The sequence below is a fragment of the Magnolia sinica genome, chromosome 8 (genome assembly GCF_029962835.1).
Source record: "Magnolia sinica isolate HGM2019 chromosome 8, MsV1, whole genome shotgun sequence".
In the NCBI taxonomy this organism is placed as follows: Eukaryota; Viridiplantae; Streptophyta; class Magnoliopsida; order Magnoliales; family Magnoliaceae; genus Magnolia; species Magnolia sinica.
Genome location: NC_080580.1, coordinates 66,735,280 through 66,807,368, shown reverse-complemented (window position 1 = coordinate 66,807,368; position 72,089 = coordinate 66,735,280). Strand labels below are relative to the sequence as shown.

The 72,089-nt window shown below is 39.8% G+C and overlaps 2 protein-coding genes across 2 annotated transcripts; one reads left to right on the top strand and one right to left on the bottom strand.

Annotated features, from left to right (window-relative positions):
* The first annotated feature begins 7,431 nt into the window (after positions 1 to 7,431).
* Positions 7,432 to 10,007, top strand: LOC131253386 (ammonium transporter 3 member 1-like). Its single transcript, XM_058254345.1, has 3 exons — positions 7,432 to 8,091; positions 8,883 to 9,168; positions 9,355 to 10,007. Exons 1-3 carry the CDS (start codon positions 7,432 to 7,434, stop codon positions 9,870 to 9,872), a joined length of 1,464 nt encoding a protein of 487 aa, XP_058110328.1. The 3' UTR covers positions 9,873 to 10,007.
* A 2,808-nt stretch (positions 10,008 to 12,815) lies between these two features.
* LOC131253385 (BAG family molecular chaperone regulator 4) lies at positions 12,816 to 36,756 on the bottom strand. Its single transcript, XM_058254343.1, has 4 exons — positions 36,489 to 36,756; positions 35,127 to 35,383; positions 34,864 to 35,010; positions 12,816 to 13,201 (listed from the first exon to the last, which is right to left on the bottom strand). Exons 1-4 carry the CDS (start codon positions 36,685 to 36,687, stop codon positions 13,007 to 13,009), a joined length of 798 nt encoding a protein of 265 aa, XP_058110326.1. The 5' UTR covers positions 36,688 to 36,756; the 3' UTR covers positions 12,816 to 13,006.
* Between the last annotated feature and the right edge of the window lie 35,333 nt (positions 36,757 to 72,089).

Sequence of the window (72,089 nt, the reverse complement as noted above, 5' to 3'; positions counted from 1 at the left end):
TGGGGCCTATAGTGGGGCCCACCTCCTTCCAACGTTAGACGCTTAGCAACAGCGTCACCGATTGTTGTGTTTTTTTTTCTTTTTTTCTTTTTTTTTCATATATGGGGCCCACAACAGATGATCCAATCCATCGTTGTTTTGGCCATTGAGGAGTCACACCAAGTTTCAGATGCATCCAAATTTCAGGTGGGGCCCAGCAATTGTTTTTACATGTTTTAGCCATGTCTGCACATTATTTTAGGCGGTGTGGGCCACCTAAGTTCTTTGTACGATTGATTTTTGGCGTGACCCATTTTTAAGAGGGGACCCATCAAATTCACGGTGCTGATGTTAGAAATACATCAAGTTAGGGCCTGTGGTGGGGCCACCTCTTTCCAGCGTCAACATACACGCTGCATGCTGCAGCGTCAGAGTCATGTTTTGTTTGTTTTTTTTTTTTCGTTTCTCATATATGGGGCCCACAACAGGACGATCCAGTCCATCTGTTGTGTGTGTCCCACTAAGTTAAGGGGTCATTCCAAGTTTCAAATACATCAAAATTTCAGGTGGGCCCCCCAGAAAGTACTTTTATATGTTTTAGCATGTTTTCACATAAGTTTTGATGGTGTGGCCTACCAGAGAAATGTATTAGCTTCATTTTTTTGGCTCAACGCCTAAAATGATCTGAAAAATTGAATGGACGGCATGGATTTACTACATACATCATGGGTGGGGCCCATTGTAGACCCACACCTCTTCCCTTCTTTTTCTTTCAACCGGCGGGACGCTGCCTTCTTCTTTTTTTTTTTTTTCTTTTTCTTTTTTTTCCCTTTGGTGTGTATGCACGTGTGCATGTGTGAGCGTGTGGCTAACCAAATTGCAATACTTGAACAATTTGGATGGCTACAACATTCTGGTGGGGCCCACTATCAATGGGTCCCACATAAAGCCTATAATAAATTATTATTATTATTTTTTTATTATTTTTTTTTCCATGCATCCATACCATTAATCACATCCTTATCATCATATCATCACAAGTATAAATTATTATTATTTATATGTACTCTCTTATGTATCCACACCATTGATCACATCATTATTCTCAAATCATTTCCACTAATAATCATACCAATAATTAAAAAAAATAAACAAATCAAGAGTGGAGTGGGTGTACTCACCTTGATGAATTAGATGGATGGTTGAGATGGATGGAAGGGATGGAATTGATGGTTGAGATGGATGGAAGGTATGGGAATGATGGAGTTGATGGCCCACCAAGATCATTCCTCTCTCTCTCTCTCTCTCTCTCTCTCTCTCTTATGGAAAAAAATAGTGAAATGCTAAGGGATGGAGGGGTATTTATAAAGAAATGGATAAAATTTTGGTTAAGTTAAGCTAATGTGATTAATATTAGTTTAGGCTAGGATTATGGTACTTAATTCATGCTTTGCAATTAATGGTGGATTAAAGGAGCATGGGATGGCATGGTGTGGTGATGTCATGCATAATGTATGGCATGGAAAAATGTTGACTTTTATGCACATGAGAGAGAAGAGGTATGGGTATGTGACATCACACACATGGGTAGAGATTCTCTCACCCATGTGTGGCATGTACATGTGTGCATGACATGTGTTGTGCACATGTGTGGAATAAAATACATGGTGCCATGCGCACATGATACACTTATTATTCTTCACGGCGTATCTCACTAACGGAGTATCATACCGACGCACGGGTGGTACCTCCACGATCGCGGCGACGGGGCGGTCGATATGAGATAGGTTTCAAGGTCTTGGGGTTCCGGTCAGTTGAGTGTGTACTATGAATGATCAATCCATGTCTAGCTAAAGGCTTCAATCATCATAAGCATGAAAAACAGTACCGAATGGACCAGGTGTTACAGGTGGAGTTGAAGAAGCAGCTGGAGGCATTTCTTATAGAGAAGATGCAGTTTTGAAAGGAGAAGGAGTTAGAGAAGGAGAATGAAGAGTTTGAGAAGGAGGATGAGGAATTGGAAGGTAAGGACCAAGGGAATGGAGAGGTGAATGTTCAACACTCGGATGCGTTAGATGTTGATATATGTGGAAAATCACTGCATTCCAGTCTAGTATATAAGAAGAGAACTAAGACGGTGGTGAAGCCGTCTATCTACAAGCGTTCTCCATTCACTTCCATCTCCGTCATTCAAACAACTCCACACAACGCCGCCGACACTGAGAAACTAAGATAATTGTGTACTTCTCCGAAACCCTTCTAGGCCAAGATTGATGCATTTAGGGTAATATCGGAGGACGAACTGCATGAATTGGATAGTTAGGCCAATGCAAATAAAGATTCGACAGAATTTGCTTGGTTCAGGACCATATGGGAGAAAAAAGCATGGGTTGATAGCGTTGTAAGTAATTCACAAAGTGGGACAAAGTAATTCACAAGTAATTCTCGATCCTGAAATGATTGAAAATGACCGCAAAGTGAGTGAACTTAAGGGCCTGTTTGATTTTTGAGGGAATAGGTAATTACCTGGTAAATAAGTAATAATTACTTACCAGGTAATTATCGTATCGTTTCTTGCGCCGACGTTGACGGCTTAACTTTTCAGTGTTAAAACCGAAGATGGCTGCCAAATGAATACAGGGCCCACTGTGATGTATGTGATGTATCAACACCGTTCATCCTATATGTCAGCCTCATTTAGGCCATGAACCCAAAAATGAGGCAGATCCAAAGCTCCAGTGGACCGCACCACAGGAAACAATGGAAATTGGATGCTTGTCGTATAAAAATTTATGTGGCCCTCAGATGTTTTGGATGAAGCTGATATTTGTGTTTACCCCTTATCAATGTTTTTAAATCTTCATGAACAGATTAGATGACAAATAAACATTAATGTGGGCCCAATAAACAAAATAACTTTCAATGGCGGGCGTTTAAGGCCATTATTTCCTTTGGTATGGGTCACTTGAGCATTGCATTTGTCTCAATTTTAGACTTAGGCCCTAAAATCTTCTGATAAAACAAATGGACGATGTGGATATCTCATGTACATCAGAGCGGGGTCCACAAATGAAAGTCAAATTTTTTGGACCAATTTTCGAGACGAAAATGCATTTAAAATTTCAAACACGATGAAAAGGTAATAATGACCTTTTTCAAGGGTATTTCCCTGATACACAAAAATCAAACATGCCTTAAGGGAATTGAATTGACCATGAAGTAAAGGGGAAACGATAGAATTGACCGTGAGAAGTGAAGGGAATTGACCGTGAAGTGAAGCGAATTGACCGTCAAATGCATGGAAATGCCCGTGAAGTGAAGGGAATTGACCGCGAAATGAATTGAATTGATCGTGAAGTGAGGGGGAATCGCATGGAATTAACCGTGAAATGCATGGAGTTGCCGTGAAGTGAAGGGAATTGACCATGAAATGCATGGAATTGACTGTGAAATGAATGTCTTATTAGAAATTTCAATCGTCGTGGTAAGAAATTTGCAATTTCAAAGAAAACAACAAATGTATTCAATATATAACATTCACAGTCGTATTACAAAAAAGGCATGAAAAATTCACAGTCGTATTACAAAAATGCTCTATAATTTGACGGTAAAATGCGTGAAATTGACCAAGTGGTGCATAAAATTGACTAATCAATTCAATAAATTGACCAGGAACTAAGGGCCTGTTTGGCCACCTGCATTAGGTGGGATTAAGCTGGATGGAATTGAAAAAGTAGCATTAAATGCATGTGTAAGGTATTGTCTTTGGATTGGGTGTATCCTATTCTTTTTAATGGCATGTTTGGAAGATATGGAACTCACTTCTATCCCATGGGATTATATCCTGTTTGGGAAAGAGAGGATTGTAAAAATCCGGCCGGTTAATCTGTCGCGGTAACAAAGCCAAAGTGGGAGAGAGGGAATAAAGATACTCTGAGAGATTATGAATATCTGTACGCATACCCACCGTGACGAATATAGGAAATCCACCACACCCAACAGGTTTACAATATCAATTTAGGTGACAGGCCCGAAAATGATCAAAATCCAAAACTCATGTGGGCCATACATAAGAGAAACGTGTGTAGGTAAATTCCTACAGTTAAAACCTTCCTGGGTCTACCAATCTTTTTTATACCATCTATACCATTCACAAAGTAAATTCTATACACATGTTTTAGAAAAGTTATAAGTTATCATGTTTCAAATGTTGTGTGGCCCCACATATGTGTCAATGGTGGACATTCAATTATCAATCGTTCACCCCATATGTGAAAAAGATTTTCGTTATTTCTAGTTTAATGTCATAACATATTATTTAAAATCTAATGAACGTGGTGGATTTCCCATAAACATCACTGTGGGACCCAGCTAGCTATCCTTTGCACGTGGATCCATCTGTCACGCGTTCACAAGAACAAAAATGTTAAATCGAATTGGTACCCACTTTATATTGTCCTGACTTACTCAGTACATCCTTTTCGTACTGAGTACACTTAGTTGGGCCCACCATCAGTGTATTGTCTTATCCACTCCGTCTATCATTATTTTCAGATCATTTTAATGGTTGAGGCAAAAAATGAGGTATATATAAATCTCAAGTGGACCATACCATAGGGAATAATGATTTCCACCGTTGAAACCTTTCTATGGCCTACATGTATGTTTTTTTATCATAAAACATGTTGATAATATTATAAAGACATTGATTAAGTGAAAACACAAAAATCAGATTGATACAAAACTTATGTGGTCCCCAAGAAATTATCAATGGTAGATGTTCAATTTACATTGTTTATGATGATGCGGTCGATTTGAGCTTCGGAAAATTTTCAGTTTTATGGGTAATAATCTAAACTTATCTTCTGAAATGTATGGACGGAGTAGATGTAATCATATACAGCACTAGGGGCCCACGTTCATGCGTCGTACCCAAATGGACGTCACTCTTTATGCACGACAGCGTAAGCGGTCTAGCCTGTGGTGAATACGAAGCGTCGCCCACGGGATTGCAAAACCTTTCCTGTTGACATGAGGTATTGGCGGGAGACCCGATGTTCAATATCCCGGGATGAAATATGGTTTCCAAACAGGAACGTAAGGTGGATATGGCAGGTGGCGGAGTGCAATCCCACTGAATCCCACCTAATGCAGGTGACCAAACGGGCCCTAAGTGAAATTGACCGCAAAATTTCTTGAAGTTTATTGGATAACCACGTAAAATTGACTTAGTAATGCATGAAATTGACCATAAACTTCTAGGTAATTTCTTAAGAATTTAAACATCCTTACCTCCCATAGCCGCCATATTAGTGAAATTTGTATTTGAGAAAAAAATAAAAGTGCGTTGATGTAAAACATGTTCTTCGGAGAAAAGCCTATAAGATTTCACGTTTATCAATGCATTTACGTCATCTCAGAAAATGAATGCAGGTAGCCTTAAGTAGAATGGAACATGAAGATATAATGTGATAGTAGGACGGAAATTCTATACAAATTTAATAAAGAAAATGGGTGAAAAGAAAGAATAGCGATGACAGAGAAGAGCTCGGCCGTATATTTGAGTGTAAGGGAGTGAGCTCGGCCGTGTATCTGAGTGTAAGGGAGTGAAATTGATAAAGCAGGGTCATTTTCGACTTGTGAAACCTTGCAACTGGCAGCTAAAAATAAGTGGACTTAAAAAGGTCCCGGGCCATAAATGGGTCGTACAGTAGGAAATTTCCTCCTTTTTAAGGGGTTCGCTCCAGTGGAACTGGGGAGAACCCCAGCTACTGTAGTTCGGGGCATAAGAGCAGCACACGTGACATATTCACAAAATCTAAACCGTCCATCATGTGCATCGCCTCGCTTTACAATCTGGACCCAAAAATCAGCCCTAGAGGAAACTCATATTGGCAAGCACACGAAGAAGTTGAAGGAGGACGCCCACACCCTTGATTTGTCTTGAGGCTACTATGTTGTGTGCAGATAATCTAGGCCGTCCAGACCCTTCATCTGCCATGGATTAAGGGTCAACAGAAAAATAAGGTTGTGCTGACAATCTGCAACTGTGGTGGGCCCCTGCGAAAATCAAGGGTGGCGGTTCCCTCCCACCTTGTCTCTATGTTGGGGCCCACTATAATTTTGGATCAAGCTGACTTTCAGGCCTGATGGTCACGTTGGATGTGATACATTTACGACGTGGGCCCCACTTCTGCCCGTTACCAGTGGAGTGCACCCCATTTTTTTTAATGACCCACCCCTTTTTTCAACCGAGAAATGCAGAGCGGAACTTCACACCCCCTATTTTTGATAGCACAGGACAGATTCGCTAGTACTTGCCTACGTGTCATGTGTCTGATATCCAACGCATTCGACAGGTTGGCCCCACCGTTACAATCACCTTTTGCAAAAGGACGCGGATTGCGTCCTACCCATTCGGCAGGAGCTTTGAGTGGCCACCGTGATGTATGGGTTTTATCCACACAGTCCATCCATTTTATCGTATCATTTTGGGGCATAAGCCCAAAAATGAGGCAGATCTAAGGCTCAAGTGAACCACACCACAGGAAGCAGTGGTGATAATGATTCTTACCGTTGAAACTTTTCTAGGGCCCACCGTGATGTTTATTTGCCATCCAACCTATTTATAAAGTTACATAGTCTCGGATGAAGAGAGAACACAAATATCAGCTCCATCGAAAACTTCTGTGACCGCTGAGATGTTTTCAACGGTAAGAGTTTAATCCCCTTTTTGTAATCCAATGGAGCATTGGATCTGTCTCATTTTTGAGCTTGTACCCTAAAATGGTAGGAAAAAATAGATGGACGGTGTGGATAAGACCCATACATCACGGTGGCAACTCAAAGCTCCTGCCCGTTCCCAGCTGGAGACGGGCGGGGCAGGATGGTCATGCCAGACTGGCCCCACCCGACGAGCGCATGCGCATGAACCTTTTGGCCGGCAATCTGTAGCAGACCTGCCAATCTGGCAAGCAGGTACTAGATCCAGACCATTCACCATGCAGGCCCAGAGATGAACATGTCAAGGACCAAAAACTCAAGGCAATCCATTCATCAAGCACGCATCACACGTATGTGGAATATATACATTTGTTCCTGTCCATTTTTCTCAACCGTGTGGTCCACTTGTTCATCAGGCCCATCCTAGTTTTGGGCAACGGGAACTTCACAGAGGGCCCCACCAGTTAAATGCCCCAGATATCACATCGAGCTTCGTGTTTAGTGCAAATCACCCTTCTATCCATCATCACGCGAATTGCCCCACCTCTCAGGGAGAGTGTGGACTCAGAAGTTCAAGTCAACGACTACAAAAAGAGGTGCAGTCATCAAAAAACAAGGGTGCAAATATCATTTCGTATCAGTATTTTAAAGATTCCATCCTCCTTGTTTATACATGAATGCATTTGTGTAGAGTTTGAGCAGAGCCCAAGCCCCAGCCCAGCTGCTGCAATGGCATCCCCCCCGGTGGTCCCGACGGCCTATCAGGCCGTCGCCAACTCCACCAACGTCCCAGATTGGCTAAACAAGGGCGACAACGCATGGCAGATGATCTCAGCTGCATTCGTCGGCATGCAAGCTATGCCCGGCCTCGTCATCCTCTACGCAGGCCTAGTCAAGAAGAAGTGGGCCCTCAATTCTGCCTTCATGGCCCTTTTCGGCTTCGCGGCCGTCATGCCATGCTGGATCCTGTGGGCCTACAAGATGTCCTTTGGCCATCGCCTCATTCCCTTGTGGGGCAAAGCAGGCCTCGCCACGTCCCAGGACTTTTTGACAACACAGGCATTGCTGCCCGCAACGGAGCACCACTACGCTAATGGGACCATCGAGACACCAGCCGCTCAACTACTCTACCCCACAGCTTCCATGGTCTTCTTCCAGTACGCTTTCGCTGCGGTCACCGTTGTGCTCCTGGCTGGGGCATTGCTGGGCCGCATGAACATTAAGGCTTGGATGGTGTTCGTACCGCTGTGGGTGACGTTCTCTTACAGTGTGGTTGCCTTCAGCATATGGGGTGGTGGCTTTCTCTACCACTGGGGAATCATGGACTACTCCGGCGGTTATGTTGTTCATGTCGCCTCTGGGGCCGCAGGCTTCACAGCAGCTTATTGGGTATGGGATTCGCCATCGTAGAATTGTTACTTTATATGGATACAAGATACAGTGGGGATGTATCGACTGTGCCTCTGGACCCAAATCCATGTTCTTGAGAAATAATCAGGTGAATTGTGAGATCTGGGTCATTCATCTGGTGGACCCACCATGACCATGCCGGACGTGACTTGCCTGTGCCTCCCGCCACAAGAAGTTGATGTGGTTGGAAGCCATGAGGGGAAAAGAGGTGCCTGTGCCAAATCCACTGTCCATCAGTTTCGAAAGACTACAAATAGCTCAGGAGTCCAAAAATCAAGCAGATCCAAAACTTATGTGAGGGTCATAGAAGTTCTGTATGATGATGATATTTGTACTCTTAGGCCCCGTTTGGCCGGTCGGATTGGAAGGGACTGGATGGTATTGGAAGGGATTGGAAGTTAAATCCCGGGATTGGCCGGCCGTGCCAAACAAAGTCGGTGATCTGATCCCAATCCCATAGATCTTAAGACAATCCAGTGAACCCGAGTGTGTGAGACCATTAGATGGTTGGAGAAAAATCAGACCGATCTTTACTCAACTCATGTATGTGCCCCACATGATGAGTGCACCTGCCCAATTTTGTAGCATGGGCGACCCCACCAGATGAATGGCCCAGATTTTGTGGAGGTGTGCAGTAAATCACCTCTTCAAATCCACCATCAGGCAAAGGAGTCATTTCATATTACCATTTCTGAAAAATCCAAGTCATAGCCATACCTGTGATTCATAGCTTTCCCGTAACTAGATCCCCTCCGTTCATCTTGTTGCAGGTTGGGCCAAGACTTCAAAGGGACAGGGAAGAATTCCCGCCAAACAATCTCTTGCTGGCTCTGGCTGGGGCCGGGATCTTATGGATGGGCTGGACCGGTTTCAATGGTGGAGATCCATTTTCTGCAAACGTCGATTCCTCGATTGCTGTCTTGAACACCCACATCTGCGCCGCTACCAGTATTTTGGTCTGGACTTGCTGGGATGTTGTTGTCTTCGGGAAGCCATCGGTGATCGGAGCCATCCAAGGAATGATAACCGGACTGGTCTGCATCACTCCAGCTGCAGGTGAATTACAACGATACAAACAGCTGATCTGGTGGGCCCCACCATGGTTGGGGTACCATTGTGGTTAAGACCTTCCAATCCGGAGACTTTAGCCATCCATCATCCCAAAGAGCCCTGCCTGTACAGGCTGATTTATCAGGACCCTATAATTCCTCCTTGCTGACATTCTGCAATCTTGATTTACAGGTCTCGTCCAGGGATGGGCTGCGCTGATCATGGGCATAGCTTCTGGAAGCATACCCTGGTATACCATGATGTCTCTGAATAAGAGGTGGCAGTTGCTTCAGAAGGTCGACGACACGCTCGGCATCCTGCATACACATGCTGTTGCCGGAACCCTGGGTGGGGCCCTTACAGGCCTCTTCGCACATCCAACACTCTCCAGCATGTTCCTGCCAGTGACCAACTCCAAAGGGGCCTTCTATGGGGGCACAGGAGGGATCCAGTTCCTGAAGCAGCTGGTCGGCGCAAGCTTCGTGATTGGCTGGAACGTCGTCGTTACATCCATCATCCTACTAATCATTCGAAAGTTCATACCATTGCGGATGTCTGAAGAACAGCTCTTGATTGGGGATGATGCGGCACATGGAGAAGAAGCATATGCACTGGCTGGACAAGGAGAGAGGTACGACTCTACACAACAAACTACGACTACAACCCCGAATTACACCAACAGCCAAACTCCTCAGAGGTTGATTCCGTGAGGCTGAGCAATCACATCCCAAACAGATTCTACTTCCACAGGAAAGAAGTCCCAAATCCGCTTGCATTCAATAAACATAGGAAGAATTTAAATCTTAAGAGGAATTATGAGGACCTTGATCAGACCATATGTATAGTATTCTTGGGCAGTGCATTGTAAAAGTGGAGCCCGTGCTTCAGTGATCTGGATTGTTGATCCAATGGGACCCACCATAGAGGATCATGCCCCAAATTGCCCCCGGATTGGAAGAAACTAGCCATGTGATTATTGGTTTGTTGTGTTGAATGTGAACAGTCTTTTCAATCAGTTATTGATTATTTCTATTGTCTTAACCGTCTGCATCCAGGATGTTTTTGGGTCATGACCTATCATCAGATGAATGGTTCAGATCAGGTTGGGTCCACATGATGGACATGGTTAAAGTTGGCTCAGGTTGGGTCTAATCAGCTCTAGGTTGGTCTAGGTAGTTTTAACAGAAAAATTTTATATATATATATATATATATATATATATATGTGTGTGTGTGTGTGTGTGTGTGTGTGTGTGTGTGTGTGGGAAATGGCACTATAAGGTCGAGCGCGTAGAACCATAACATACGGTCAAGTCGCGTCTTAGTATGAGCGGTTGGATGATAAATTTTCATACGGTCAAGTCGTGTCTTAGTGCCCATTAAAATAATAATAATAAAAATAAAAGGCAAAACCGGATAAATCGAAGTTATACAATCTTGGGGTGCGCTGCCGTTACCAATTATATGTGGTCCTCCATGATATATGTGTTATATCCATACCATCTATCCATTTTGAGATATCATTTTAAGGCTTTACCATAAAACTCAAGTAGATCCAAACCTGAAGTGGACCACGGCACATAAAGTGGGAACAATGATGCCCACTGTTAAAACCTTTCTACGGCCCATCATAATGTTTATTTTATATCCAACCTGTACATAAGGTCACACAGAATTGGATAAAGGGACCAAACAAATATCATCTTGACCAAAACTTTTTTAGTCCCAAGAAGTTTTCAATGGTAGGCTTTCAATCCCTACCACTTTCTATGTTATGGTCCACTTGGGCTTTGGATCTGCTTTATTTTTGTGCTAATGCCCTAAAATGATTTTTCCAAATGGATGAACGGTGTGGATATAATACTTATATCATGGTGGGGCCACGGAACTTAGCGACGACAACACGGTCGGTGGCGTGTGGCACACCAGCCTTTCCGCTTCCGACGCGGATTAGATACTTACAGGTTGAGTAGCGAGTCGGCTACTGAAGTGATATCACCAAGTTATGTGGGTTCCACTATGATGTATGTGTTATATACACACCGTCCATCCATTTTTAGATATTATTTTAGGGCATGGGCCAAAGAATGAGACAATTAAAAAGCTGTAGTGGACCCACCATAGAAAAAAGTGGGGACAATGATTCCCACTGATGAAACTATCCTAAGGCCCACCATAATGTTTATTTGAAATCCAACTTGTTCAAAAGTTTTTTAAAGACATGAGATATTGGAAAACACAAATATCAGCTTGATCTAAAACTTTTGTGGCCTTTAGAAGCTTTTAATGGTGGGCGTCATTGTCCACTGTTCTCTGTGCTGGGATCCACTGGAGCTTTGGATTTAACTCGTTCTTTAGATATTGCCCTAAATTGATCTCTCCAGATAAATGGAAGGTCTGGATACAAAATATACATCATGGTGGGGCCCCTGACGTCACTTCTCGGAAGGGAGCAGATTAGGTCCGGCCTCCGCCTAACCTAGGACAGTGCGTCCCTCATCGTGGGGCCCAACTTGATCTATATATTGTGTACCCACATGGCCCATCTGTTTTGGAAGACAATTTTAGGTCCTGATTTCAAAATTAAAGAAGATCCAATTCTAAGGTGAACCATACTATCGGAAACCGTGGTGATTGAATAATCACCTCACAGACAGTCTGTCCTCTAGATTGTGTGAGAAGGAATTTTTATCTACACAGATAGGTGAGCCCATTATAATGTTTATGAGAAATTCACCACGTTCATTCATTTTTTCTGGTTATGTTAGGACGTGTGAAAAATAATGAGGTATATATATAATTCAACTGGACCGCACAACAAGAAAATGTGAGTAGTTTAATGCCTACGGTTGAAACCTTCTTAAGGTCTACCATTATTCTTATATGTCATCTATATTGTTCACAAGGTCATTCTTACTAGGATGAACTGAAAATACAAAAATATTAGCTCAATCCAAAACTTCTGTAACCCACCAATGTTCACCAGCAGACATCCATTCCTCACTATTTCCTGTCATGAAGCCTACGTGATTTTCGAATCCGCCCCTTTTTGTCTCATGCCCTAACGTGAAATATAAAAAAAAACAGATGGACGGTGTGGATTTCTCACAACATGATGGTTGGCCCTAACTAACTTCCTATCAGATTAAGCTTCCCCGAAAGGTCGTCGCATCTTCCCGCGCATTTTGAATGTTTATCATCCAACGGCTCACACTAAGACACAACTTAACCATATGTTATGGTTCTATGGCTCGACCTTATAGTACCATTCCCTATATATATATATTTCTGGCAAAAGAAATGAGCTTTCTTAAGCCACACACACATAAGAGTGCCCCCGTTTACACACCACCCACATGTCAAAGTGGCACATCTGTGTTTAATCTAATCTATCCATCACGTGGGCCCAACCATGTTAATGCTCTTATTTGTCCCGAACCCATCTTGAATTCTAGATCCAAAGATCCAATGAGTAGCCAAGCCTAATCAGATCCAGTCTGGGTGTTTAACTAGACTCGGACCCAGTTAGCCCGAGCACGGGTACTATAGGACCCTAACCCAAACCCATCGACAGCCCTACCATACATATCCTCAGATAGAAGATTTACATATAGTTCCTCTACATTTTAAGCAGTACAAGCCATTACAATATGCTAAAACCAAACACTTCCGAGCCATATGTACATCAATTGATTCTAGTTCAACAGATGCCTTCTATCTACAGATTGTAAATGGGAAATAGAGCAATCCAGGAAAGCAAAAGCACTGTTCGTGTAGTTCACATATGATGTATATTACTTGAGAAATTTGAACAAACCAGAAGACTGGAGAACATTGGCCTACTACTAGAACTGTTCCCAGTCGTGGGTTATCTTCGTTGGTGATGGCATTGGACGTGGGGCACTCAGGCTTCCAACCCCAGAATCGAATGTCTCCCATTTGGTTGTCACAGACACAGAGTTGCTGCTACTGCTGAATGGGTTTGAGTTTCTTGCCTTTAGGACATCGAGCATCTCCACCAAATTCTGAACACGGCGGACCTGTGCAGGGAGTTCAATAAATTATTAGGAAGAGAAGTGCGATGCTTTCGGATGGATTGATAATCAATGCTTGATAAATGAAATTTTAGACAGCACTGATTGTCTTCGTATGATTGCAATGGGATGATTTACTGGGCCCCAATGATTGAGATCCAGGATGAGTATTTATCCAGACCGTTGAACTAAGTGGGCCAACATGGATGGTAAGTCCCCAAAATCTTCCAGATTAGAGCAGCCCAGCCATCCAACATCTACCCTTCCATATTTGGAGATCCTAGCAATCCAATCTTGGCCTCATGAACCATCAATGTTTTTTTTTTTTTTTTTTTCTTGACGATGTATCTGTAGTGCACTGATTGAAGGACTAGGATCTTCCACTCTGGGAGATTTCAAAGCCTTCCTTGTCCAAGGTGGTGCCCGTCAGTTCAAAGGTCTGGACTACCGAAACATGTGCCCGTTTTCATGGGCCGAGCATATGTGGACCTGTTGTAGTTTCCTGATGCATTGAGACCCAGTAATTCTTCTTGCAACAACACACCACTTTCAGCTTGACTAGTCATGCCACTCCCACCCCCTAATTCTCTCTCACACGGAAAACAACCCCACGGTCAATGATGAGGCGAATATGGGACATCGGCACAATAAATTAAAACTTAAATGATTTTAAATAAATAAATATATAAATGGACCACAGCAAGTCATAAATTGCACATGAGCACACATGCATATGAGCACAGAAATCAAGTTCCTTGGCAATAAACAGATACTAAATTTGTATGCCTTGCCGATCCGTGAAGTTACCCAGACACTTAAAAACAGTTTAAGAAATGCCAGGTCGTACAACTTCAAATTTTTAACAGCTTTGCCAAGCACACGTGTATGCACTAAAGCACGTGTACATGTCACACCACACATCTACCGGCATGGCATAAACATTCGATATCTAATCCATCCATCAAGTTGGTCCGACATTGTACATGTTTTCCCAAAAATATAATCCGGTCCAATCAGCATGTGGATGCCAATACTGTAAACAGATGTATGGGTTAGAAAACTTCTGAGGTGTTTTTCAGGGCCATAATTTTATTTTTTGGCAAACTGTGGCCCACCTGACCAGTGGATCAACCTGATTCTTGGGCGAGGGCATCAATATAGTGGTTCCTCTGATGGATGGATTGGATCCTGGACCTATTGTGCCATGCTTGCATACGTGGTGTGTTCATGAGCTTTATTGCACACATGTGGGATTAGCAAAGCTCTAATTTTAATTAGAATCTTAATGACTTGTAATTTCTAATAATTTGACTAATCATTTACTCAACAATTAAAGAAACCTATAACTATCCTGTGATTTTTTATTTTTATTTTTTATGATAGCCTCCAATCAATGACATAAGAGGAATAAAAAAAAAAAAAAAGCTGCTGCCAAAATGCTAGTTCCCAGCAACAGAAGCAGCCCCCCCCCCCCCTAAAGACAACCCCAAGACAGCATACAAACAAACCCCTGAACCCCCCAAAAGCTGACCCACGGCAACTCCCAAAGCCTTAAACTACCCAGTTCCATTCAATGATAACATTATGCAAAATAACAATTTGGCTAAGAAACTAGTCATGAAACACCCTACAAATTGTCTATAGTGAGGATCTTGTTGTTTTTTTCAGGCTAACCATGCAAAGGCAATGCCACTTCGGGGAGCTTTGTACTTCCAAATGCAATGCAAAGGGTCCTGGATGCTTGGATTTGAGCTGGCAGATATAGCAAGATAGAGAGATTTGACCAAGAAATGGCCCCATTTGTCATGACTCCACACCCACGTCCCTACAATTGCCATCCATATCTGCATCGTAGAATAGGGGGAAAAGGCTTGACAGCTCCTCTCTCTCCTCCTCCCCAAGGTTTCTTCTAAGGGTTGAGGCCCATACCCCTTCCAAGGTGTGCCAAACGGCCATAACGGTCATTATGTAACGATCGCTGTAGAAAAATGACCTGTAACGGGCACTAGGTTTTTTTGGTTTTTGGGGGAAACAAAGAAAGAAAGAAGAAGACAGGAATGGCCGTTAAGGCCCATATTGTAACAGTCACGGTGGTGGCCGTAACAACCACCATTACCATTATGGAATACCATGACCACCTTCCTTATGACGGATGCAAACAAACATATCAGGATTTTAACATGAAGGCCAAAGAGAAGGGCTTGGGGAACTTGTCTTGTAGAGCCAAGTCTCCACACCACTTGTCCAAACAAAACTTCCCCTGAGTCCCATCTCCCAAAATGAAGGAAATGTTGCTTCAAATCTGGTAATACTTCTAAGAATCACTTTCCATATGCCTGATGATCTATACATCACAGAAAATTGGGAACTATCCTCCCTCATCTTCACCATATTTGCCTCTGATTATGGGTTTCTAGAAGCCATCCTCTTCCCCAACCTCCACAGCCACTTCCCTAACTATGGCGCTGTTCATAGATTTCAGATTCCTTATTCCCAAATCCCCCTCTTCCTTAGTCTCCTCTCATTAGATGAGTGGTGGAAACGGTGTAGTGTGGGTGAGTGATCCAGGGTTCAATTCCTGGTAGTTGTTACCTTCCAAAAAAAAAATAATAAATCCCCCTCTTCATTAGGCTTGCAACTCCCCCCCAGCCCGCCAGGTGGAATTTCTGCTTATTTTCAGCGCCTTGCCAAAAGAAGCCCCTTCTGATCTTCTCCACTCTATGGACAACACTGCTCAGACACCTGAAGATGGGCATTAAATAAATCAGCATGGTGGCTAGTTCTGCCTTTATGAGAGTGATCCTTCCCCAAAAGAAAGATATCAATCTTACCAGCCTGATGGTTTCCTCTCCACCCTTTTGATAACCATGTTCCATGATTGCTTACCCGGATCTCCACTACAAAGCGGCAGCTCCAAATATGTTGTTGGGAATTTTGCGGATCTAAACCCGAAGATACTTGCATACAAAGCAACACAAAGCTAATGTTCAAGCCCAAAATACCCTTCATAACACCTTAGAATCTTGCACAAGTTGTGGAGCTTTATATCTGCTTCGCAGAACATTAGAATATCATCTGCAAACTGTAAGTGTGACCTGAATGTTATCTCAACCAACCTCAACCTTTTATGACACCTGCCTAAATCCCCTTAGCCATCATTTTACTTAGATCCTCCACCATAATGACAAATAGAGAAGGAGAGAGGGTTGCCTTGCCTTGAGCCCCTGTTCCTTTTGAAGAAGCCCTTCGGCGATCCATTCACCAAGACAGAGAAGTAAATAAGCCTACACACTCCAAGATCCACCACTTCCACTTCATGCCAAAGCCCATTCTGCTCAAAACGTAATGCAGGAATTTCGAATTCAATCTTGTCGGCCTTTTCCAATCTCGTAGCAAATATAACTGCTTGGAGATAAACAATCTATTTACTCATAAGAAAGAAAATGGCATTAACACAAAGAACAATAAAATGGATCCCTATTTTTCTCATTTTTCTTCTCCTCTCTTTTATGAGGAAATGCAGCATATAAACTGATATTCTAATACCAGGCTGGACTACAATGTGTTTTTGCCAGAAACTAAAGTGTGGCAACTCATGTACATGGCATACATGAAAATCAATCTAGGGAGCCCAACAGAAAATCACACAGGCCTGACAATCCTAAAGATCCAGTTGGGGACAATCAAATGGATGGTTAAAAAGAATATCATTACCTAGCAATTGAATAATTGAATCTTTGAGATCAGGAAATTCTATGTTTAAAGCGGGCTTGGCTTTCTCGCTTGGAGACAGAAACAAGATACATTTCTGGAAAGATAACTCGTGGGGTGGTAGACCCTTATCGATGGACTTTCTGTCACTTTTCCAACTAACCCCATCAAAGGACTTGTCAGTGGCTTCATGTTTTTCACACAACAGTTTGGAGAGGAATATGGTGTCCTCCATGCCAAAGAAACTTATCCGACAAGAAGGTGGAGTATGCTAATCTGCTGGATCGGCTTCATTTATTCCATCCTTTTCCTGGCCTCAAAGATTTCATTGGTTTGGGGACCTCTTCTTCAGGATCATTCTCGGTCAAGTCCTTCTATTTGATTCGATGGTTAGGAATCAATCATCCTTGCACAGGCACAACTTCTTCCATGCTTTTTGGTTCTGTGGTGCTCCTCTCGGGCATCATCACTTGCTTGGTTGGTAGGAAGGAAGCATATTCTAACCATTGACAATCTCCAGAAGGCATCTATGATTCTCCCCAATGTGTCTCTTGTGCAAAAGTGAGGCAGAGTTGATTGACCAATTATTTGTTCACTACTCTGCTTGTCAAGTGTGCTAACTTTTCTTAAAGAACTTTTGGCTTCAGTTGGGTGATGCCCCAATCTGTAGACAGTTTGTTTTGGATGTGGCATGATGTCTCACTTGATAAGGGCAGTATAGCATTTTGCTGTCTGATTTTGCTTGCTGTCCTGTGGAATATTTGGGGGGAAAGCAATCAACAATGTTTCTGCAACAAACAAGGGCCGTGGGAAGAGGCTGTCTGGAAATCAAAAAGGGATGTTTTAGAGTACGTTTCAGACGGGAAAACATGTCAATGTATCTGATGTCTTATCTTTGTTTCGTCTTTTGATGGTGTTGCTCTCTTTTGATGTTTCATTCATTATATTCTTTCTGCTTGGCTTTCCACCTTCCTTTCAATAAAATTTCCACATTATCCTTTAAAAAGTAAAACTTGTAATATGGTGCTGATTCTCATCACTTTACTGATTTTTTTTTCATAACTAGGAAGGTCCCCAAGCTTTTCTCCTGAAATAATATCATATTCCTGAGGGCTAGCTCTACAATTCGACCTAGATGACTCTCCTTTCTCTGAGACATGCTACTGCAAGCCGCAGAAGGATAGATTGAAAAAGTGAATCAGGGGGCACATGCCAATGTGGCACCCGCATGGGAAATGATAAAGTAGAACCAATTGAACTCTAACAAGCTAGATCAACAATCAGTGTAGGCCATGTAGCACCCTAAAGCACTTATCAAAACTTTTTTCTGCATCATTTTCTCAAAAGCGCTTTTAGTATGCCACACAGCATGATTGATTGGCGCTTTACCTTATTATGGTTCAACCGAAACTACTGTATCATTTCCACATCACATGCAATATCTAGGCCTATCATTAGGTGGGGCTGACTGTAAACAAGCCCTGGTCCAATAATCAGACAACCCGCTCATCAGGTGCACCAAACTTTTATGAGGAATGTACTGTTAGAAGAAAATATCAAGAGTCTATATCCAAGAGATGTAACGATATAATCCCTTCTTCTTTTTCTTTTTTTTTCTTTTCAATTTTTTTTACTTTTGATAGTTGAAAACAATTATAGTGAAAACAAATGGACAATACAGGTTCTAATATGAAACCAAGCTACTGAAGTGGCCAGTTCAGGTAGAGCACAGTCTAATAACCAGTCTGGTCCAGTTTTTACAACACTGATTAGATGTTCTTCTCTATCTTTAATTGGATTAGTGAACGATAAGAAAACCTAGACAATGCCAGTGTTTGAAACTCGATCAATATTGGTTACATGAATGAGTCCAAGTGGATGTATTATAGAATTAATCCTCCCAAATTGAAGGTGTGTATAGGTAAGATTGAGAAAAAGATTCATACGAGACATGAGAGTGCATGATCTTTTAAACATCAGGATATCCTTATGACCTCCCAACAACCCACATTGCTGCCCGGTGCTTAAAGGATCATGCCCCTAATCATGATGGCTTTGGTGATGAGGCACATAGCCCAGGTCACCACATAAGAGAGAGATGGGCACTAAAAATTTTAACATCATCGGACAAAACACAAAATGTTTCTCCCTGATCTAGTCAACTATGTTTTTTTTTTTTTTTTTTTGAAAAGTAACGGTATATATATTAAAAGAGAAGTAAATACAAAAGAGGAGAAACTGCTGAGAGGGCAGAAGCTCCTAATAAACCAAAATCATTACACACCAATAAAACATAAGTCCTGACCCTTAAGCCTATCTGTTTGGGACGCCCATTCCACCAGCAGATGCTTAGCTCTAGAGATAACCACATGAGCAAAACTAGATACATCCGAGAACTATCTCTGGTTTCTTTCCTCCTAGACTGCCCACCAGACTGTGAGGATGCCCATCCTCCATAGGATGGATCTGAGGTTACCAAAACAGACCCCGTACCAGGCTTGAAGGAGATGGGCTGCCGAGCTGGGAGCGCACCAACTAACATTGAACCGGAGGCAGAATTCAGCCTAAATTTGAGAAGAGAAGGGGCAGTGGAGCAGAAGATGATCCACGGTTTCTTCATTTCGCATGCAGCAAAGACATGTGTTAACAAGGACCATACCTCTCTTGCGTAGATTATCGACAGTGAGAATTTTCTGCTTGCAAGCGAGCCAACCGAACACCTGAATTTTTGGCGGAGCCAGGGACTTCCAGATCCAATGAACCTTCTGAGCTTCAGGGGGCACCGGGCTAATGAGAAGAGAGGTATACAGTGAATTAACAGAGAACATACTATCTTTTGCCAAGTTCCAGATTAAGGAATCTTCAGCGCCTCAGCGGACTGATTTGGAGAGGCTGCAGCAACACAACTCAATAATTTCGCATATTCAGCGACTTCCCAATCCTGCAAGTTACGTCTGCTTGGCAGATTCCACACAATGTTATTGCCGAGGAAGTCATAGCAATCAGCTACAAAAGAGTCTTTTGAAGGGGCTAAGAGATAGATGTTAGGAAATCTTTCTTTCAGAGAGGAGGAGCCGATCCAGAGGTCTGTCCAAAATCGAATTCTGGACCCTTTACCCAGCTCAAAGGCCACATGCCTTTCAGAACTACTTGTTGCTACTTTAGGATCCCTTTCCAAGTTGCTGACGCCTTGTAAAGTGAAGACTCCTTGGTCCACCAGCCACTCGGAGACATTCCATATTTACTTTTAATGACCAAATTCCACAGGGCCCCATTTTCTGTCCCTAATCTCCAAATCCACTTACCAAGGAGAGCCCGGTTCATAACCTTTAGATCTAGTCAACTATGTTGACTTTGCTCCCTAAGCCAAGGCTGGTAAAAGCTTGCACACATGATGGACTAGGGTTTCAAATTGTGGCAAAAGAAACATGAGGACTAGATATTAATTTTATTATTTTTTTTAAGAAAAAAGTTTGAACAAAGAGTTCCATTCAAGTTTTCATCCCAAATTACAATATCAAACTAGACATGAATGAATATCCTCCCCAATTTTGGTAGACATGGGGTCGTCTAGAATTTAGAGACAATTCCTCCCTGTATCTCATGATCCAAACTGCATGATATTCAATCGTTTAAGTATTCACTTGTGAATCCCACGGGAATTGTACTCCTGAAAATGATAGTCAATCAAGAAGCTAACAAGAGGAAAAGGGGAGTCCATATAACATGTATTCTAGCCATTGAAAATCAAGCTATTTGTTTGAGGCTAAAGATTTTGAAAATGGTCTTCAAACTACACATCACCAATCCTTTCTTTTCTTTTCTTTTCTTTCATTCTTTCTTTTTTCATATCTATGATAACCAGCCCACGTTTTTCATTCACTCACATGCCAAATTCAAGCTCCTCTCCATATTTTAGTGGAAGAATCCTAAATTCAAGTTTGGAATAAGCATGAGTCACCCTCCATTTCCCAAGAAGAGGAAAATTTGAATTCTAAATGGTATTTAATCATCACTCTCAACTAGCATTTTGCAGCCCGCTTTCAATCCACAAAGTGCTCATGTTATCATCTCACTAGGGGTATGGCATGTGCAACACACAGGGAGAAGGAAGGGCAGTGAAAGAAAAAGGGAGAGGAATATTCTAGTAAAAATGTCTGATTGCTGACAATCCTAAAGATCCAGTTGGTGACCATGGTGCTCACATCAGTAGATGAGTGAGCACAACAGCACATTGAACATGGATCGATGTGGAGGAATGCTATTTGGTCTTAACAAGAAAGCTTTCAGTTCTTCTATACTACACATGTCAGTCCCCATACCAGAGGGTAGTTTGTGGAGACTTTATCCCTTGGACTTTGATACGCATAAAGTGAGCTTCAACAAGGGCAATACCTGAGTTTCATTTGTTCTTCTGAAAGAGCAACTCTGTATATACTGACTCTGTGAGCTCTAACAAGGGCAATACCCGAGTTTCATTTGTTCTTCTGAAAGAGCAACTATGTATAACTATATACTCACTCTCCCGAAAGGGATCCACATAGTAGTCTCTTTATGAGTGCTTACCAAGGAAGAGCGCCATGTTCAGTCAGTTGAGTGAGTCATTCTGACATGCCATTTGTTCTCAAAAAGGACTTTTTAAAAACAAACTTTTTTGTATACATCAAAGGTTTTCTTGCTCTGAGTCATGGCCAATAAACTGCAGTGGTGGGCCTTCCGGTTCCAATAGGTGGATTCACTTCGAGGCCTGGGCCGACCTGATGTAATGGTGATGATCAATTGGAGACATAGACACACTGAAGTAAATAGGTAGAGCTCCATGTGTGAGAAGACCTTTTAAAACTGGAGGTAGTGATGGCATCTCCTATAATTAAGTTGAGGCCTCTGAGCTGGGAATTTACCTGAAGGAGCTCTATCAATAGCCCCATAGGGTCCCTAGTGGCATAACCCCATACACTTTTGGGCTTCTCCCTTCTCCAAAAATTAGGTTTCTGTGGGAGAGAGTGAGAGACCTTCATCCTCTTAGGGTTTGGTTCTTAAGTGTAGTTGGGATGAGAGTTTCTAAGGATGGTATGCTACCTTGGGTTTTGTTACCAAGTTCTCTTCAAGATGTAGAGGTGTGTATTCCTTGAACCATGCCTAGTTATCTTCTCCATTGCTTGTTGCTTTGATATTTGTTTGACCATATAAGGTATTCAAAATCGGTTACGTAACGGTAATGGTTATAACTGTCATGCGTTAACGGGTCGAAACAGCCGTAATGGCAGTTACAGAAAAAACAGGCCGTAAAGGCCCTGTAAAAGTCCTGTAACGACCCTATAACGGTTCTGCAACAATTTAAAAAATATATATAAAAAAAGGGTCGTAATGGCCAATGCGAGGGCTATAACAGCCATGGCCCGTATCATAATGGTAACGGTGGTAGCCGTTACGACCACCGTTACCGTTTTGGAACACCTTATATCACACATGTAATTAACTCTTACTCGGGGGCTAAAAAAATCAGATCTAGCCAATAGGAGGCTTATGCATACAATTGGTACCAAACATTTATAGTTCGAATGCTACATAAACTTTCATGGGAAGGTAGGAAAACAAAGTCTAAGCTACACCTCTCATTGCTTGAATTGAGCAAATATACCATCTTCAGCATCTCAATTATGTTGGACATGAGAGAAACAGAGAGAGTTAATATGCATTTTAGCTGGTCTTTGCAAACCCCTGTTTGTTCTGTATGCATTTTAGCTGGTCTTTACAAATCTCTGTTTGTGAAACCCAATAAGAGAAGATGATCAGGATGATGTGAATAGTTTCACCAAGAAATATGCATTTTAATTGGTCATTACAAAATTGTTCTCTGTTTGTTGTATAAGCCTTAAAATTCTCCAACAAATGGATCTAATGATGAAACACAATGAAAGAAGATGATGATGATTATGAAGAAGAACAGTTTCAGTAAGAAATACAAGCATTTGATGACTCGAGAACTTTTGTGTGCATGTTGTATGTATGCATCTGTGTTTGAGGGATGCTTGGAGAATCTCCCAAATTGGAACATCCCAAACATTTTTTGTAGTATTTTCCATTGGACGCATGCCATGATTTTTCCCATTGGGCATGTTGGATTGGAAGAAAACATAAGAAGGGAAAGGAAACAAACCTGCTGACATAAGCAATGGAAAATCTGAGATTGTCGTATTTTTATAAGAAAATAAATTTCAAAAATAAAAAATTTATTTGTAGAAAGTAAATAAATATATTACATGTGGAAACTTTCTTAAAAATACTCATGCCGATTAGTGGTAAGATGAAGAGTTTTTGCCACAAGAACCTGCGTTCAAATCTCCACAAGAACAGTGTGAAGCACCATACACACAAAGGCACATAGCATGGTCTCTAGGGCTGCTTAGATGCCTTTTAGTGCTTTATTAGGCACACTTTGCAAGCACATGCGCATTGTCGCAAGTAGCCTAAAGAGCCTAATCTTTTTTACACTTCGCTCAGGTCCACCTAAGCAATAGTGCACTTAGGGAGTTAACCAGGGTCCAATCAGAGATTTCTAAGGTTCTTGCCATAGTATTGGTTGAGTGTGCCTAGCACATGGTTGTGCACGCAGCATAGGTGCCACATGTTGTACACTTGACAACGATTATGTTGATTAAGATCTGGGAGAGTTGCATGAGTTGTAATGTAGAAACAGTTTTTGTTGTTGCGTAACTGTCGTTGTCCAAAAGAGACTAAATTTCCATAAGAAATGGCATGTCCATTCATGGAAAATATGACGGTTGCATGTGAATGGGTGTGTAGATCTCCTGAAAAGGCACGCGAGTGTCGCTCCAAGAATGACACCATGTCCCTTCAAGTTCTATATATCTTGGATATCATAGTCCAGAAAGATAACATAATTCTTAGATCAAACCATCCGTAGCCATGTGTTGTCATCTCTATCCTCTAGCAATTGTCCTTTTGAAAACGTTTTAGTGAGGCATATCAGTGTCCTAGAGATTTATTCAACACTTGGAGGTGCATATCTTCGTGTAGAATAACGGATCTGTGAGTTCATTGTATCCTGAAGATAATTTATCATCTCCCTTCCTTTGCACTTACTGAAATATCCATAAAGGGGTAGCAAATCTGTCTTGAGATATTATCTATTCAAGTCAAGATTTGAACCCACAAATATGATGCCTTCAGCTCAGTTTCTTCATTTCCTCCATTGTATAATATTTCCAAATTCCTACATAGGTCAACGCAAAGGAAAGGAAACTCTTTACACATTTGTTTTGCTGCACAAACTATCCTAGAAACTGCTTTTTCTTTCTATTTTTGTGTGTGGGTTACAATATTAGAGGGAAACTCTTTTCCCACCAATTGAATTTTTTAAGAAAAGGTTTTACTCACTGTTAGAGGAAAGAAAATCAAATTCCTTGTCTTTTTATGTTTCTTAAAGAGAGAAAATGCCACATCAAAGGAATTCATTTTGCTTTCCTTAATTTTCCAAGTTTTTCACCCAATCCAAGCACGCCCTTAAGGGGTCATTTGCATGCATGGAAAAAAGGATTTGCAAGGGGAAGTTCATATCCATGGATCTTTAAATCCAAGATGAAGGATTCAATTGATGTTGGGATTTTGTGTTTGAATTTGTTTCAGAGATTTTTTTTTCTTTTCTTTATTGAAAGATAAGAGTTTTAATGCAGGGACATTTTCACATCGGGCCAAGGTATCTCGTATCAGTATCAGTTGGCGTAACGGTGCCCTCCGATACTGATACGGATATGGGGGCGTAACGGCGCGTAACGGTGCAAAAAAAATATAGATTAAATCCGGAATATTCTAAGCATTCCAAATATGCATTCATTTATAAATTGGAACATGTTTATGGTGGTGTAAAGGTCCACTCTTTAGTGAGAAGTTGTATTGGATTGTCTGATGAATTTATGAACCAGACAACCTAGATTTGACTGCAAAACTCATATATTTAATTTTCTAACTATCTACTATTAATTATAGCTATATTAGAATGAATGTAATATGAAAATATCTTACATGTGTAGGTGTTTGCAATTATTTTTCATAATTCATAAAAATATATATATATAAAATGACAATAACAATCTGTAAAATGAACATTAACATGTTCTACTATGATTAACACCTCATATTCTACCATAAAACATCAAAACATTCAATAAAAAATAATTTTTCGAATTTATATATAAAAAAAAAAGGCCAAAAATAGTGCATAAATAGAAAAAAATTATAAAAAAATATAAAATGATAACAACAATTTGTAAAATAGACATTAATATCTTCTATTATGATTAACACATCATATTCTACCATTAAAACAGTAAAACATTGAATAAAAAGTATAAATACTTATTTCTGAGGAATTTCTAGAAAATGGCCCACAGAGCTTCGAATCAAGAAAATTCTTAATATAAGTTATTTTTATTTGTAATATCAAGCTAAAAGTGGTCGAAAATAGCAATAAAATGATTTAGGAAGAGTTTACAAGAAAGAAGTTTTTAAAAAAAAGTGAAAAAAAATACCTTAAATAGCAAAAAAATGGGCCATTTTTTTACCGTTACGCCCTGTAACGGCCGTTACGGGGCAGTAATGGCCGTTACAGCTACAAAATCCGGGGGGGGGGGGTTGATCGTTACGTCCCCATATCGCGTAATGGCCATGGCCGTTACCGATACGTATAAGCCGATACGCCCATATTGTAACGGATATGGGACACCCTGCACTGGGCTCGAGTGGGGTCGCCTGTGGGATGCAGGGGCACACTCGGGATGGGCGAAGCCCGCAGGGGAGGTCTCGTGTTCGATACCCATGTGATTTGGAGCCCACGATGGGGGTTCGGCCAAGGTCCTAACCCATGAGATGTGGGGCCTGGGTTATGAGATAAAGGGATTAATTCGCCACGCTCTAATAGTTCGAGCTTTTAAAGCAAGTGGTTAATTGTCCTGCATCAAATTGGTATCAAAGCGGGAGGTCTCGTGTTTGAGACTCTTCACCGGGGTGATTAATGCAGGAGCATTTTCACACTGGGCTCGAGTGGGATCGCCTGTGGGATGCAGGGGCACACTCGGGGTGGGTGACCCATGTGATTTGAGGCACACAAGGGAAGTCTCGTGTTCGAGACTCCTCACCAGGGGTGATTAAACACCGGGCTCGAGTGGGGTAGCCCGTGAGATGCGGGAACACACTAGAGGTGGGCGACTTATGTGATTTGGGGCCCACGAAGGGGGTTCGGTCGAAGTCCTAAACTCAGGAGATGTGGGGCCTAGGCTATGAGATAAAGGGATTAATTCGCTATACTTTAATTGTTCGAGCTCTTAGAACAAGTGGTTAATTGCCCTGCATCAAGTTTATTAAAACTCAAACAGAGATAGAAGCCTCGGGACAGATTTTTTCTTTTCTTTTTTGAAATATAAGAATTTATTAAAACTCGGGTAGAGATTTAATAAATCCTCTACAGAGAGAGAGAGAGAGAGAGAGAGAGAGAGAGAGAGAGAGAGAAATTTTTAGACCCAAGCCTTGGTACAAAGAATTCTGGAAAATTCTTTGTGAAAAAAGAGAACCTTTGGGGCATGTGGGTCCAGGCCAAATATATTGGCTCAAATTCCATCTAGCACATTCAAATCCCCTGAAATGCTTCATAGGCCTGGCGAAGCATACTAAGTGTCCACTGTTGAAGTCATGAAATCCCTTGATATACATTGATACACCACACTCTGACAGCTTAAGCTTTTAGAGTAAATGGTTGTTTGACATGGTATCAAAGCGGAAGGTCCTATGTTCGAATCTCGAGAGCAGCAAATATGCCTCACTAAAATATTATTCTCCCACGAGGGACCAGGAAGGGACCAGGAAAATCAGGTCCGGCGGGACCGAGAAATCAAGCCCGGCCTATTTATGGTGTAAGTGTCCCTCCACCCTTGTCAGTATGTTCCCGTGCTTAGTTCCCACCCCGCACATGCGTTGGGGTGTTGAAGTCATGAAATCCCTTGATATACATTGATACACCACACTCTGACAACTTAAGCTTAAGATTTCATGACTTCAACATCCATAACATTGCTAAGAATCATACTAGATTTCTTGTGGAAAATGGTCAATGTACTAATTTTTTAAATGATCCTTGGCTCGGAGAGTTAAGCCTTTTTATCGCTTTGGGGGCCAACCTGTTCAAGATCTTGGATTACATACCAACATCCCTGTTAGTTAGTACTCTAATCCAAGATATTGAATGGCAATTCCCTTATCCAAATTCTCCAACTTTAGCTGAAATCTTTTAGGAAATTAGGGTGCACCATATTATCCCAGTTGATGACAAAGTAGTCTAGACTCTTTGCCCCAAAAGATCTCTCCTTCGTTTCTTCTATCAAGGCTTGTAGGACTGTCGATCTCGACCCCCCTTGAATTGAGTTTGTTTGGTTCAAATGGTTTATTCCTATCAATTCTATAACTACCTAGATGATTCTCCTAGGGCGGCTTAAAACAAAAGATATGCTTGATAAGCTTAATATTATAAATGATACTGACAGTGTATTTTGTCAAAAATGGAGATGAATCAATTAACAAGGTGTTCTGTAACGGTAATGGTGGCCGTAACGGCCACCACCGTTACCTTTATGATACGGGGCATAAAGGTTGTTACGCTCTCTCTTTTTTTATTTTTTTTTATTTATTGAAAATACTCCCGAAAAACTTGTATCTGCCCTGTAATGTTGATTAAAAAGTATGAAAAATTTATATATATCTCGTTAGACCATTACAGGGCTATTATGGCCTTTTTAGGGGATGTAACGTGCAATTACGGGTCATTTTTTTTCCATAACAGCTGTTATGGCCATTACAACCATGTAACGTGTAACAGTTGCCACAGCTACCTTTACGTGACGGCCTTTACGGTCCCGTAACGGCCTTTACAGCAAACCATGTCAATTAACCACATTTTCTTTTCTTGTAAGTTCATCCATTGGATTTGGGAGAAAATGCATTCTAAACTTTTCATCCCCTTTGTTTCTTATCCCTCTATCTTACAATCGATTAACTATATTGTGGATAGCTCTACTGATCTAATTTCTAACTGCCTTAATAGACTTTCCTTCCTAGCCCTTGCATGGCATATTTTAAGAGAAATGAATGATCACTTTTTTAATTCTAGGCTCCTCCCAAAGTCATCTTTAGGCATATAATTTTAGACCTAAGAGCTAGAATCATTTTCCTTTTCGGCCCATCTATTGGGACTAGGGCCCCTACCTGTCTTTTAGTGGCTTGGGATCTTCCTACTTCATATTCCATATCCCGCCCCCCAGCTTCTCAAACTTATCAATCAAATAGAGCAAAGTTGCAGTGGACGCTTGCCTATGCTGAGATTAGTGACTAAAGTCAGCATCTTTTGCTTCCCCCCTTCATCATGTGCAAGCTGGGGAATTCACTCTGATTCTAGCATGCGTGGGACTTCGGATAAATGCCTCCGAACTTTATTTCATTGCATATCTAAGCTTCACTCTACCAATCTAGCAAGTGCCAAGATCCAAGTCCACAATGAAGAGAGCCTTGCCGCCTTATTAGATCCTCCTCCTATGAGATGCGGCTTTATGCCTGTGGGGTGCACGCCTATATCACCTACTCCAGTAGCCATGCTAGTGTTACCTCAAGGCATTTTAGGCATCCTTTTTAAAGCTAACTACTGCTCCTCTGCACTCTCCCTCCCACCTTAGCTCTGCGACCGAGCTAGCCTTGTTGGGCTGTGGGTTCTAGCCCTTGCCTCCTTTCTTTTGGGTGGCTCTTTTTGTCCTCCTTTTTTCCTTGTTTTCTCTTTTTCCTTTCTGTCTTTCATTTTCTTTCTGTTACCCTCGAGCATGGCATGTGGGCTCCCTTTTCTCTTTTTTCTAGGGGCTTTGCCCCTCCTTTGTTTGCATCTCTTTCAAGCTTTTGCCCTGGGTAAGTAATAAGAGAGTCATTTCTTGCTTGCTTTCCACACACACACACACAAAAAGGAAAATACAAAAAAATGGATAGACAATGAGGAATCGTCTACCCAAAAATCCTTAAGAAAGAAGTCCAAAAAGAAAACCCGATCCCCAACTATCTGCAAGACAAACTCTAGTACACCCCTTGAATTTAAGATTTTTTGTTTGCTTCCCACATTTGGTTCCATAGACATTAGGTTTTGCGTTCAGATGACAACTTATGGAAGGAAATCATGTTCATGATTGAGAATTCAAAAGCATAAGATACAAGCATATATTAAAAAAGATTTGTTGTGGCACATAAAGCAAGATTTGGGAAATGTATTATCATATAATGTGAACATCCACTCTCATGAAGGCGTGGGTTGCGTTGGTAGAGTAACATTGGAGAAAGTTGTTAAATGGCTACATGGTGCTAATCTTGAGGGTTGATTGCTTGCCTCCAAGTGCAGAGATTCGTAAGTAATATCCTGTGAATACAAGGTCGATCCCACAGGGAGATGAATTGTGAGAAGAAGAAAATCAAATGCAAAATAAACTAAGTAATAAAAACTAAACTGATGATTTGATTTTGGGAGTTTTGAATGGATGTAATTCAACTGAATTAAAAAAACACCCAAGCTTCAAAGTTCCACATATAAGTTAATGTTCCAAAATCATGATGACTTGGATAACACAACTAGGATCCGAGCACTATGATCGGCCTAATCGGAAAATAAAACAATTTAAACATTTTAAATAAATAATATAAAAGATTAGAAAATCATGGTTTTGCACCATTGATATTTATTCTCAAATGCCAATGATTTTAAAAATTCATATCTATAAGATAATGAATATCAAAGAAATGTAGCAGGTTAAGAACCTCTCCTTTCTAGGAAATCTAATTGATTCAGGATAAGCCTATCTATCAATCTGGATCTCATATGATGGAAACATATGGATCTCACATTAGGATCAAAAACTAAACCTAAACAATAGATAATATGCATACACCATTCTTCTCATTATTAAAATAATCAATCATCATAACTATGAAAACATTAAACCAATGTGCTTCCCTTCTAGCTTAGGCTAGAGGGAACTTGGAAAAACATAACTATAATAGAGAAAGAAAGCAACAAGAAAGAATAAATATCAAAAAGCTTGTAAAGAAAAACAAATTAAAACTATAAAACTCTCTAAAAACCCTAAATCTTGTTTTTGGATGCCTAGAATGATGCTTAGGAATGCCCTGGGAAGCCCTATTTATAAGTGGGGAACTCCAACTTTCGCACAAAGTTGGAAAACTCTAGAAACCGCCTCAAATTTACGCAGTTCGCTAAAATAGACTTCACTCTGCACAGTTTCCCAAAATGAACTTCAGAGTCTCAGAATACGCTTTTTTCAAGACAATTTCAGGATTCTTCACTTCAAATCTTTGATTCTCTTCATTCCTCACTTAGTTTTCTTGGATCTTTAGCATGTGAATTCTTCAATCTTGGTCTCCTAAGATCCATCCATGATTCTTAAGCATCAAATCCATGCTTTTAGTATCCTTTTCAATCCAAGCTCTTAAATTCACCTTGCAACACAAACATAAGTAAAATAGAACATTAAGTTGATTCATGTTCATAAAACCAAGATATAAATGGGGAAAAGTATGCATTATTTAAGTCTCAACAAGGACCTATGAGAAGCTACAATGAGAAGAAGAAGAAAGCAAGATGGAACAGCGAAACAGTGAGAGCGCGAGAGGAGAGAGATTGTAAGAACATAAGATGCTTAGAGTTTATTGAAACCCCAACCCTTTATTCTTATTTATAGTAGTAAAAATTTGAATGAGGCCTATAAGCCTTATTACATGGACTTGGTCCTAATGTGCCTCATTTGCAACTATCAACTTTTCAACACTCCTCCTCAAGCTGGAGCATCCTAACGAGGCCCAGCTTGGAACAAAGCCTAACATAATCAAACCTAATAAAGAAATTCTTCTCTAATATAATCGAACCCAAGAAAGAAAGAAATTCATCTCCAACACCCCCCTCCCCCAAACAAACTCAAAGTGATCTAAAAAGAACTTGAGTTGGGAGAGGCACGTAAAAGATTTCGTAAAAGTATAAAATAAAAAAGTAATGCGGCTGTGGAGATGAATAGTACTGGCTATGACAAGAGGCAAACGAGCAGATGAAAAGTGGAGGTGATGAAACTCGATACTTTCAAGCGAACAAATACTTTTGCAACTTCAGTGATGTGAGCCAATGAAACAACCATCTGGTACAAATGAGTTTGGATCAACTATCCAGTACAAATGAGGCTAGGCCAACTATCCAATATAAAAAACGAGTCTGGATCAATTATCCAGCACAGCCAAGGTTGGGCCAACTGCCCAACACAATCATAAGTCCGAACAACTACTCGAAACAAATGAGAATGGACCAACTGTCCAATATAAACAACAATTTTGAGCCAACTACTCAGAGCAAACAAGCCCAACACAATCATAATTATAAGCCAAGCTAAAACAATTACCCAATCTAAACAAGCCGGAACCAACTGTTTGATGCATAAACGGGTTCAAACCAACTACCTAATATAAATACTAATCACGTCACACATCCTGGCAACAAGAGCCTGAAATGGAGAAGCTATTAAGTCATCGAAGGAGGTGGTAAAGTAGAGGCAAGCACACGTCACACAACAAAAGACAATCCAATCAAATACCTCCAACCATTTAGTAAAATAAGAATTTCCAACAACATCTTCAATCGGATGACCAAAAAATCAGCAAGGGCTTCAACCGCATATCAAAAAGGCTTTAAATACAACAACACGTGATATAAAACCCTAAAAAATCCAGTTGCAAGCCACCTCCATCTCACGAATCAGATGGAGTCAATGAGGCCTCACGAAAGAATGAAAAAGAAGAATGAAGGGTGAAGGAGAAGGGTTAATAAGTTGTATATGAAAAGAGGGGACCACTTATTAAAGAATGAAAGGTGGGGGAAAAAGGGTTAACAAGAAGTCGTGTAGGGAAGAAAAGCAGGAAAGAGGAAAGAAAGATAAGAAGATTAGGAAGGGAAGGAAGGGAAACAATATTTGTTGAGGAAGATTAAAAGGATAAAACTCATAGAGTATGAAGAAGAAGAAGAAGAAAGGAAAAAAAAAAAAAAAAAAGGCAAACCCTAGCTAAGGAAATACAAAAATCTGCACGTCCTTCAGAAAAAATCTTCAAAAAAAGAATAAGAGAAGAACAAGAAAAACGAAAGTGAAGGGAAAAGAAGAAAAGAGGGAAAAAAAAACTAGAATAAGAAGAAAAAGAAACCCTAAAAGAAGAAGAAGAAACCCTAGGAGCACTTAGGTTTCGATACCATGTTAAATGGTTTCAAGGTGCTAATCTTGAGGGCCTATGAGAAGATACAATGAAAAGAAAAAAGGAGAAGAAAGATGAAAGAAAAAAACAATGAGAGAGAGAGAGAGAGAGAGAGAGAGAGAAGAGAAATAGCAAGAACTTGAGATGCTTAGGCTCTATTGAAACCTCAACACTCTACTCTTACTTATACACAATGGGAGAGAGAGAGAGAGAGAGAGAGAGAGAGAGAGAGAGAGAGGAGAAGTAGCAAGAACATGAGATGCTTAGGGTCTATTGAAACCTCAACACTCTACACTTACTTCTAATAGTAAAAACATTAATAGGCCCTATGGGCCTTATTACATGGAGTTGGGCCCAATGTGCCTTATTCGACTATCAACCTTTCATCACTCTCCCAATAAGACCCAGCTTAGAATAAGGGCTAACATAATCAAAACCTAAGAAAGAAAGAAATTCTTCTCTAACAAAAGCAATTTTTTATGATTGTTCTTTGATGGATAATTTAATTAAAGCTTTTGAGATGGAAGGCTAAATGTTTGATTTTTGTGGAAATCCTTGTCTAATGGAAGCCCTTTGGCACCATGGAACTGTGGAAGCCTTTTAGCTTTTACTATCCTTGGAACCAAAAACATGCATTCAAATTAATGCATACTTCTAAGCCACTGGTTGAATGGATAGGAATTCCAATCAAGAAAACATTCAAGACATTCCCCCATCCACAATGGGGCCATTGGATGAACACTATGGGGCTTTGGGTCATTAAGTCCTGAGCGTCACATGTATGGAATCATGACCATTAGCATACTACCACTGCCACTATGCAAGACCTTGCAATTCCTCCCTACTAGATATTTTACTATATACTGGTCTATATTGAGCTCAACTATTACTAGTACCTATGACAAAGTCAACAAGTGGCAAGATTTCTATAGGATATAGAATAGATCTCTAAAGAAACTTTAAGTCTCACACACCATCATTGTTGTCAAATAGCACAAGCGATTTTATGCAACCCAAGGGGGTTGTGCACATATGTGATGGTGCAATCGCATATGCCAAAAAAAAAAAAAAAATTTAAATAAATAAAAATAAAAATTCCATAAGCAAAGGCATGTGCCATCTCATAATGGCCAATGCTCATAAAATCGCATATGCAATATATGCTCCAAGAATGGCATATGCGATCGCATATGACAACAGTACACATCAGACTTGCAATAAAAAATGCTAGGAAAGGAATACCATCTTTACAAGATCAGCAGTTTCAAATGATGGGATGCATGTTATGGGCCATTACATTGTATTATTGCAATAGAGATGAATAATTTGCAATGGTACATACATTCCTAGTACCCCAAGGATAAAATGTACTCCTATATAATTTTTGCAAACAAAGAAGTCATCATGTCCAACCAATCACAATCGTAAAATTATATAGAAAGATAGTAAGGACTGCTTTTGCGGTCGTCGAGTCGAACAAGTGTACGCAAACGTCTTTCACTTCAAATGTAACCACATTGTGAACAAGATTATAACTTCATAATGAAGAAGCATATGCCCACACCCAGATCCCTAGCTCAACTGGCAGACTGAGTGGAGATACCTCGTTTCAACACTTGAGGTCTTGGTATCGATCCCTAGTGGGGGTGGCTAACATGGAGTGTGTGTACTGACATGGGTGTGTACTAACAAGCTAACCCAAAAAAAAAAAAAAAGAAGAAGAAGAAGCATATGCCCCAATGGTAGAGCTGTACACAAACCGAGTTAGATCGATTAACTCGCTCGACTCGGTTTGAAACTGGGTTCAGGCCGAGTCGAACTAATTTTTGGAAGCTCGAAAAAATTCGAGGCGAGTTCAAGCTGGACCCCTAACCCTAACCCACCTAGCCACCCCACCCATTTGAGTCATTTCTCTCTCCCTCTCTTTGTCCGAAGTTCTGGTCTGATCTGGCGAGCACCGAGGCTCTCTCTCTCTCTCTCTCTCTCTCTCTCTCTCTCTCTCTCTCTCTCTCTCTCTCTCTCTCTGTGTGTCCATGGCAACACAGCCGGCCATTGCCCATGGCTGGCGGCCTAGTCGTGTTACTTATGCATTTGGTTTTATGTTCAACCTCGAACTCGAATTCAAACTCAACTCAACATATCAAATTCGAACTCGACTCGAGTTAGCCCAAGTTGCTGACCAAACCCGGCCGAGCTGGACAGTCAGGCTCGAGGACCGAGCCGAGTTCGAGCTGGGGTTGGCTGTTGGCCAAGCCGAGCCGAGCTGTGCCAAGCTCGACTCGGTTCAACTTGTGTACAGCTCTACCCAATAGGCTTGGATGCAAATAAGTGTGTACGTAAAAGATCTAGACAATTGATAGGTAGCAATTCAAGTATACATTCAGAACCTCTAGACAATTGATAGGTAGAAGTTCAAGTATACATTCAGAACCTAGTTGCAAAAAAAAAAAAAAAACTTATACACCATAAATGCATTCTGGAGATACAAACCAACCAATGAGCCAATGAGTTCCTACTGAATAAGGGTGTGTGCATTTGGCTGCATAGTTAAGTACTAATCCAACCAATATCACAAGTAAAAGCGATGCCTAGAAAAGACACGATAGATCGCCTACCTCGATCCGCCTCTGTACTTTCGCTTCTCCTTCGGCCTCGATGCTGTCCAACTTCAACAGCTGCATCATCAGCAATTCTGTCAACACGACAAACTCCTTCTCAGCAACCCTAGTACCTCGATGCACAACCGCCTCCAATGCCAAAACCTACAAACCCAATTCGAATCATTTCTGAAAAGTAAAAAAGTCAAGGTGAATCAGAGCCATGTGGGCTCCCAATTCACATGTTCTCATGACAGGTGCATAGATGGAAAGAGTCGCACCTTCTCTGCAAGCTTATTGACCTCCGCTCTAACACGGGCGACAGCTTCGCAGGCCCTAGAGATCCCTTGATCCATCTTCATCTCCTCGAGCTTCCTCTCCTTGCTGGCAGGGTCCTCCAAGAGGATGACTTTGGACATGTCCTTGACACCGACCATGTGCAAACACTCCTCATCATCTTTCTCTTTGCCTCGGAACAACAGCCTTTGTTCCTGAGGCTCCAAGCCAGTTTCTTGGGTGAGCAACCTCTTCAAATCCCCTTCATTTAAATATTATATGAATTATTAAAACTTATAAATAGACAAAAAAAAAATAATAATAATAATAATAAAAACAACAACAACAACTTTCAATCAAGAAGAACAGATCCCATTGAACAGAGATTGAAAAGCAAAATCAGAAATGTATACGTAAGAGACAAATTAAGATACCGAGCTCGATCAAAGATGGTGGACCACAAGCATACACCCATCCACCACAAAAGTGTTGTGAGTAGATACCAGTCCTGACCATCGAATCATGGGTCATGTGCACCAAATGATCAAATCAATCAAACCACTGGCCATAAAGTGGGCATCTCAAATAGAAATTTTCAATTGTCCAAATTCAATGGGCAAATATCAATTGATCAAACAGCCAGGATTATCTAATCAGCATGTTTTTTGGCCCATGCCCCATCCATGATAATGCCCATGATTTAGACGCTCACGATAAACATGCTTTGTATCTACAGCATGCAGGTGATCCACCAAACCATGCAAGAGTAAGCTCTAATTCTAACATGTAAAAAACCTTAAACCAAACACAAGCAAAGCATGATGGACTACACACAAAACCACATCCACCAGACCCACGACATTGTGCATAAATCCAGATGGTCCAACATCACAACCATCTGATCAGCGACCCCAAAACCAACGGCCTAAAAGAAAATGGTAAATGGTCCAAACTCAGTGGGCCAAACATAATAATCAAGATCGCCAAACCCATGATGCTGGATCCATAAAATGGCCCATCACACACCAGAATTGACACATATTTCCACGTGTACAGAGGTGTGTGCCCGCATATGATCAACCATACTCATCCAGAGTATGTATAATGTCCTCAATACCTATAAGCAGAGAAGCAACAAACCACAACACATAAAGACAATCAAAACTCAAAAAATCAAGTAAATAAGAAAAATAGTAATAAGAAGAAGAAGAAGGAAAAACCCAATAAGGAAAGGGAAATGATATCTACACCCAAAATTATCAACGGATGTACAAAATCTGTACTAGTTTACTACCAAAAGTAGTAAAAAGTGTGCATGCATCAAAAAAGAAAGGGTGGAAATAATAGAGAAGGAAGATAAGAACTACCGAAAGTAGCTTGGGCAGGGACACTGATGTCATGCTGGTAAGAGCCATGAGAGACCTTGATCTTGATCATGGGCCCACAAGCAGACCCTGGCCCATCATCTCTCTTCTGTACAAGCATCCCACCAGGCCTCAGCTCCCAATCTATCTCTTCATTCCCATTGCTTTTCTCAACAACTCCTCTTGCCTTTGACCCTTTCATCTCTTCCTCTTCTTGAATGGAAGAAAGGGATTAGGAGGAGGGAATAGAATGCACGTTTATAACATAAGCAGGGAAAAGGTCTGGATGATGAGAAAACAGCAGGAAAAAAACAAACAGCCTGCTAGTCCGCACGCGCGCATAGCCCGCCCATAGACACGGGAGCTCACGTGCACGTTTAAGATATCTGATCTTTAACTCTGGTTCGCTGCGTGGTTGTTTAAATCCTCTGACCGTAAAATCAGAATTTTGTGCTCCTCGAGTGGGACACGTGCGGATGATTGTTTTAGCCGTTGATTTGTAAAATGTGGGTCACATGAGCAAATAAACGGCGTGATTTTGGAATATCGGATCACCTGATGGATGGATAGGATCATTCACTAGTACTGGCATATTGACAGTTGAGCTTGCGTGTGGATCGGAGAGGTTCTACACGCGTGTGGTTTGAGCAATACCCAAGAAAGGAACCTTTTTACAGGACAAAACTTTGATACTCTGTGAGAGTACGATGATTTATACGTTTGGAGTTGAATATAATACACGTGGAATAGATATAAGTAAATCTGAATCGTCCAAATTGCGGGGTCAGTTTTTAAATGTATCTAAAAATTTTGAAATAATCTGATATTAGATAATTGATGTACGATTAGAGTGAAAAATATCAACAGTCCATATTCACTAAACACTATACTTTAATCAGAGGCGAAATCGAAAACTAAATCTAATTATATTTTATGAAATATATATATATATATATATATACAGTAAATATTGTGATTTAGACGGTTTATATTATCGAAATATTTTTTCGATGTATAAGTTCTGATTGCACGTGTATGATGTAGCATGCTCTGTCAGAGTGTCAAATAACTCCCCTTTAAAAGAACAGTTCGCGAGGTCGGTGTCAACTTCCAAATAGTCTACGGTTGTACTCTAGAATTGCTTCATTGAGTTGCTTGATGCAGTTTCGCGCATCTGAATGCGCCCAACATGATGGTCCACGTATTAAAATAGGAAATATTTGCAATATCCAGGCCGCTCATCAGGTGGGACTGACGATGAGTACTTTATAGGACAAAAATCAGGCCGTTAAATCTTGTACATCAACAATCGACTATGGACCGTTGGTTTATTAAAGAGAGTTGGTGAACGAGAAAAGGTGGGCCTTCTTGTCCAAGCAACATTAACCACGGGCCCAGCTGATAAACGTACAGGACCTTGCAGATGTATGCTAAGTGGCACTTCTGAAGCAATACAAGCAAAAGCACGAACACAGAAAATATTTTGATAAGGGGCCTACCTGCACATTGCCGACGTGGAAAGCGTATGCAAGATCTGGTCCATTTATCAGGTGAGATCCGTTCCGTTTATCAAATGAGGCCCGCAAGTACGTTACTGCCCCGAGAAAAGGGCGACCCTTGGGTTGGATGCGAGCGGATTAGTGATGTAGAGCGGATCCCAGACGCTTTCGTGCCCAGGATGGATTAGAAAAGGCCTGGTAAACAGCAAAGGTGAGCCGGAAGATTAGAACTTAAAACAGATGCATCTCCCAAAACTCAAATGAGTTGGTGACATATATGATTTTGGCAGAACCAGCTATTTTAGCCACCCAGCCGGCTATGCTAATTTGCCCGCGCAGAGTTTGCGAAATACCGTCAAATTAATGATGGAAATCATGTTTTAATTTAGTTTTTACTATTTATAATAAGCTTTAGTTTGAGTATAACTCTTGGTTGGGCTTTGACCAAAACCATAAGGTGTAATGGAAATCACGACCATCTAAACCATGAGGTCTAATGGAAATCGTGAATGTGTAAGTTTAGTATTTACAATAAGTCTAATGAATGTGTAAGTTTATGATGGGGTTTTTTCCCAGGATCGACCGGTCGTGAGCTTCACTCGACTGGTCGTGAGTTTCACTCGACCAGTCGTGGACTGGCTCTACTTATTTTCTAGCGAGTTGTGGTTTTGGATTTTCGAGGTGCTCGACCAATCGTGGAATGTGCTCGACCGGTCGAGGGTGCCGTTCGACTAGTCGAGGACTCTACACAACCAGTCGAACTTACGCAGATTTCAGTCTGGATCTTGTGCAGACTGTGGAAATTTGAGGCGGTTTCATAAGGAATGCGAAAGGGAGTTTCCTAAACTATAAATAGGGGGTCCTTAAGGCTTTTCTAGGGTATGCAAGAGGTAATGCAAGATGGTTTCCTAAAGTTTTACAAGGGTTTGCTAAAGGGTTTAGGGTTATCAAAGGTGTGTGTGTGTGTATGTGAGAGAGAGAGAAAGAAAGAGAGAGAGGAAGCTTGTAGAAGGGAGGTTATGCTCGTGGAGGTGATATATTGTGCAATCAACATCTCAGCGCTTATATGTCCTTGTGATCTATGAGATCTCTCCGGTTTTCTTTATTCTCTTATTGTTTATCCGCTCATGCATGAGTGACGAAGGTTTGATCCAAAAAAGGTGTGCTTGTGATCGGTTGTAACATTCTACTTCATAGTAGATTGTTGATCTGGATGAGGTCCCATGATTTTTACCTCCTTAAGGATTTTCCACGTAAAAATCTCTTGTGTGGTGTGGTTTATGTTTTGATTTATTTTATTGGTTTATTATCCCATAATTCTGATTTGTTTTCGGAGGCTAGATCCTAAGGTTTTGTGCAAGACCCCCAACAAAGTCGTATCAGAGCCAGGTTCATTGAACGGAGTGGGATCGATTTTGAATTATGGAATGTGGCTCATCAAGGATGATCAGCCTCAATAGTTCTAACTGGACCATATGGAAGGACAAGATGGAAGACTTACTTTATTGCAAGGACTTATATTCTCCAATTTTAGGCATATCAACAAAATCCAAAGATATGTCTGATGATGATTGGAAGAAATTGGACCAGAAGGCGGTGTGGTTTATTAGACAATGGTTGGACGATTTCGTATTTTACCATGTGTCTACGGAGACCTCAGCCGCTAGCTTATGACTGAAATTACAAGGGTTGTATGAGAGGAAGACAGCCGACAATAAGATTTTCTTGATACGACAACTTGTGAATCTCAAGTTCAAAGATGGTGGTTCTGTGGGCGAGCACATGAATGAGGTCAGCAGTATATTGAACCAACTCTTCACTATAAAGCTGGTCCTGGATGATGAATTACAGGCTTTACTATTGCTTAGTTCATTACCTGATAGTTGGGAGACATTGGTGGTGTCTCTAAGTAACTCCGCGTCAGACGGAAAGGTATCTATGGAACATGTAACTTGCTGTCTTTTCAATGAGAAGACAATAAGGAAGTCTCAGGGTTCTACTCAGTAAGAAGCCCTTGTAACACAAGAACGGGGGAGAGAAAAGAACGAGAAAGGTGGAAAGGCCCGAGATAAATCAAGAGGCAAGTCAAGTACTAGGAAAGATGTTGAATACTAAAATTATAACAAGAAGGGCCAGTATTATTATGAATATCGTAAGGATAAGGACAACAAGAAAGGAAAAAGGAAATGAGAAGAAAGATGAATCAGATTCCACTGTGGTCGCTTCAGATGGTGACGTTGTAGTTATGCTTTCAGTAGATCATGATGTTTGTCTCACGGCTACGAGTCAGGACACCGACTGGGTGATTGACTCGGGAGCCTCTTTTCATGCAACTCCATGCAGTGACTTCTTTACAAGCTACAAGTCAGGTAACTATAGGACCGTGAAGATGGAAAATTCTGGCGTATCGAAGATCGTAATGGTCGGTGATATTTATGTGAAGACCGATGTGGGTTGCATATTGGTTCTCAGAGATTTGAGGCATATTCCAGACCTTCGCCTCAACTTGATGTCGACAGGAAGGCTGGATGATGATGACTATGAAAGCCGATTTGCTGGTGGGCGCTGGAAGCTCATCAATGGTTCATTGATCGCGGCCAGATGAAAGAAGTGTTGCACCCTTTACAAGGCAAGTGTCAGTGTGTGCAAGGGTGGGTTGAAGCAGCGGAAGATTCAACTATTGACATGTGACACAGGTAGGGGTGCACATCGAACTGGTAGAACCGTAAAACCGAACCGGAACCGACCAAACGATCTGGTTTAGTCCGGTTCTAGAGTGCACCGGTTCCAAAAATCAAAGAACCGATTACATCGGTTCGTTTCTCGGTTTGGGGGTATGTAGAATCGAACCGAACCGTGAACCAATTCGTAGAACTGAACTGTGGATCCGAGCCGTGGAATCGAACTTGGAACCGAACCAAGAATCCTTTGATTGTTTCCATATTTGACTCATGTTTATGGTTTACAATGCACCATTTGATTGTTTTCATAAATGTATTTTTGTATACCTTATATAATATCTAAATCATTCATCAAATGGATCACAACACGAATGATTATGGGCTATATTATAAAATAAAAGATGCAATTGGGCTAGATCATAAAAAGCCCAGAACCGCGGAACCGATCCGGAACCGAACTAGTTTTAACGGTCCGGTTCCGGTTCGGTTCTAGGGTGCTAATGGTCCGGTTCCGGTTCCGAATATCCTAGAACTGTTAGGAACAGTTTGGTTCCGGTTTTATCCCAGAACCGGACTGAACCGACCCATGTGCACCCTTAGGCACAAGCGTTTAGGCCACATGAGTGAAAAAATGGCTTCAACTACTAGCGAGGAAGCGACTCCTTCCAGACATGACAGGTATACCTCTCAAAACCTATATTGATTGTTTATTAGGGAAATAACACAGAGTTTCATTTGTTAAATTTGCTTCTCATATTAATAAAGTGCACGCATTGAATTTGGTTTATTTTGATGTTTATAGTCCTATGAGGACTAAAACCTTGGGTGGGGCATTGTATTTTGTCACTTTTATAGATGATGCATCTATGAGGGTTTGAGTTTATGCTTTAAAATCCAAGGACAAGGTCTTTGGTGTGTTTAAATTGTTTCATGCAATGGTCGAGAGAGAGACAGGTAGATCATTGAAGTGCATCCACAGTGACAATGGTGGTGAATACATTGGCGACTTTCATGAGTATTGTAAATCCCTGGGTATACAGGATGAATGAACGATTTCCAAGACCCTCCAGCATAATGGTGTGGCTGAGCGAATGAATCACACCATTGTTAAGAGAATTAGATGCATGTTATTCCATCCGAAATTGCCCAAGACGTTCTGGGGAGAAGCAATGCATACGACAGTGTATTTGATAAATAGGTCTCCATCAGCCCCGTTGAATGGAGAAGTACCTGAGAAGGTGTGGACTGGACAAGATTCATTATGCAGTCATCTCAGGGTGTTTGGATGCAGGGCATCCGTTCACGTACCAAAGGACAAGAGGTCCAAGCTTGATTTGAAGATCAGACAGTGTGTGTTCTTGGGGTACGGTGATGAAAGGTTTCGGTTATAGATTATAGGATCCGATCGAGAAGAAGCTCGTCAGGAGTAGAGATGTGGTATTATTTGAAGATCAGTTTATAGAAGACATTGGTAAGCCAAAGAAGAACCAGCCTAGTTCAGGTGAGCTAGAGGACATGGATCCGGTTATTCCTTCCGTGGTGTCCGATGACACGGGAGTACATCAAGATGCAGAGGACGAGGAGTTCCTACAAAAGATGGACGGGGGAGAAGCCCCCACTTGATCCACCTGTTGAGTCATAGATGAGGAGGTCATCCAAGGACAGACAATCGTCCAAGAGGTACTCACCGCATGAGTACATTATGCTCACTAATGGGGGAGAACCAGAAGATTATTCTGAGGTCCTAACTGACGAGCATAAGGGGGAGTGGTTGAAAGTTATGCAATAGGAGATGAAATCCTTGTATAAGAACCACACCTATAATATGGTGAAATTGTCTAAGGGCAAGAAAGCTTTGAGCAACAAGTGGGTATTTAGAAAGAAGGTTGAGCAAAAGAATTCACAGACGAGGTTCAAGGTTAGACTTGTGGTGAAAGGGTTTGGTCAGAGGAAATGTATAGACTTCGAGGAGATATTCTCACCAGTGGTAAAGATGATATCCATACGGGTGTTGCTTGGGTTGGCAGGTAGCATGGATCTGGAGATAGAGCAGTTAGATGTTAAAACTGTCTTCCTCCATGGTGACCTAGAAGAAGAGATCTACATGCACTAACCAGAAGGGTTCGAGGTCAAGGGCAAAGAGCATATGGTGTGTGGGCTGAGGAAGAGCTTGTATGGGCTGAAGTCAACATTGCTCCCAATGAGTGGCCTACATAGGGCCAAACATATAGTGGGCCCATGGTCTCACATACAATCAGGATGGGCCTCATTTACGTCACGTCGGCCTCATCATATAGGCCAACATACATCACATCGAGCCTCGAATACACAACAGGTGGGCCTTGCACCTGGGCCTCAAATATATCATATGGGCCTCATTGCACGGGCCTCAATACTAGGCCTCACATACATCAAGTGGGCCTCATTACATGGGCCGATCAAATAGGTCAAATCGAATGGGCCGATCAAATTAATGGGTCGAATCAAATGGGCCGAATCAAATAGATCGAATCAATGGGCCGAATCGAATGGGTCAATTCAAATGGCCGAATCAATAGGCCAATTCAAATGGGCCGAATCAATAAGCTGATTCAATGGGCCAAGTCAAATGAGCCGAAACCAACCACACCACTCATTTATAGCTAGAGATAATTTTAGAGCATTATCACAAAATGAATCATATCCCAAGGATAATCTGGACTATACCACAAATGGTAGTGGTGATAATGATTTCCACTATTAACTTCTAGTGGACCCCACCTAAGTATTTATTTTCCATCCAGTCCGTTCAAAAGGTCACAAGGACCTAAACAAGGAGGGAAAAATAAATATTATATTGATTCAAAACTCCTAAAATCCTAAAAGGGGTTTCAATAGTAGACGTTCAACTCCACTGTTCGCTCTAGTGTGGTCCACTTGATAACAGGATATGTCTTATTTTTAGTCTCAGGCCCAAGGACGAGCTCACCAAATGTATGGACGGTTTGGATAAAACACATACAGCATGGTGGGACCATGTCCAATCAGATGCCTACCGTCCATACCTCTGGACGGTGGGATACAGAATACTTTCATCAAGGTGGGTCCCACGTAAGGCCCACCATATAACATTTTTATTAATATAAAATATAATATTATATGATAATATATATCATATATGTGTGTGTGTGTGTGTGTGTGTGGAGTGCCAACGTCCAGCATCCACGGGCGGTCTGATGAATGGACGGTTTGGATGGGGCCCACGCAGCAGCTGGGCCCCTCGCTGCTATTTGCAATCCACGCTATAGGTGGGTCCCACGTAGGGCCCACCATCACACACACACACATATAAAATATTATATTATAATAATATTATATTTTATAATATACATTTCCTTCCTATCTTTTTTTTTTGATCTACGACAAGCCAACATCCAGTCCAAGCCTTGGATGGCCTAAACAGCGCACCTGCTCCACGGATGGACGGGTTGGATGCACTGTATATCAAGGTGGGGTCCACTTTAGCGTGGCCCACCTGATGAATCTAGTTGGTATTTGTGTTTTCTCCATCATCCAAACAGTCCAAAAGGGGCAGCAAGGTGGCTGCAACGTGGGCCCCGATTGGGTCCACTCAGTGCTCAATATGGATGAAATACATACATCATAAGCGGGCCATAAAATCGAGAGAGAGAGAGAGAGAGAGAGAGAGAGAGAGAGAGATCATGTAGTGGAGGGACCGCGCCACTATGGGCCCCTCATATGACTACATCACATAAATCAATTTAGGTCCCATCACAAGTGGGCCATTAAATTGAAAATCAACGATGGATCACCCACCTATCGGCCTTCTTCTTTAGCTCCTTGGACTCCTATGCTCATTGCCTTCAACTTTGATGGAGGTTGATGGAGATTAGAAGGTTGAGATGAGAGATGAGAGAGTGGGAAAGTGGGCCACACTTGTTTTTGGGAAAGCTTGGGGAGCTTGGACGTTGGAAACTCTCATGGGATTTGGGAAATTGCTTAGAGAATGAGAGAGAAAGAGGGGTGATGGATTGATATGGGATGGGTGTTATAAGGAATGGGATGGAGAGGTATGGTTTTATTGGAAATTTTGGTAAAAGAGGGATGGGTAGGGAGAGAGAGTTGATTTATGGAAAAGAAGGAATGGATGCTTGTACTTGGGATAAGGTGAGGTGGCATTGAGCTATGGGGGATGTACTTGACTTAATGGATGTGACATGTTGTAGACATTCTTTCGAAATTCGCAACATGCGGTGTTTCTTCCAAATGAACACGGGCTCACATTTCCTGGTTCGGGTATCGGATCGGTGCGCGAGTCGCGGCGTTGGAACCCCGGTGACAGCGCGGTCGCAGGGATAAAAGTTTCTAGTCGAGTTGACTCTGATATGCTGGACTCTGCTTAGGATCGTGCGCAAATGTCGAATACAGGTCGAGGATTGCCGGAATTCATCCGGAAGGACCGCGGAAGCCTATGGAACAGTATGGACTAGGATAAGGGTCTCACAAGTTTCCTATCATTGAAACCTTTCTGACATCTATCTTGATGTTTATATGTCATCTAAACCATTTATAAGATTATTCCTAATGGGGATTAAGTGAAAATACTAAAAACTTACATTGATATGAAACTTTGTAGGCATATAAATATTTTAAACAATGGTGACTGAATCCCTGTTGTCTCCTTTAATGCGGTTCGAGTGTTAATTTCTCACAAACATCATTGTAGCCCTCACCTAGCATGTCACATAAGTAACTACTGCCAAAGGCCTGCCTGTTTGATATTTCAAAGCTTGTGTAAATACCTGCAAATGGGTAATTATTACCATTTCACCTCACTTGAAAATCCATCAGAATTTCTACATTGGAAATCGATTTACAAGAGCTAGTTTAAATTTGTGGACCCTATGATAATTTATATTGATATGAAACTTTGTAGGCATATAAATATTTCAAACAATGGTGACTGAATCCCGGTTGTCTCCTTTAATGCGGTGCCGGTGTTAATTTCTCGCAAACATCATAGTAGCCTTCACCTAATATGCCACAGGAGTAACTACTGCGAAAGGCCGGCCTGTGTGATTTTTCAAAGCTTGTGTAAATACTACAAATGGGTAATTATTACCATTTCACCCCGTTTGAAAATCCATCATAATTTCTGCATTGGAAATCGATTTAAAAGAGCTAGTTTAAATTTGTGGACCCTATGATGATTTATATTATATATCCATTCTGTCCATTAGTTTTACCATAATATTTTGAGGCATAAGTCAAAAAATGAGGAATATTCAAGACTCAAGTGGCCCACACCAAAAGAAGTAGTGACCCTAAGAGGTTTTAACGATAAATGTTCAATTTCCCTTTTCCCATGGTGCGGTCCACTTGAGCTTTGGATATGCCTCTTTTTTGGCTCATGCTATAAATTCGGCTGGCATAATGGATGAATGGTGTGGATAAGAAACATGCATCAAGGTGGGACCCACAAATATTTTGCAGCATTCTCGATTTTTGCATCCATAGAGCATGTTGTCAAATCAATCAAGCATTAGGAAGAATGATATAAATGCCAAATGAAATAATTATTATCTATTTACAGGGTATTGACCGATGAATTGAAAAACCAAACAAGCCCTTAAGAAAATCCTTGCCTGCTCCTGAATGCGCATCCATTTCTGTTATTTGGATAACAACTAATCCACTCCTAATTAGATGAGAGATGGGTGTACCAAACTTTGACCATTGGTCTTCTTTTTTTTTTAAAAAAAAAACCCTCCATAATATATGGCCCACTTGACGAGTGAATGAGTCGTCCAAATGATGAGTAGGTTGATATCCCACACGTGGGTCGAATCTCACTAAAGCCGCCGCGGCTGCCTTCCACCATCTCACTCGCGCCAGTCCCTTGTGCTGGAAAAAAGAAAGGTAGGGATGATCACATACAGCAGCTGTTTGTGAACTTTCAAACACTGCCATTTCTTTCCATACTATAATTCGTACTATCCGTCCGAAAAGTAGGCCATTTCATGATGATCAGCTACAATAAAAATCAGGCCAATCAGCTACAATGAGCCAACATCGGCTGTCCAATAATTTTGATATTGTGTTCGGCTTGATGAGTGAATCGAACTCATCTTATACGAGGTGATCCCGATCTGGGCCACCCTTTTCATGGCTCAGATATTCCCGAGAAACTTACACATACAGCCGTTGTACGCAGTTATTTCTCGAAAATGCTAAAGCTGCTCACACGAGTGTGTGATTAGAATCATACTTGCGTGTGCACTTATCACCATTCACGCGTATATGAGATCTATGCCGTTCATCAGCCTGGCCCCACAATATATATACCGCAACATAAAAAACAAGTCATGTTCGAGTTATTTTAGCTACGCATGGGACAAAAATAATCTGGTCACTTAGCAAATGTCCGGTCGAGCTGCTTTTACGGAGTTCCCTGATTTTTAGAGAACCGAACCTAAATTGGAGTTCCCTCCTTATGAACGGAGAGGATCTACCACACCTGACACTTTGGCCTGTTCGCCGTTTGTAGGATGTTGTAATTCTCATTCTACTCTGCTCACGCGAGTAGCCGTCGCGCAATTTTATGAGGGTAACCGCAGAAGTGAAAGCAGCCACGGTTGTACGGACAAAGGGCAGATACGCCGCGTGAAGGACGCGGATTGCGTCCTACCCCGCCCGGACAGAAATCCGTCCGGGCAGGGCACTGTGGGACCCAAAGTTATGTAAGTGTTTTATCCACGCCGTTCACCGCTTTTATTAGATCATTTTAAGATATGATCCTAAAAATGAAGCAGGCATATAGCTCCAGTGGACCACACCAAAGGAAGATGCAGTGATAGTGACACCACCGTTGAAACCTTTCTAAGGGCCACCGTGATGGCTTTTTACCATCCAAACTATTCATAAGGTCATGTAGACGTGGATGAAGTTAAAAAACAAATATCAGCTTGATCTGAAACTTCTCCACTCCCAAAAAGTTTTCAACGGTGGACGTTCAATCCCCACTTTGTAGTCAAATAAGCTCTGAACCTGCCTATTTTTTGATTACTACATAAAATTATACGATAAAAACGATGAACAGAATAGCACTTACATCACGGTGGCCCCACAAAGCCCTGCCCGGACGGATTACTGTCTGGGCGGGTGTGGGACGCAATTCGCATCCCCGCGTGAGCGTCTTAAATTGGGACGCGTATTAGGTGGTGTTGCCCGACAGTTGCCTCACCCAAGACGGTGAATGCCTTTACCAGACCTTTTAATGCATGTATCATGCATCAACACCGTATATTAGTTTTTTTTTTTTTAAAGATAATTTTAGAGTATTTTTCAAAAAATGAAGCTCATCCAATTCTCGGGTGGACCATACCATAGAAAACAGGGGTGATTAACTGCCCTACCATTAAAAACTTATTAGGACGCACCTGCATGTTCCCGTAGTATTTATTTTCCATCCAATCTATTGACAAGCTCAGATAGGCCTCGATGAAGGGAAAAAACAAATATCATCTTTATCCAAAACTTTTGTAGCCCATTAATGATCAATCGCCATTGTTTCTTATGCTATGGTTCACCTGATAATTGAATCAGCTTCATTTTTCAGACGATGTCTTAAAATTATCTAGAAAACTGGATGAACGGTGTTGATACGTAATCCATACATCAAGGTGGGCCCATCAAAACCCATGGTAAGGACCGCACCCTCCATAGTGAGGCCAGTTCCCAGCTAATCCGCTCGCGTGTTACACACGCAATCCAGGGTGGTGGTGGTGTGCGGATGTGTTTGGCTACGTAGGGCAACCCGTGATGTATATGTTCCGTATCCATGCCATTTATCCACCTGTTTTTCCGGCTAGTCTTATTGGACAAAAACGAAAAAAAAGAAAAAGAAAAAGAAAAAGAAAAAAAAGGCAGATTTAAAGCTCAAGTAGAACACTCTGCAGGAAAAAGTAAGAATAATTACACTCTCTATTGGATACTTTGTGTTGATGCAATTTTTTGGTAGATCCTCTTTGGTTAATCCTTTGGGACCAAGTGCGCGACATTTTTATCGAATTGGTCGGTGAGCAGGGTTGACGTTCAGGCGGTGCACGATGATCTTCGAGTCGATGCTAGACATATCTTCATGTGACCAGGTGAAGACGTTCGCATAATGTCGGATGAGAGCTATCATCTTGTCTCGTAGTGGTGCCGTTAGGGACGACCCAATTTGGATAGTTTCAGAGGGGACAAATTTGTCGAGCGGGACAAGAACAAGGTCTTCCATGAGGCGGCCTCTTTCTTCAAAGTCCTCATGAGGATCCAGAAAAGTGACGGTCATTGCTTGATGTAAAGCTCTTAGTACCATGCATCGTGTAGCACTGTCGAGCGTCGTGTTGATCACCATTCACTAATATAACGCCTTGCTCACTCGGGAACTTCATGGCTAAGTGGTATGTCGAGACCATAGGTTGCAGGGTATTCAGAGACGGTCGGCCAAGGATTGCATTGTAAACAGACGGACAATCGACTACTAAGAAATCGACCATTCTAGTGACTTGGTTTTATTCGTCTCCAGCCGTAAGTGGGAGCTGTAATGCTCCCTCAGGTATGGCCTTCCCGCCCAAGAAACCGAGCAATGAGGTTTTAACAGGTCAAAGTAGATATTGACCAACTCCCATCTTGTCGAAAGCCTGCGTGAAGAGGACATCAGTTGATGATTCAGTATTCACTAGGATTCAAAACACTTTTCGATTGGCTATCGTCAAGGTGACCACAAGTGCGTCATCATGCAAATGGTATAATCCTCGGGCATTTTCTTCAGTGAAGGTCGGGTTATGACCCTCCACCTTTTTCTCATTCAGAGGCCTTCCGATAAGTAGAACTTCCTCTTCGGGGCGACCAATGTTCCTCGCGTGCACCTTCCGAGCATTATTTAAGTCTCCTTTGCCTCCGTGGCCTATAAAGATTGTTCAGATCTCCCCGGTCGGCTCATTGTTGACTGGCTATTCATCTTTCACCGCTACTCGATCTCCTCTATGATTGACGTACTCCCTAAGATGGCCGCTGCGGGTGAGTGCCTCTATCTCTTGTTTAAGGTCAAAAAGTCACTCATGTTGTGTTCGTGGTCCCGATGAAAGAGGCAATATTTATTTTTGCTTTTGTTTTTGGGATCGGACTTCAATTTGTTCGGCCAATGAAGGATGCACTTATCCGGGATTTCCATCAGAACTTGCTCGAGAGTTTTGTTGAGAGAAGTGAAAGTCTTAAACTTATTGTCGGGCCGCTTGTTTGGGCGACGATTGTCCTGCGATTGATCGTCCTTCCTCTTCCTGTTCGTATTGGCCAAGCTTTGCTCTGCCCTTGTGTGTTGCTCTTTGGTTGGAGGAACCTTGTTCTGGATGACTTCTCGCAGGATACGAGATTCTTCGGTGTTAACGTACTTTTGCGACCGGTTCATTAGTTCGGCCATCGTCGTATGAGGGTTTTTGTCCAGCGAAAAGAGGAACTGTCAATCTCTCAATCCACTTATGTAGCGTTTAGGGCGAGCTCCTTTGAGTGCTTCCAAACCTGCAAAGCTTTCAGATTGAAGCGTTTGATGTAGTCCTTCAAAAGCTCGCCGTCTTTCTAAATGGCGTGAAGGAGTTGAGCAAGTGCTTTAAGCCTCTTCTTTCCCACAATAAAGTTTGTGACGAAGGCTTGGTTGAGTTGGGAGAACGAACTAATAGAGTTCGATTTTCATCATTGTATTGTTGGAAGAGTGGATCAGAGATAAATTCTTTTCTGATTTAGTTGTATAGCGTCATGCATGCAATAACTGTGTCTCTTTGCATCGGGAATTTTCTATAAAGAAGTTAAAGAAATAATTGATGATGTAATGGAGAAGTGAATTAAAAGCTTGTTGTGTTTTAGAAAAAATGAACGTGAATTAGTACTACACCAAGATGGAGAATCCCACTAAAGGTTGTCGCTTAGATAAAAGGTGGAGCCCACCGTGATGCTTGTGAGAAATCAACTCCATCCATCGGTTTCGTGAGATCATTTTAGGACCCGAGACCAAAAGTGAGTAGGATCCAAGACTAAAGTGGGCCTCACTAAAGGAAAAGGTGGGTAGGGAAATTCTTACTGTTGAAACCTCCACGGGTCGACATTGATGTTTAAATGCCATCCATACTGTTCATCAAGTCATTCCTATTGGGATGAACTTAAAACACAAATATTATCCTTATTCAAAACTTATGGTGCCCCACGAATATTTCAAATCAAGACGGTCAATCCTCACGTTTTGGGCCCACTTGAGTATTGGATCCACCTCACTTTCAGTCCCATGTTTTAAAATAAACTCACAAAAACGATGGGCGGGGTAGATTTCTCACAAACATGAAGATGGCTTGCCACACATTCTCATCATTAAACCCCAAGAATATTCTCATTCTAGCTTTCCACTAAGCATAATTAGATCCATCAAATGATGGAGGCCTAGTGATAGAAAGACTATCAAAATTTGACATCTTAAAAGCTCAAATTGGTTAGCTCAGGAATTAAATCCAAATAAACAAGCTATTAGCTTTGATACCACTTGAAAAGGCCGAGCTAAATGTCGTGAGGGGGGGTTGAATAATACTATGCTAAATAAAAATTAATAAGCGGAATAAAGACAATAAGATAGCCAAATAAAAAGCAAATAACCAAAAGAAATAACAATCTCAAAAATCAAGTATTGAGAGGTTGATACAAACTTGGTTCTAAGGACAACTTAACACCAAAAACTAATGGTTTATGGCAGGACAACCTTACTAGAACGTGGGTGAGTATCAAAAACTCAAACTCAAGAGGATATGAAAGAAATAGAAACTAATCTATTACAACATTCACCACACAATACTGAAATGTAAAGATTACAACATTCATATCCACAAATACATCCCACAATCTTAAACCATAAATGACAAAGAAATAAACCACACATCCACCAAACACAAAGAATTATAGTGGTTCGCTTGTGTGTACACTAACTGTTAAATAATAGCCACACAACTACTCCACTCCTAATATTCACTCCCTCGGGATATTAGCGTTCACTAATCAAAAATAGGTTTTTCAAGGTTCACTTAAAACCTTCACAATTGTATCTTTCAAGTGGGCTTACACAATTCAAAAACCCCACACTCTGAGTTCTCAGACAAACCAAAAATGGAGATTTTCTGGAACAATCTCACAAACCAAAAATGAATTGAAATACAAAAAAAATAAAATACTTATCTGTATGAAGATTTTGAAGTAGCCCAGTAGAACCAACTTCATGACGACGTAGATGTTCAACATTTAGTCTCACAAGTGTATAGGATTCTAAGTTTAGATGATTTTTAATTAAATCAGCAAGGGTTTTGTATTGATTTTGATCTCAGGAAAGGGTAAATCAAATATCCCTTTTTAATATAAGAATGGAATTGAGATTCAAAATCAAATTACAATAGCTACTTTAAAGAATCTAAAATATGCACAAATAGCTTAGAATTTATTCAAAATAATCTCACAGTGATTGCTTAAGAATAATAATAATTGAATAGAAAACACTGAAATTCGAGCACTATTTATAGGTGAAAATTCGGTTCGCACGACTAGCCTTTGGTTAGCTATGATTGGACTTATCCAAATAGATTTTTAAAAATTCTGGCGCGATATGATTTTCCAGTTGCACGACTGGCATTGTGGATCCCACGACTGGTCGAGTGGCCTACTCGACTGGTTATGAACACCATACGACTGGTCGTGTAAGTCCAGATTACACTGAAAAATGAGTCGAGCACTGCACGACTGGTCGAGTACTATTCATACGACTGGTCGAGTTGTTTCCAGGACTGGTTGTATACCAACAGAAAATTTTAAAAATTCATAACAAATCCTGCACTGGTCGAGAAAATACTAGGACTGGTCGAGCTAGTGCTAGGGCTACTCGAAAGAACAAAATTTTATACTTATAAAATGACCGACCGAAAGTATGAAATGATTTAATCATGATATAAGGTCAATCAAGGTCAATCATACCTTTCTTGTGAGATAGAACATATGAACACTTAATTTATCGATCTCTTCAGTAACTTTAATTCTTGCGATCTTCAAATCTTGAACTCGACATACTAAACATAATCTTCAACGAGGTCTCGAGTTCTTGGACTTTTTTGGTTCCAGATCTTGAACCATAATGTTCTTGAAAACTCTGTCTTCACTCAATATATGGAAGTCTTCACTTTCTTCAAGTTTGAAGATCTCGGTAAGTTCGTCGTAGATATTGGTAAGATAGATACAACACAAATAGAACGAACGTCGAAGATTCAATGTGAATGGATGCACAAGCTTGATACAAATCAAGATACAAACTTGAATTGGTTTATCACACCAAAATTTGATAATACTTAGGGTTTATCAACATAGCACTTTCAATCTCCCCCTTTGTCAAATTTGTGACAAAACTATAATTACAGTATGTAATAGATATTCAAATAACACATTGCACAAACATATTGCACTAACATGCATACACATGTATGATATGATCCATAATAAATATCATGCACAATATTCAACTCTCCTGCTTAATCCACTACTCTCTACAAAAAAATAATTATTAGCCACTTTTTATCATATTCATCATATCTATCATATCTTCTCATATCAGTAAACAATGTTCTCCCCCTTTCTGTCACAACATGACAAAGGAAGTAAATAATGATTAATGAAGATAAAAAGAGAGCAAGTAGAATTAAAAAACTACTTATCCAAATCAAATAAACAGAGTATCTGAACTGAATAGATAAGAGTTTAAACAACATTATCCAAGCAATCATAGGGAAAAGAGTTAGAATAAAGTTATTACAGATACCATCAAACAAAACAAAACTAATTAAATCCTGAAGAGGGAGTAGGAATAGATGGATCAATTTGATGTAAATCCTTATTAATGTGCCTCATATATTTGCGCATATAAGCAAATTGAGAATCTTAGGTTACACGAATCTGAGCCACCCGTTCCTCAAGAGTATGCAACCTCTTAGCGAAACCAGAAGGCTGATAATCAGGGTCAGCCTTAGAATCTGGTTCAAGTTCATCAAATAAATCATCTATATTAACGTCTTCTTGACGTAAAGCGTCAGTATCTTCGGCTTCTTCATCTCCTCCAGTATTCCCATCAACTTGATCAGGTGCTAAGTCCAAGTTCATCTTGTTGATATTAGAATTGTTAAATGGACGAAGATTAATAGAACCTTTCCCAACAGACATAGCTATTAAAGCATGATTAACTAAGGCAGTTATAAGATAAGTGAAAGGATATCACTATGACCAGGGTGAAGACGAAACTGAATAATATGATGACAAATAAGAGAACGAAGACAGATATGGATACCAGATACAACTGAATGCATAATACGGGCCATAAAAGAGGTCAGCTCAGTCTTGTTACTTGAGCGAGGATAGACATTCGAAATAAAAATTCGATGCAAGACCTTATATCTGGGCAACATATATTTGGAACTGAGCGCAGTACCGCCGTTCCATTTTGCATTCATGTTACAGAGAACTCTCGTAATCAATTGTTAGCATTTTCAAAAGGTCTAACTTGCAAAGTGGATATGGGTACACCTTCATCAACAATAGGTATATCCATGATTGCTGAAATCAAATGACGATCTACCTTAATTAGACCTTCTCTAGTTGACACAGTAAATGTCAAATCATCTTAAGAGAACTTAGTAATGCAAGCGTACATGCCCTGCACAATGGATCGGTATGCAAGACCACCCTAAGGTAATATGTTTTCCCATCCTATAGCTTGAAGGAGAGGGACAATGTTGAAGTGCTCAATATGATCGACAGAATGCTCAATAATAACATTTCTAAGACGGAAATCCCGCATACTCTCGGGATCCTCTTCAGGAGGCCGAAGGTGACACACGGTAATGGGTGCGAAATGGGAAGAAGAGCGACCACGAGTGGTTCTCTTCCTATTTCTTCCATCCATTGCCATAAGAAAATAAAGGTTTGAAAAAAGAATGAAAAGAATCCAAGAAAATCAAATTTTAAGGATGAAACACTTTCAAACCACCATATATCTGGAAATAAGAAGCAAAATCAAGATTAATGATGATCAAATAACTTACACAAGAAAATAAAAAATGAAGCTCTAACTGGAGAGTAATCGAAGATGGGTTCGACTGGTCGTGGTTGGGTTTGATGGAGAAGAAGAAAGAAATGAAGAAAAATGACTTTTTCCCAAATAAAAATCCAATTCACGCATTTCACGACTGGTCGTGTACATAATCGACTGGTCATGCCACGACTGGTCAAGTGTGTACTCGACTGGTCGTGTAACATAGAAAATGTACAATTTTACATATATTTAAATAAAATAAAAATGGAAAATAATATATATATAAACATTAGGATACAAATGAGCATAAATCATCAATTCATATTGCACATACTAAGATTAAATTTCAATTTTGCAAATTGATTTTTGTCAAGCAGTTTTGTGAATACATCAGGTAGTTGATTCTCAGTCTGAATATATTATAATGAAATTATCTTTTCTTCCACCAATTCACGAATATAATGATACCTAATGTCAATGTGCTTGGTTCGTGAATGCTGAATAAAATTTTTGAAAATATTAATTGCGTTTGTGTTATTACAATATAACATCATAGATTCTTGCGCAATTTCATAATCGCTTAGCATTCTCTTCATCCATACTAGCTGAGTGCATGCAGTACCTACAACAATATATTCAGCCTCAGCAGTAGAGAGGGATATAGAACTTTGCTTCTTACTTAGCCAGGAAACTAGACAGTTCTTGACATAGAAACAACCACCACTGGTTGATTTACGACTATCAATGTTACCAGCCCAATCAGCATCCGTGTAACTAGCTAATTGCATACTAGTGTCATGTGGATACCAGGGATCAAGATTAGATGAACTAGCGACATATTGCAAAATTCGCTTAATAACAATGAAATGAGACTCTTTAGGGTTCGATTGATATCTGGCATAAATTCCAATGCTAAAAGCAATATCAGGTTAACTCGTAGTTAAATAAACTTCCTATCATATTGCGATACAACTTAGGATCCACACTCTTACCTGTTGAATCCTTAGAGAGTTGCAGAGTGGTACTCATTGAAGTATCAAAATTCTTTCCACTCTCAAATCCTTTAACTAAGTTTAGAGCATATTTGTTTTGAGAGATGAAGAATCCATTGGGAAGCTGTTTGACTTGCAACCCTAGAAAATAATTTAGTTCTCTAACCATGCTCATTTCAAATTTAGACTTCATAAGATCTACAAACTCAACAGACATGTTAGAACAGGTAGATCCATAGATAATATCATCAATATAGATTTGCACAAGTAGAATATGATTTTTATGTTTCTTAACAAATAATGTTTTATCTACACTCTCCATTACAAACTTATGACTTAACAAGAATTTAGTTAATTTCTCGTACCATGCCCTGGGAGCCTGTTTCAATCCATAAGTGCATTGTTTAGGCGATAAACATGATTAGCATGCTTAGGGTCTTCAAAACCCTTTGGTTGTTCAACATACTTCTTCATGCAAATCACCGTTTAAAAATATACTCTTAACATCCATTTGATATATTTTAAATTTTTTAAAGCACACAATGGATATAAACAGTCAGATTGATTCAAGACGAACTACTAGGGCAAATGTTTTATCATAATCAATACCTTTAATTTGAGTGTACCCTTGTACAACCAACCTAGCCTTGTTTCTAATTATGTTACCGAGTTCATCAGACTTATTCTTGAAAATCCATTTTTTCCAATATTATGTTTATTAGCTGGTCTTGGAACTAAATACCAAACATCATTTCTCACAAACTGATTGAGCTCTTCTTGTATAGCTACAATCCAATTTTCATCAGTAAGGGCTTCTTTTACGTTAGTCGGTTCCTTCTGAGATGTAAAACACACATAGTTACACATGTTCTAATTGTTTACGAGTGCATACACCAGTGAGGGGATTTCCAAGGATTTGATCAGTAGGATGATATTTATTTGTTCGTAGTGCAGTGTTATTTTGATTAGATGAAGAGTCTGGTTTATCAATTAAAAAAACTTCATCATCTTCTGAACTTGAGATAGGTGTATTCAAATGATCATCAATGACCACATTAATAGATTTTTGTATTACACCGGTCCTCTTATTAAGTACCCGATATGCTCGACTATTCAGAGCATACCCTAAAAATATCCTTTTATCACTTTTGGTGTGAAATTTACCCAGATGTTCTCGGTCACGCAAGATATAACATTTACTGCCGAAAACTCGAAAGTATTTGATAGAAGGCTTCTTATTAAACCGCATCTCATAAGCTGTTTTATTATTTGATTTTCTAATGTAAACACGGTTAATTATATAACAGACAACATTTACAGCTTCAGCCCAGAGATTTTTAGGAAGCTTCATACTATTTAACATTCCATTTGTCATTTCTTGAAGTACCCTAATTTTCCTTTCCACTATCCCATTTTATTGTGGAGTTTTGGGTGCAAAATATTCATGTGATATTTCCTGGTCACTACAAAATTTCTCAAAATTGTTATTTTCAAACTTAGAACCTTGATCACTATGGATCTTATTGAGTTGTAAATCTTTTTCATTTTGGATACGTTTAAGTACCCTTTTTACTTCGTCAAGAGTTTCAAATTTCTCTCTTAAGAAGACTACCAAAGTATACCTAGTAAAGTCATCTACAATGACTAGAATATACTTCTTGCCACCTTGACTCTTCATTCTAGTTGGTCCAATGAGATCCATGTGGAGAAGTTCGAGTGGTTTAGATGTGGCATTAGAGTTTATCTTTTTGTGAACACTCTTAGTTTGTTTACCAATCTGACAGTCTTCACATATCTTATCCACTTTCTTAATTTTAGGTAGACCTCTTACCAATTCACTTTTGCTCAATCTATACAAGTTGCGGTAGTGTACATGTCCTAGGCGCTTATGCTATAGTTCGGTCTCATCGGTATGGACTATGTAACACGATAGCTTAAATGAGCTTGAGTCACTAACTATATAGAAGTTCTCAGAAGTTCTGTGACCAGTTAATATTAAAGAACCATTCTTATTTAAGATTTCACACTTTTGGTTTGAAAATTTTACATTGTGATTATTATCACAAATTTGAGAAATGCTTAATAAATTATGTTTTAAACCTTTTACATATAAAACATTCTCAAATAGAGGGAGGTTAGGGAGTTGAACCGTACCTTGGCCAACAATTTTGTAGTTGTTACCATCACCGAATGTGACTGAACCATCAGTCATATCTTTAAGACTGGTGAACAAACTTTTGTTACCTGTCATATGTCTGGAGCAACCACTATCCAGGTACCACTTTGAATGGCTCGTGGCTTTGAATGCGGTGTAGGGAACCAAACAAGCAGCCTTAGGGATCCATTTCATTGCAGTTTTGGGTTTAGGAGCATAGTTGGTCTTCTTCTGATTATAATTGTTATACGTCCTACCCACTGAGTTAGATTTTAAGAGCTCCTTAAGTAAGTCTACAATTTTCTCAGCTAAGGGATTACGGTTCCGATTTTTATAGTTGATATGGTTCTTTTTAGGATTTTTATAGTTTTATTTGTTTTAGAAATATTTTGATTCAGACTTTTCCCTTTTGAGTTAGACTCTCCTTTAACAAATTTAGGAGGAATATTCTTATATTTGGGGGGAGTTTTTTATTGTAGCCCAATCCAGATCGATCACCACATTTTCTAGATTCAGATAGAACTTTTTCTAATTTAGGGTCACCTTGGGCATAACTCCATTTGTCCTTCAAACTCAAAAGTGAAGAGGCTTCTAGTTTCAGGTTTTCATTTTCAGATTTTAAGTTTTCAACTTGAGATGTTTTGAAATCTAAGTCATACTTAGTTTTTTCAAAGCAATCTAAAAGGTGTGATTTTTTCAAAACTAGATTATCAAAATTCTCTTTTAATTTTAAAAACTTTTCTTTCTATAGTTTTAATTTAATAGCTATTTTACAACTTTCCCTGTATAGGGCATCATAAGCATCCTGAAGATCTTTTTCATTCTCATGATCACTTGGCAGATTTTCTTCACTGGTTGTATCATTATCTAAGAAAGTGAACTTGGATAGAGTCATTAGGGCTTTAACATCATTACCTGACTTGGTTTCTGACTCAAAAGAGGCTTCAGAGCAAGAGGATTCATCTCATATAGCCATCATACCTTTCTTTTTAGGTTTGTCCTTTTTGGGACATTTGTTTGCTAGATGCCCATATTCATGACAGTTGTAGCATTGGTTGTCTTTTAAAGATTTTCAATTTTTAGATCTTGAGATTTTCTTTTCAGTAGGTTTTTGAATATCAACCCTCTTTTTACTTTTGAAAATCTTGTAAGACTTTTTAGCTAGAAGGGTCATATCATCTTCAGAAGTCTCTAAATCAGAATTGTTATTTTTCATGAGAAATACTTTTAGAAGATTTAAGGGTGATAGATTTACCTTTCAGAACTTTAAAGTTTAACTCGTAGGTTTGTAAAGAACCAACCAGTTCTTCAACCTGCATATGGTCTATATCACGAAGTTCTTAAATGGCTATGACTTTTGAATTGAACCTTTCAGGTAGTAAGAGTAGTATCTTTGCATAGACTTTGTTTTCTGGGATGCTATATCTAAGACCCCACATAGAGTTGAATATGTCATTCAACTTGATATAAAAGTCCATGAATGCTTCACTTTCTTCCATACGTATTTCCTCAAATCTAGTGGTAAGGATTTATAGTTTAGATTTCTTGATAGTAATCGTACCCTCGTGTGTCATTTTTAAGATATCCTACGCTTGTTTCGCAGTATCACAAGATATAATTCATTTGAATTAATCTGGCGATAGTGCGCAAGTGATTGCATTTAAAGCCTTGACATTGACACTACTCTTAATTCTCTGAAGAGTGGTCCAAGTGCTATAAGGAGCAACTTTTAGAGTTTTAGTTCCATCAAGGCTTAGAACTTTAATAGTATGTGGAGTCCATTTAGTTATTGTGGCTTGCCACACATTTTCATCAATAGACCTCAAGAATATTCTCATTTTGGCTTTCCACTAAGCATAATTAGAGCCATCAAATGGTGGAGGCCTAGTGATAGAAAGACTATCAAAATTTGACATCTTAAAAGTTCAGATTGGTTAGCTCAGGAATTAAATCTAAATAAACAAGCTATTAGGCTTTGATACCACTTGAAAAGGCCGAGCTAAATGTCCTAGAGGGGGGGGGGGGGGGGAATAGGACTATGCCAAATAAAAATTAATAAGCGGAATAAAGACAAAAATATCTAAATAAAAAGTAAATAACCAAAGAAAATAACAACCTTAAAAATCAATTATTGAGAGGTTGATACAAACTTGGTTCTAAGGACAACTTAACACCAAAAACCAATGGTTTATGGCAGGAAAACCTTACTAGAACGTGGGTGAGTATCAAAAACTCAAACTTAAGAGGATATGAAAGAAATAGAAACTAATCTATTATAAGATTCACCACACAATACTAAAATGTAAAGATTACAACATTCACATCAACAAATACATCCCATAATCTTAAACCATAAAAGATAAAGAAATAAACTACACATCCACCAAAAATAAAGAATTATAATGGTTCGCTAGTGTGTACACCAACTGTTAAATAACATCCACACAACTACTCCACTCTTAATATTCACTCCCTTGGGATATTAGCGTTCACTAATCAAAAATAGGTTTTTAAAGGTTCACCTAAAACCTTCACAATTGTGTCTTTTAAGTGGGCTTAAATAATTCAAAAACCCTACACTCTAAGTTTTCTGGATCACCTCAGACAAACCAAAATTGAGATTTTCTAGAACAATCTCATAAACCAAAAAGGAATTGAAATATAGAAAAAAGCAAAATACTTATCTGTATGAAGATTCTGAAGCAGTCTGGTAGAACCAACATGACGACGACGTAAATATTCAATGTTTAGTCTCACAAGTGTATAGAGTTCTAAGTCTAGATGATTTTTAATTAAATCAGCAAGGGCTTTGTATTGATTTTGATCTCAAGAAAGGGTAAATCAAATATCCCTTTTCAATATAAGAATGGAATTGAGATTCAAAATCAAATTACAAGAGCTACTTTAAAGAATCTAGAATATGCACAAAATAGCTTAGAATGTACTCAAAATAATCTCAGATTGATTTCTTAAGAATGATAAGAATTGAATAGGAAACACTGAAATTTGAGCACTATTTATAGGTGAAAAATTGGTTCACACGACTGGCCTTTGGTTAGCTACGATTGGCCTTATCCAAACAGATTTTCAAAAATTCTAGCGCGATAAGATTTTTCAGTTACATGACTGGCCTTGTGGGTCCCACGACTGGTCGAGTGGCCTACTTGATTGGTTGTGTGAGTCCAGATTACATGCTGAAAAATGAGTCGAGCACTGCATGACTGGTTGAGAACTATTCACATGACTGGTCGAGCAGTTTTCAGGACTGGTTGTAGACTAAAAGAAAATTTTTGAAAATTCATAACAAATCCTGGACTAGTCAAGGAAATGCTAGGCCTGGTCGAGTCAGTGCTAGGGCTAGTCGAAAGAACAGAATTTTACACTTATAAAATGACCAAAATGACCGACTGAAAGTATGAAATGATCTAATCATGATATAAGGTCAATCTAGGTCAATCATACCTTACTTGTGAGATAGAACATATGAACACTTAATCTATCGATTACTTCAGTAACTTTAATTCTTGCGATTTTCGAATCTTGAACTCGACATACCAAACATAATCTTCAACTAGGTCTTGAGTTCTTGAACTTTTTTGGTTCTAGATCTTGAACCGCAATATTTTTGAAAACTGTCTTCACTCAATATATGAAAGTCTTCACTTTCTTCCATTTTGAAGATCTCTTTAAGTTTGTCGTAGATATCGACAAGATAGATTCAGCATGAACAGAACGAACGTCGAAGATTCAATGTGAACAGATACATAAGCTTGATACAAATCAAGATACAAACTTGAATTAGTTTGTCACACCAAAATTTGACAATACTTAGGGTTTATCAACGTAGCACTTTTAGGTTTCAATAGTAGACATTCCTTTCTCCACTGTTTCATCTCGTATGGCCCACTTGAGTCTTGTATCCTCCTCATTTTTAGTTGTATGTACTAAAATGAGCTCGAAAAATGGATGGACGAGTTAGATTTCTCATAAACATCACAATAGCCCCCACCTTGCATCCCAAGAACTTCCTACGAAAGACTTTAGTAGGAAATCCATCTGGACGAGATTGCTAGAAACAGATTGGCTACTCCCTTGCCACCAACCCGTGGCCGGTGGGTGGGCCCCACCATGATGTATGTGTTTCATCCCTTCCGTTCATTTTTATAGATCATTTTAGGGCTTCATACCAAAAATGAGAGGGATATAAATGTCAGGTGGACCACACCACAAGAAAACAATAGTGATTGAATATCCACCATTAAAATCCTCCTAAGGACCACTGTACTGTTTATTTGACATCCAATCTGTTGATTAGGTCAAATAAGCCAAGACGAAGGGAAAAAACAAAGATTAGCTTGATCCAAAACTTTTATGCCCCTAAAAGGTTTTTAATGGTCAACGCTCATTCAACACTGTTTCCTGTAATGTGGTCCACTTGAGATTGGGATATACCTCATTTTTGGTCTCATACCATAAAATGATTTGGAAAATTAGTTGGAAGGCATGGATGAAACACATACATCATGGTGGAGCCCATTGCTGGGGGCAATCTGGCCACACCATTGGCCTGCAATATGAATGTGCAATTTGTATGGGATGTGGATTTCAAGCATAGGCCTTCCGGAGGAAGTTTCTACCATGGGATTCTAGGTGGGCCAGCTCTATGGGGCCTATGGTGATGTATATGATTTATCCACACCTTCTGTCCACTTTTTCATATCATTTGGGGGCATAAAATAAAAAACGAGGCAGATATAAGGCTCAAGTGGGCCACATTGCAGGAAATAGTGAAAATTGGGCTCCTACCATTGAAAATGTCTCAAGGCCATAGAAGGCCCTGATCATACTGAAATTTGTATTTTTCCTTTTTCATCAAGGTATGTGTGACCTTATGAAGAGGTTATATAAGAAATAAACATTACATTAGATTTTAGGAAAGTTTCAACAATAGTTTTATTCAATTTCCATTAGTTTATATGGTGTGGTCCACTTGAATTTTACATGTACCTCATTTTTGGGCTCATGTTCTAGAATGATCTGAAAAAGTTGATGGACGGTGTGGATCAAACACACCAATCATGGTGGGGCATAAAGAAATTTCACATGTTAAAAGTCGGTTTTGTCTTACACAAACAATTTAAAGAGAAAATAATTACTATCGTGGAAAGAATTCAGTAAAAATCACTTGGCACTCTTCAGCGTTAACAAACAACTTTTGATACGGAGTATTTTCTCAATTCTACATTAAATACTATTTTTCAGAGTTAACAAACATGCCTTAAAAGTTAAGTTTTTTGTGTTTTCAGTTCCTTACGGTGGGAATGACATTATAAACTAATTGGATGGCATATACATTAAGTTGGAACCAGGAAGGTTTTAATGTCCCCAGTTTTTCCTCTAGTATAGCGTCTTCTAGTTATGGTGGATCCACCTGATTTTTTTATCTTACAAGCTAAATTTCTCACAAACATAAAGGGAGCCCACATAACTTGCCAGCGTAGCCCACTTAATTCACTTAACTTAAACTTACACCTTAACCTAAACATATAACCCGAACTCGAACCTGAATCTGAACCCGAATTCCTAAATCTAAACCTAAACCTAAACCTATAACTTAACCTAAACCTAAACCTATAACCTTAACCTTTAACCTATAACCTTAACCTAAACCTATAACCTATAACCTAACCTAAACCTAAACCTAAACCTATAACCTAAACCTATTCTCAAATCCCTAAACCTATAACCTAAACCTAAACCTAAACCTATTCTCAAATCCCTAAACCTAAACCTAAACCTATTCTCAAATCCTTGAACCTATAACCTAAACCTAAACCTTTAACCTATAACCTAATCCTATAACCTATAACCTAAACCCAAACCTAAACCTATAGCCATAACCTAAACCTATAACCTAAAACTAAACCTAAACCTTAACCTATAACCTAAACCTATAACCTATAACCTAAACCCGATCCCGAACCTGAACCCGAACCCGATTCCCTAAACCTAAACCTTAAACTATTCTCAATTCCCTAAAGCTATAACTTATAACTTAAACCTAAACCTAAACCTATAACCTTAACCTAAACCTAAAACCTAAATGTATTCTCAAATCCCTAAACCTAAACCTACACCTAATCTTAATCACAACCCCTTAACCTAAACCTAAACTTGAAAATCCAAACCTAAACCCAAACCCGAACCTGATTTCCTAAACCTAAACCTTAACCTATTCTCAATTCCCTAAACCTGAACCTATAACCTAACCTAAACCTAAACCTATAACCTACACGTATAACCTAAACTTAAACCTATAACCTAAACCTATAACCTAAACCTAAGCCTAAAACCTAAACCTAAACCTAAAACCTAAATATATTCTCAAATCCCTAAACCTAAAACTACACCGAATCCTAATCTCAACTCCCTAACCTAAACTTAAACTTAAACTTGAAAACCCAAACCTAAAACCGATCTCGAACTCGAACGCGATTTCCTAAACCTAAACCTTAGCTTATTCTCAATTCCCTAAAAGCTATAACCTATATACTATAACCTATAACCTAAACCTAAACCTAAACCTTAACCTAAACCTATAATCTAAACCTAAACCTTAACCTAAAGCTAAACCTATAACCTTAACCTAAACCAAAACCTATAACCTAAACCTTAACCTATAACCTATAACCTAAACTTATAACCTATAATCTAATCTTAACCTAAACTTAAAACCTAAACCTAAATCTATAACCTAAATGTATTCTCAAATCTCTAAACCTAGACCTGCACCTAATCCTAATCTCAACTCTTTAACCTAAACCTAAACTTGAAAACCCAAACCTAAACCCAATCTTGAACCAGAACCCGATTGATGTAATAATGTAGCCCAATCACATGGCAATAAATAAGAAAATCTTACTTTGTTGGCAAGCATACTCGAACTCAAGCATCATAATGCATCTATTTCCATCTCCACTATCTCTTATAGCATAGATTATTTGAGATTTGAATTTATCTCATTTTTAGAGTCATGTCCTAACACAATATGATAATATTAATAGATAAGGTGGATTTGTTACCAACATTATTCCAAGACCCATATAACTTCTCCTTATAGGAAGTTGGGTAGGGCACATGCAACTTGAATCCATCGAAGGAGATAAGGATCACCTCTCATATGTTTTCTCTTTTCATTTATTTTTTTTCCGTAGGATTGTTTATTTTGTGGTGTTTGCTCACGTATAATATTTTATCATGTTAATATAATTATAAGTGGCTCAATCTCACCTTTCTAAAAACAACTAATAATAACTGATAAGTGGCCTTTTGTTTTATGCTACTAGATTTTATAATGCCATTATACTAGAAGTTTGTAGACCGTGAAAGTCATCTCATTAAATGAATATTGTTGTTTCTATATTTTTTTAAACTCTCTTTTAATTCATTGCTTCGTTTCAATAAGATTGTACATAATCTGTTGCAAAGGAAAAGAAAAAGGGCTTAATTTTTGAGTTCTTTTAAGCTTCCTTATCATCCATGCATGGCAGTGTAAACCTTTACTAAACTGTAACTCTAATCGGAACTTTATATGCAATTTGATCAAGTGCATTAACATCTAATACTATCCCATTCCTTTACAGGATAACATTACGTATTTATGGATCCTTGTGCTGCGATTCTTGTTCTCATCATCATTGAACTCTCATGCATGGGAATCAAGGATGTATCCTTTTAACACTTGCCCCTTTTTACAAAGCTTTAATTTTTGTTGTTGTTTCTATTAACTTGAATTGAAACACTTTTTTGCATTATTTGCTTACATTAGTTTTATTTTAATGATCAGATTTATTTTAAAAAAGTGTACCCACTTTTTTGGAAAAAAAAAAGCGAATGAAGTTTATACAATTCTTTATGATTCTAAATTATAATGTTTTATTGGTTGAATATTTTTTTATTAGATGAAAGACACAAAAAGAAAATTATTGCTGATTTTTTTCTTTTTTTTAAAAAAAAAAATTTAATGCAAGAAATTTTTTGATGACTTTAGGCCATCCATATTTTTCTAAATATTCAAATTTGATACGGTCCATAACCATCCTTTTAAGGTTCTTCAGAGACTGCTCATAACAGTCCTTTTGAAGGACGGTCCATGACCGTCCTTCGTAATAGACGGTCCATAACTATGGTTCTAATGTCTATATTTATTGACGGTCGATGACTGTCCTTCTTTACAGATGGTCCATAACCATCCTTTAAATGTCCATAGCAATGACGGTTCATGACCGTCCTTTAAGTAATACGAAGCCCCGAAATAGGACGGCTCATGCGACGGTTCAAAACTGTCCTTTATTGTCATTTGAGATGGTTTTCAACCATCCTTTTTTTCATTGTTTTGGTGTAGTGACAGATGCTTATCTCGTGTATGACACACCACCACCACCACGGTGGATCCAGATTGCGCAGTAAGTGTACTGAGTAAACACTGTGGGGTCCACCGTGACTTATATATTTTATCCATTCCTTCCATCCAATGTATCTGATAATTTTAAGCTTTGAGCACAAAAATGAACCGTATCCAAAGTTCAAATGGACCACACCATGGGAAAGAGTGTGAATTGAACATATACCATTGAAAAAAATCTCAAGAGCCACCTTAGTTTTGGATGAAGCTTATATTTGTGTTTTCCCTTCATCCATTATTTTTTTTGGATCTTATGAACAGGTTGGATGACAAATAAACATCACTGTATGGCCTAGTAAGGTTTCAATGGTGGAAATCATCGTTCCCACCGTTCCGTGGTATGGTCCACTTGAGCTTTAGATATGCTTCAATTTTGATATCAATGACTTAAATGAGCTGGAATCCGCTTATAACACGTAACATGTTGAGTCCTACTGAAGTTTGCCATGTCAACACACAACGGAGGTCGATGGTGACAGTGTCACACTACGCAATCCGCCTACTTCCGACAAAATCGGATTGCCTGCTGAGTTACTCAGTACGCTGTTACGCTGTTATCCTACTGAGTAAATTCAGTTGGGCCCCCTTTGAATGTATGGGGTCTATCCACAATATCCATCTGTTTCTCCATCTAATTTAAAAGGTTGTGCCCAACATTGAAGCATATCAAAAGATCAAGTGGATCATATCACCGGAAACAACGGGGATAACGATTTCCACCATTGAAACCTTTCTAAGCCCCATAGTGATGTTTATTTGTCATCCAACCTGTTCATAAGATAATAAAGACATTGATGAAGGAAAAACAAAAATATAAACTGGATCCAATCCTTCTGTAGCCCTCAAGAAATTTTCAACCATAAATGTTCAATTCAACTGTTTCCCGTGGGGTGGTGCATTTGAACATTATATATGCCTAATTTTTTGGCACAAGACCTAAAATTATCTAATAAAATGGATGGAAGGAGAGGATAAAATATATAGATCACGGTGGACCTCACAGAGTTAACTCAGTACGCTGATGGTAGTGAGTTACTCACTAGGCAATCCGGTTCCACTTCCTGCCGCCAACCACGAGGAAGCGGATTGGCTGGTGTACCACAGTCCATTGATATAGCTTGTGTGCTTACCTTAGGAAGTTCTGTGGTCTCATCATGAGGTATGTGTTATATCCATACCTGTCCATCCATTTGACGTGCTCGTGGTAAGGCTTGGACCACAAAATAATACAGATCTAAAAATTACATGGACCACACTGCAAAAATAGTGGGGGATTGTACATCTACCATTGAAACCCTTTCAGGAGTCACATAAGTTTCGGATCAATATGATATTTGTTTTTCCTCTTCATGCATAAACGTTATGGTGGGCCTACGAATGTTTTAACTGTGAAAATTATTATCCCACTGCTATTTGTGGTGTGGTCCAGTTGAGCTTATGATATGATTCATTTTTTAGTTCATGCTTTTTTTGGCAGATTGTAGGTAGAGATGGATAAGGACTAGGTGGAGGAATTATTTAGATATATTTAGAATTATTTTCAACTTATTTTTGTCAATATTATATATTTTTTTTATTGTAAAGTAAAATAATTTCTACTTTAGTATTCAAGTATGTTAAAAAAAAATATAGGTTTCAAATAAATATATAAAAACAACTAATTGGATAAAATCATATTTATTTTAATCAGCTACCTATGGTTGTTTGCAAATTTTAATGGGCGGCAAAGCTTTTTTAAATCAGTTAGACATTTATGATCATTTGATTGATATTTGGATAATGCTCAGTGCATGTCCATGATTGATCTAGAATGGATTTTGATTGTCTGAATTAGTAAGCAAGCATAAGTACTATAAATCATGCATGCTTGGTACCAAAGGAAACAACCAGAGAGAGGCGTCCCTGATTTTTACAGGGTCGCCATGATGATAATATAAAATTCCCTTCAAGCTATTAACATGCAATCCACTCCAACCATTAGGCCAAAAATGCAAGCCCATTCGTAATTTAGGTGAGTCATGAGAAGGAAAATAGTTTAAAAGGAGAGAGTTACCATATACACTGTTTTAAATTCTGTGGCTTGCCTGAATTACAGATTGGAAATGATATTCAGGACATGGGCTTAAAATGGGCTGACCCAATAGGCCATTGGGGTTTAAACACTCTTTTGATAGCACCACGTGTTGCTTACTTCCCTCAATCATCTTCCAAGCTCTAACCCATCCTCTCTCTAATCTTCCAAGCATTTATCTTTTCCTGACTTCCTCTCGTCATAACCTATGATTAAACCTAATTAACCATTGGATTTTCACCGAGATCCGCCTTGAATCTGACGCCATTATTGGCTCCTTAAACAGGTCTGTCTAGGGCTGTTAATGGGCCGAGCCTGGGTTAGTCTCAGCCTGAAATTTGAATCGTTCAATGATAGCCCGTCAGGCTGGGCCTATTTAAAATTCTGATTTTGTCAGGCGGATAACTGCCATTAACACCCCTAGATCTCTCTCTTTCTCTCTCTCTCAAACACTCAAGCTCAGCTCAGCATAAAAATTTCGGGCTGGATTATTTTGGCCGGCCTTTGACAGAGCTTGGCCTGGTCTTCACCCAGCCCATTGGCACCCCTAGCATGCACCCTCGTCTTCTCATTGGCCCCAAAATTGAGGCCTAGCGCAGTTGAGTTTTGGGATGGCCTGATTTTTGGGATGTCAATTCCTGCATATGCCTCATCTTCTGAATAATTCAGATGGTATGCATAAAACAAGACAATTTTGCACATAATCTAGAAGGTTTTTAGTTGTAGGCGTCTCTCCCCATCCCAACTGTTACCAGTGGTGTGGCCCACCCGAATTTTGTATTGGCCTGATTTTCATGCACCAAGGAGAACATGAGAAAGCGCACATGATGGACAGGTTTCATGTCATCCACACCTAAAAAGAGTTGTAGGATCTAACCTTATCAGGACAGCAAGGCTCGTTTTGGGTGGGCCTCATGCATCCTCTTAGCCCTTCCGTATCACACATGAATCGACAACTCAATCTTTGACGGATCCTGACTCTGACGAATTCGACTGATTCACCTCTTATGCTGGTGAGTCCCAATTCGACTCAAGACCCTGACATACAAGAGTGGCATTGCCTCATATCCAAAACCAACCAATAAAACAAAGCCGTTTGGGTATTTAAGTGTTCTAGGTCCTGGAAATCCAGCATACTTTAAACTCAACTTCACTTGATATTCAACGATAAGATTAAAATTCAATCCTTGTGCATGCTTCTTCAGTCTGTGTTGACGTTGAAGTCGGCGATTACTCAACAACGAGTCTGTACTATAATAGCGGAGTTTGAAGTATGAATTGCGCGGACTATGAGTGAGCTGAGTTCTCAACTTTTTCCACATGAATAGGCATGATATGCATGACCATGTCTCCTAAATCATCAAACAGTTCCATTATTTTTCCTTGTTCATCTTCTGCCGAAGGCAGTCCAATCGAGAGCAGGGCCGCTAAATCTTTTTACAGTTCCACTATTTTTCCTTCTACGCCTTTAGGTGAAGAGAGGAGACGATAATGAGTGATTAGAGATCTCCACTGTTTACGGACGGATTGGCATACTATACGAGACCTCAAAGACATGTGATGAAAGTTCTTAGCCGTTAAATCATCACACAGTTCCATTATTTTTCCTTCCTTCTTCGTCTTCCATTGTACTATCATTCAAGTTCTTTCTTCATAAGTATCTATATTTATATTTGGAGAACTGGAGTTTCCTTCTCCTTCCTAAAAACTCCACTCCTAATTGGAAAGGACTGGAATCCTCTACGACGCCTTATTTTACAAAGCGGATTGCTTGTGGCATGACGTGGCCCAACCTCTGTGGGCCCCACCGTGATGTATGTTTTCTATCCATGCCGTCCATTCGTTTTAACAGATCATTTTATGAGATTAATTGAAAAATGATTCCGATTCAAGGTTAAAGTGGGCCACACCAAGGAAAAAAGTTCGGGATTGAACGCCCACCGTTGGAAAGTTCCTGGGGGCTGCCGTGATGTTTTATTTGCCGTCCAACCAGTTCATAATAGAAGCTTGATCCAAACCTTCTATGGTTCTGAGAAGTTTTCGACGATGGCCAATCAATACCCATTGTTTTCTGTGGTGTGGTCCACTTGATCTTTGGATCTACAATTTTTTTGGTTCAGAACCTAATATGAGAGGGGAAAACAGATGGATGGCGTGGATCAAACACAAACATCACGGTGGGCCCCACAGTTTTTGGGTCACGTCGTGCACGGGTATATCCCTGGAGCGGGTCCACAAGCAATCGGCTCGCTGGACGTGGATTTCCAGGGAAAGCCTTCGGGACGTTACTGCGGGGAAGCTAGGGGCCACCGTGAAGTTTGTAATAAATCCACTCTGTCCATCTGCTTTTGTGAGCGTAATGTATATAGTATAACAAAATATGAGGTGGATCCAAAGCTTAAGTGGCCATACAATAGGAAATAGGAGAATGAACGTACGACTACTATTGAAATATTCGTATGCCCACAAAACTTTTGTATCAGACTAAGTTTTTGCCTTTTAAGTTCATCCCAGTTTTTCTTCTGGTATAACCTCCTTTAATTCCAGTGGATCCACCTGATTTTAATTTTACTTACTAAAATGTTACGGAAAAGCGGATAGATGGAGGCCACACGCATTTGACAGGTTGGAAGTTCTCGGTTGTGTAGACTATAATTTATGGTCGCACCAGCTGAACTTGAGACCTCAAATCTTAACCATCATCCAAAATGGGTAGTAGTTGAATATACAATAAATTTTAAAAATGAGAAGATTTGCCAGTCCACTTGTTTACACTACAAGATACAGACCACACAACAGGAAACTTCTAGCTTATTAAGTGCATATGTCATCAACCTAATAGGTTGGCCCCATGTGAGGATCACCATAAAAAGCTATGTCTAGCATTGATAAATAGCAAAGGGATTTTGATTGTATTAGCAATGTAGTATGGTCGAATTCTCAAAATTGAAAGGAAGTTTCAAATATTCCTGAGGATAGTTATCTAACAAGTTCTGAAAAGTTTTTTTTAAGACCAAATTGCTATTGTCCTTGGATCAATAGGTGTACGGATTTTGAGTAAAGAATAAGTTCTGTCATATTCAATCTTGAAAAAGTGATGTGGATGGAGGTTATTATTGGGCCTATGGAATCTAGATACAATCCATTCATTTTCTTTGTAGCCCTTTATTTATATGGAAAGACGCTAACTTCTTACTGACATGGTCTCTTTATGGCGCACAAACCTTGATAACTTATAACGGTGTTTGTTTGATATGAACTATTTTCTTGTGATGTGTTCAATGGGGTTGATGGATGTTGATTACGCTTCCAACTATGACCTTCTATGAATTTTCGTAGTTAATGGATGGAGTGGATTCCACACATATGCATCGATGGACCCTACAGATGATATCCTTATAGTGTTTAGGGTCAGTGTCGAGGTTGTCATGTGTTAAAGGTCGAAGTTGTCTTGTGTTGAGGGTTAAGATTATCAGGGTCGAGGTTATCATCTGTTAAGAGTCGAGGTTGTTACGTGTTAAGGGTTGTGGGTCCTGTTGTGAGTTATGTGTTGAATCCACTTCGTTCATTGGATTTTAAATTTAATTTAACATCATGGG

What these genes read in the sequence shown, in the direction of transcription:
- LOC131253386 (XM_058254345.1), top strand. Translation starts at nt 7,432, where the DNA reads ATGGCATCCCCCCCGGTGGTCCCGACGGCCTATCAGGCCGTCGCCAAC. An exon ending in GCTTCACAGCAGCTTATTGG is followed by an intron (nt 8,092 to 8,882) that starts GTATGGGATTCG and finishes ATCTTGTTGCAG; the next exon opens with GTTGGGCCAAGACTTCAAAG. An exon ending in CTGCATCACTCCAGCTGCAG is followed by an intron (nt 9,169 to 9,354) that starts GTGAATTACAAC and finishes CTTGATTTACAG; the next exon opens with GTCTCGTCCAGGGATGGGCT.
- LOC131253385 (XM_058254343.1), bottom strand. Translation starts at nt 36,687, where the DNA reads ATGAAAGGGTCAAAGGCAAGAGGAGTTGTTGAGAAAAGCAATGGGAAT. An exon ending in TCAATAAGCTTGCAGAGAAG is followed by an intron (nt 35,011 to 35,126) that starts GTGCGACTCTTT and finishes TTGGGTTTGTAG; the next exon opens with GTTTTGGCATTGGAGGCGGT. An exon ending in AAGTACAGAGGCGGATCGAG is followed by an intron (nt 13,202 to 34,863) that starts GTAGGCGATCTA and finishes CTCCCTGCACAG; the next exon opens with GTCCGCCGTGTTCAGAATTT.